At 43.6% G+C, this 72,089-nt stretch overlaps 1 protein-coding gene, 1 long non-coding RNA gene and 1 pseudogene across 2 annotated transcripts; 1 reads left to right on the top strand and 2 right to left on the bottom strand.

The window, feature by feature from the left end:
* Nucleotides 1–16,538, bottom strand: part of LOC120057466 — a 25,531-nt pseudogene extending 8,993 nt beyond the window's left edge.
* Nucleotides 16,539–28,581: 12,043 nt separating this feature from the next.
* On the bottom strand, nt 28,582–31,779 carry LOC120057094 (non-histone chromosomal protein HMG-14-like). Its single transcript, XM_039005501.1, has 6 exons — nt 31,610–31,779; nt 30,280–30,306; nt 30,061–30,090; nt 29,936–29,971; nt 29,730–29,837; nt 28,582–29,558 (listed from the first exon to the last, which is right to left on the bottom strand). Exons 1-6 carry the CDS (start codon nt 31,625–31,627, stop codon nt 29,511–29,513), a joined length of 267 nt encoding a protein of 88 aa, XP_038861429.1. The 5' UTR covers nt 31,628–31,779; the 3' UTR covers nt 28,582–29,510.
* Nucleotides 31,780–32,273: 494 nt separating this feature from the next.
* LOC120056524 lies at nt 32,274–49,134 on the top strand. The gene is made up of 4 exons (XR_005477805.1): nt 32,274–32,359; nt 38,308–38,346; nt 38,571–38,686; nt 48,671–49,134. It is a non-coding gene; the product is annotated as an uncharacterized LOC120056524 (long non-coding RNA).
* The last annotated feature ends 22,955 nt before the right edge of the window (nt 49,135–72,089 follow it).

Here is a 72,089-nt window from a genome sequence, read left to right as displayed (position 1 = left end):
TAGGAGGGCCGAGCACAGGAAGCAGCTCTTTCAGTAGTTTAGTTGGAATAGGGTCCAGTATGCAGCTTGAAGGTTTAGAGGCCATGATTATTTTCATCATTGTGTCAAGAGATATAGCACTAAAACACTTAATTGTCTCTCTTGATCCTAGGTCCTGGCAGAGTTGTGCAGACTCAGGACAGCTGAGCTTTGGAGGAATACACAGATTTAAAGAGGAGTCTAATTTGCTTTCTAATGATCATGATCTTTTCCTCAAAGAAGTTCATGAATTTATTACTGCTGAAGTGAAAGCCATCCTAACTTGGGGAATGCTGCTTTTTTTATATGGGGCTTTGGTGACAAAACGGATGGCACTGTGATAGACTGCATTCAATTCATTGAGTAGGGTATTGGAGGCTATTTTGTAAATGACATCGCCGAAGTCGAGGATCGGTAGGATGGTCAGCTTTACGAGGGTATGTTTGGCAGCATGAGTGAAGGAGGCTTTGTTTGCGAAATAGGAAGCCAATTCTAGATTTAACTTTGGATTGGAGATGTTTGATGTGAGTCTGGAAGGAGAGTTTACAGTCTAACCAGACACCTAGGTATTTGTAGTTGTCCACATATTCTAAGTCAGAACCGTCCAGAGTAGTGATGCTGGACGGGCGGGCAGGGGCAGGCAGCGATCGGTTGAAGAGCATGCATTTAGTTTTACTTGTATTTAAGAGCAGTTGGAAGCCACGGAAGGAGAGTTGTATGGCATTGAAGCTCATCTGGAGGGTTGTCCAGTGTCCAAAGAAGGGCCAGAAATATACAGAATGATGTCGTCTGCGTAGAGGTGGATCAGAGACTCACCAGCAGTAAGAGCGTCATCCTTGACGTATACAGAGAAGAGAGTCGGCCCAAGAATTGAACCCTGTGGCACCCCCATAGAGACTGCCAGAGGTCCGGACAACAGGCCCTCCGATTTGACACACTGAACTCTATCAGAGAAGTAGTTTGTGAACCAGGCGAGGCAATCATTTGAGAAACCAAGGCTATTGAGTCTGCCGATGAGGATGTGGTGATTGACAGAGTCGAAAGCCTTGGCCAGGTCAATGAATACGCCTGCACAGTATTGTTTCTTATCGATGGCGGTTATGATATCGTTTAGGACCATGACCAGCTCTGAAGGCAGGGTAGGATAGATATAGGTCTGTAGCAGTTTGGGTCAAGAGTGTCCCCCCCTTTGAAGAGGGGATGTCCGCAGTCCGCAGCTGCTTTCCAATCTTTGGGAATCCCAGACGACACGAAAGAGAGGTTGAACAGGCTAGTAAAAAGGGTTTGCAGCTCTTTCAGAACATCAGCTGACTGGATTTGGCAGAAGGAGAAATGGGGAAGGCTTGGGCGAGTTGCTGTGGGGGGTGCAGTGCTGTTGACCGGGGTAGGGGTAGCCAGGTGGAAAGCATGGCCAGCATGGCCACTATAATTCTCAATTATAGTGGACTTATCGGTGGTGACAGAGTTTCCTATCCTCAGTACAGTGGGCAGCTGGGAGGAGGTGCTCTTATTCTCCATGGACTTTACAGTGTCCCAGAACATTTTTGAGTTTGTGTTGCAGGAAGCAAGTTTCTGCTTGAAAAAGCTAGCCTTAACTTTTCTAACTGCCTGTGTATATTGGTTTCTAACTTCCCTGAAATGTTGCATATCACGGGGGCTGTTCGATGCTAATGCAGAACGCCACAGGATGTTTTTGTGTTGGTTAAGGGCAGTAAGGTCTGGAGAGAACCAAGGGCTATATCGGTTCCTGGTTCTACATTTCTTGAATGGGGCATGTTCATTTAAGATGGTGAGGAAGGCATTTAAAAAAATAACCAGGCATCCTCTACTGACGGGATGAGGTCAATATCCTTCCAGGATACCTGGGCCAGGACGATTAGAAAGGCCTGCTCGCTGAAGTGTTTCAGGGAGTGTTTGATAGTGATGAGTGGAGGTCGATTGACCGCTGGCCCATTACGGATACAGGCAATGAGGCAGTGATCGCTGAGATCTTGGTTGAAAACAGCAGAGGTGTATTTAGAGGGCAAGTTGGTTAGGATGATATCTATGAGGGTGCCTGGTCTAAGGCACTGCATCTTAGTGCTAGAGGCATCACTAGTCCCTGGTTTGATCCTGGGCTGTATCACAACCTGCCGTGATAGGGAGTCCCATAGGGCGGCAAGCAATTGGTTCAGCGTCGTCTGGGTTAGGGGAGGGTTTGGCCGGGGTAGGCCGTCATTGTAAATAAGAATTTGTTCTTAACTGACTTGCCTAGTTACATTTTTAAAAAGGGTCTGAATACTGTTCGGTTCTAATTTTGAGTAAATAACTCACGGACACTAGAGAAGCATAACCAAGTTTAATTCTTCCCAAAGGGTCGATACAGCTGTAATTCAGACAAAAAAAAAATCACACAAGCACTAATATTTAACCCTTTCTCCTAGGCTGAGTCTCCTCCTCCACAATGCATCTCTGTTGCTAGACAGAATCTTAGTGATATCTGTTCTTCCTCACTTCATCTAACCTGACCTCTACCCCAAAGTGCTCACTCCTCCCCAAGTCAAGGCTGTCATAGTTATTGATAGCAGACTGTGTCTCTTCTCCTCCCAGAGTATACCTGATGGCTAACAATAACATATCCTGACATAATGTAAACATTATACATTACACTCTCTCCCTCAGTGACAATGTTAGGTTCTAAGATCTCCACCCGTCTCCCCTTATCAATGCCTGCCACATGTACTCGCTTCCCTGCACTCAACACATTCCAAGCTTAGTTGCACCCACTATATACCGTCCTCCTATAACCCTTAACTTCTGGTGTAGACCCTCAACCTTGGCACTCCATCAGTAACATGAATAAGTATATTTTCATATTCTCAGAACCCAACAATACTTATGTAAATGTGATATTTCAGTTGTTGTTTGTTTATAAATGTGCAAAAAAATCTAAAAACCTGTTTTTTCTTTGTCATTATGAGGTATCGTGTGTATATTGATGAGGGGGAAAAAACTATTTCATCAATTTTAGGATAAGACTGTAACGTAACGAAATGTGGAAAAAGGAGCGTGAATACTTTCCGGATGCAGTGTAAATGAGACATGCAGTGCTTATCATCTCTTGGGGAATGATTTTGTGTATTCTTTCTCTGGACAGTTATTTCTAACTCCTACACAATCTCGTTTTGATGATGATAGCTCGGCTGTCTGTGTGGGGGCTTGTTATAAGCCAAACCCAGTGGGAACCCTCCCTTTTGCTTCTCACAGTCAATGACAGGTAAGGACCTACCAAAAGGCTGGCTGAATGTCACGGTTCCAAACAAAGACCGGGGTGAAAGTGATTCCATATGGTCACTGCAACGATCTGTGATTTTGCCTATGTGGACCAGGCACAGATATGAAAACTCTATAAACTTAAATAAACCTGAAATTAAACACTACATTTTCCAACTGTAAATAAAAAGTTTAAACAGTACCAGTCAAAAGGGCTTTTCTTTATTTTTCCCATTTACTACATTGTAGAATAATAGTGAAGACATCAAAACTATTAAAATAACACAATCATGTAGTAACCAAAAAAGTCTTAAACAAATCAAAATATATTTTATATTTGAGATTCTTCAAAGTAGCTACTCTTTGCCTTGATGACAGCTTTGCACACACTCTTGGCATTCTCTCAATCAGCTTCATGGAATGCTATTCCAACAGTCTTGAAGGAGTTACCAAATATGTTGAGCACCTGTTGGCTGCTTTTCCTTCACTTTTTGGTCCAACTCATCCCAAACCATCTCCAATGGGTTGAGGTCGGGTGATTGTGGAGGCCAGGTCATCTGATGCAACACTCCATCACTCTCCTTCTTGGTCAAATAGCCCTTACACAGCCTGGAGGTGTGTTGGGTCATTGTCCTGTTGAAAAACAAATGACTAAGCTCAAACCAGATGGGATGGCGTATCGCTGCAGAAAGCTGTGGTAGCCATGTTGGTTAAGTGTGCCTTGAATTCTAAATGAATCACCGACAGTGTTGCAAGCAAAGCACCCCAACACCATCACACCTCCTCCTCCATGCGTCACGGTGGGAACCACACATGCAGAGATCATCTGTTCACCTACTGTGCATCTCACAAAGACATGGCGGTTGGAACCAAAAATCAGACCAAAGGACAGATTTCCACCGTTCTAATGTCCATTGCTCGTGTTTCTTGGCCCAAGCAAGTCTCTTCTTATTGGTGTCCTTTAGTAGTGGTTTCTTCGTAGCATTTCGACCATGAAGGCCTGATTCACGCAGACTCCTCTGAACAGTTTATGTTAAGATGTGTCTGTTACTTGAACTCTGTGAAGCATTTATTTGGGCTGCAATCTGAGGCTGGTAACTCTGATGAACTTATCCTCTGCAGCAGAGGTAACTCTGGGTCTTCCTTTCCTGTGGCGGTCCTCATGAGAGCCAGTTTCATCATAGTGTTATTTCATAGTTTTGATGTCGTCCCTATTATTCTACAATGCAGAAAATAGTACACATACAGTTGAAGTCGGAAGCAAGTCGGTAATGACATCAACTTCTGCATGACACAAGTCATTTTTCCAACAATTGTTTACAGACAGATTATTTCACTTATACTTCAGTGTATCACAAATCCAGTGGGTCAGAAGTTTAGGCTAATTGACATCATTTGAGTCAATTGAAGGTGTACCTGTGGATCTATTTCAAGGCCTACCTTTAAACCAGTGGTTCTTAACCTTGTTGGAGGTACTGAACCCCACCAGTTTCATATGCGCATTCACCGAACCCTTCTTAATTGGAAAAATAAAATATGATTTTTTCAAATTCAAAACATAGGTATATATTTTACTGGTGCACAAAATGAACCGTGCATCAACATCAACACCGTGTGTTCAAAGAACAAAATCATCAAAACATGATTTTCACACAAAAACAAAAACATAATAATGAATATTTACTGCAAATCAGTGTGACTTCTGCTGTTGCCTTTCAGAGACCAGTTCAGAAATGCGCGGCTTCACCTTGGCAAGTGCCACTCTCATGTCATTTTCGCAACAAAGTCTGTTCCTTTTCTTCATTTTTATGTCCAGCATCCTCGAAAAGGATTGCTCGCAAAGATATGTTGTAACAAACGGTATGAAAATCTCCAGAGCTTTCTTAGCAATAACAGGGTACGTTACCATTTGTTGGCACCAAAACGTTGAAAGCGTTGTTGTTCTGAAGAGTTGCTGTTGAACCTGGCTCTGCTGAATTTCAATGATTTCATCGAGGTATTCATCATTGACATCTGTTGTCTCAACACTAAACGTGAATGGCTGTCTCACCCATGCTGGATATGACTCTCTTGTAGGGAAGTATCCGTCGAGAGACTTTGCAAGCTCATCTAAGTGCGTGGCAATTGCTTGCTTCAGTTCCGCAGGTACAGAAATGTCTCCGATTCCAGATACATCTTCGATCTTACTTACACAGTCGTCCAGCAGGGGAAAGTTTGCAAAGTTATCGTTCTCTGTTCGTCGTTTCCATAACGGTAGCTTTTTTTGAAAAGCCTTCGGGTTTTCCTCCGCTTCGATGATGTTGACTCCACCGCCCTGCATCTTTTGATTGAGATGATTGAGAGCTGCGAAGATATCAGCCATGTACGCTAAAATGAGAATGAACTCAGAATTTTTGAAGCAATCTGCATGACAATGTTGGTGCTCTTGCAAAAACAGGGCTAATTCCACACGCACGGCAAAAACACGATTCAGCACCTGTCCCCGGGATAACCACCGAACGTTAGAATGGTACAGAAGTACCTCAAATTCAGAGCCCATTTCTTTACACAGCTCACTGAAGATGCGGTGCCTCAGAGCACTAGTTCGCACATAGTTCACGCATTCCACTACAATTTTTAATACTTCTGCCAGTTTTGGAGGCAAGGTTTTTGTTGCCAACGCATGCCTGTGCAGAATACAATGCGTAACAATGATGTGTGGTGCATCGGCTTTCACTAGCGCACCAAAACCAGACTTTCTTCCCAGCATGACTGGAGCTCCGTCCGAACAAACTGCAGAAACCATATCCCACGAAAGATTGTTGTCTTTGAAGAAGTCATCCACAAGTTTCTTCACATCGGCTGCCTTAGTTGTTGTTGTAAGAGGCTTACAAAATAAAAAATCTTCCTTTATCACGTCGTCTTTCACATAGAGCACGAATACAGCAAGCTGGGTTAGATTGGAAACGTCTGTGGTCTCGTCGAGTTGAAGGCTGAATTTTGCCGGGCTTGAAATCAGATCTGCAACTACTTGAGCCAAGATGTCTTTGCTCATGTCCTCTATTCTGTCGCTGATGGTGTCATTTGAAAGAGGAATTTGGGATAACTTAACTTCAGCCTCTTTTCCCAGCATGATATTCGCCATCTTCAACACAGCTGGTTTTATGAGTGTTTCACCAATGGTGTGTGGTTTGCCCTGCTTTGCGATCAGGTAAGCAACTTCGTACGATGCTGTGAGGATCGGTTTGTTGATGGGTACAAAGCCGAGAACAGGCAGAGTAGCCTTTTCATCGAATCTGGCTCTCTTCACCTTGAATTCAGCGAGCGTTGTGTTCTTGTATTTTCCATCTCCATGCAGCTGAAGGAAGTGTTCTCTTAGTTTTGTCGGTGCTAGACTAGAATTGCTCAACTTGGTAGTGCAAATCATGCAGTTAGGACGCTGACTCCCATCACGTTCCGTTATACATGTGAATCCATATTGTACATATTCGTCCGACCACTTTCTTTTTTTGCTCGACATAGTAAGTATGAAGGGATTAAAATATTAAGAAAGAAATCACAAGACGTACCATCACGACAGTCACAAGTTGACTACTGAGCGCACCAAATTCCCTGCAGCACAGATAGGCCAAGCGATGTAACCCAGGTTAAGAACCACTGCTATAAACTCAGTTTAAATCACCCGACCTCTTTGCTTGACATCACGGGTGTAACGGCGGCCTTCCCTCTCTTCACTAGAAGAGGGGGTGAAACAGGGATCGGACCAACACGCAGCGTAGCCAGTGCTCAACATGTTTAACAACAACTACTGTGAACACTAAACAAATACAAAATAACAAAAGTGGCAAACCGATACAGACCTATCTGGTGCAGACCACAAACACAGAGACAGGAAACAACCACCCACAATCCCCAACACAAAACAAGCCACCTATATATGATTCTCAATCAGGGACAACGATTGACAGCTGTCTCTGATTGAGAACCATATTAGGCTGGACACAGAAATAGACAAACTAGACACACAACATAGAATTCCCACCCAGCTCACGTCCTGACCAACACTAAACAAGCAAAACACATAAGAACTATGGTCAGGACGTGACAGTACCCCCCCCCCCCCCCCTGAGGTGCGGACTCCGAACGCACCCCTAAAACTCAAGGGGAGGGTCTGGGTGGGCATCTGTCCGCGGTGGCGGCTCCGGCGGTGGACGAGGACACCACTCCACCACTGTCTTCGTCCCCCTCCTTAGCGTCCTTTGAGTGGCGACCCTCGCCCCCGACCATGGTCCAGGAACCTTCACCAAGGCCCCTCCTAAATATAGACAACTCAGGACAGAGAGGTAGCTCAGGACAGAGGGGTAGCTCAGGACAGAGAGGTAGCTCAGGACAGAGAGGTAGCTCAGGACAGAGGGGCAACTCCGGACTGAAGGACAGCTCCGGACAGAGAGGCAGCTCTGGACTGAATGGTTGCTCCGGACTAGATGCAGCTCATGACTGGAAGGCAGCTCATGACTGGAGGGCAGCTCATGACTGGAGGGCAGCTCATGACTGGAGGGCAGCTCATGACTGAAGGGCAGCTCATGACTGGAAGGCAGCTCATGACTGGAGGGCAGCTCATGACTGGAGGGCAGCTCATGACTGGAGGGCAGCTCCTGACTGGCTGGCGGCTCTGGCAGCTCCTGACTGGCTGGCGGCTCTGGCGGCTCCTGACTGGCTGGCGGCTCTGGCGGCTCCTGACTGGCTGGCGGCTCTGGCGGCTCCTGACTGGCTGGCGGCTCTGGCGGCTCCTGACTGGCTGGCGGCTCTGGCGGCTCCTGACTGGCTGGCGGCTCTGGCGGCCCCTGACTGGCTGGCGGCCCCTGACTGGCTGGCGGCTCTGGCGGCCCCTGACTGGCTGGCGGCTCTGGCGGCCCCTGACTGGCTGGCGGCTCTGGCGGCTCCTGACTGACGGACGGCTCTAGCGGCTCCTGACTGACGGACGGCTCTGACGGCTCGGGACAGACGGGCGGCTCTAATGGCTCGGGACAGACGGATGGCTCAGATGGCGCTGGGCAGACGGATGGCTCAGATGGCGCTGGGCAGACGGATGGCTCAGATGGCGCTGGGCAGACGGATGGCTCAGATGGCGCTGGGCAGACGGATGGCTCAGATGGCGCTGGGCAGACGGATGGCTCAGATGGCGCTGGGCAGACGGATGGCTCAGATGGCGCTGGGCAGACGGATGGCTCAGATGGCGCTGGGCAGACGGATAGCTCAGATGGCGCTGGGCAGGCAGGCAGCTCAGACGGCGCTGGGCAGATGAGCAGTGCAGACGGTGTTGAGCAGACGAGCAGTGCAGGCGGGGTTGGGCAGACGGCCGACTCTGACCTGCTGAGGCGCACAGTAGGCCTGGTGCGTGGTGCCGGAACTGGTGGCACCGGACTGGAGACACGCACCTCAAGGCTAGTGCGGGGAGCAGGAACAGGGCACACTGGTTTCTCAAAGCGCACTATAGGCCTGGTGCGTGGTGCCGGAACTGGTGGTACCGGACTGAGGGCACACACCTCAGGGCGAGTGCGGGGAGAAGGAACAGTGCGTACAGGGCTCTGAAGACGCACAGGAGGCTTGGTGCGTGGTGCCGGAACTGGTGGTACTGGGCTGGAGACACGCACCACAGGGAGAGTGCGTGGAGGAGGAACAGGGCTCTGGAGACGCACAGGAAGCCTAGTGCGTGGTGTAGGCACTGATGGTACTGGGCTGGGGCGGGAAGGTGGCGCCGGATATACCGGACCGTGCAGGCGTACTGGCTCCCTTGAGCACCGAGCCTGCCCAACCTTACCTGGTTGAATGCTCCCCGTAGCCCGTCCAATGCGGGGAGGTGGAATAACCCGCACTGGGCTGTGTAGGCGAACCGGGGACACCATGCGTAAGGCTGGTGCCATGTACACCGGCCCGAGGAGACGTACTGGAGGCCAGATATGTTGAGCCGGCTTCATGGCACTTGGCTCAATGCTCAATTTAGCCCGGCCAGTGCGGGGAGGTGGAATAACCCGCACCGGGCTATGCACACGTACAGGAGACACCGTGCGCTCTTCCGCATAACACGGTGTCCGCCCGTACTCCCGCTCTCCACGGTAAGCATGGGAAGTGGGCGCAGGTCTCCTACCTGACTTCGCCACACTACCCTTTAGCCCCCCCCCCCCCCAAGAAATTTTTGGGATTTCTTCTCGGGCTTCCTGGCCAGCCGTGTTCCCTCATAACACCGGTTCCCCTTCTCAGCTGCTTTCGCTCTCCTAGCTGCCTCCACCTGTTCCCATGGAAGGCGATCCTTACCAGCCAGGATCTCCTCCCATGTGTAGCAACCCTTTCCGTCCAATACGTCCTCCCAAGTCCATTTCTCCTGGTCCCGCTGCTGCTGCTGCTGCCGTTGCTGCCCGTTGCTACGCCGCTTGGTCCGGGTTTGGTGGGTGGTTCTGTAACGGCGGCCTTCCCTCTCTTCACTAGAAGAGGGGGTGAAACAGGGATCGGACCAACACGCAGCGTAGCCAGTGCTCAACATGTTTAATTAACAACAACTACTGTGAACACTAAACAAATACAAAATAACAAAAGTGGCAAACCGATACAGACCTATCTGGTGCAGACCACAAACACAGAGACAGGAAACAACCACCCACAATCCCCAACACAAAACAAGCCACCTATATATGATTCTCAATCAGGGACAACGATTGACAGCTGTCTCTGATTGAGAACCATATTAGGCTGGACACAGAAACAGACAAACTAGACACACAACATAGAATTCCCACCCAGCTCACGTCCTGACCAACACTAAACAAGCAAAACACATAAGAACTATGGTCAGGACGTGACAACGGGAAAATCAAAAGATATCAGCCAAGACCTCAGAAAAATTGTAGACCTCCACAAGTCTGGTTCATCCTTGGGAGCAATTTCCAAATACCTGAAGGTACTAACAATAGTCTGTACAAACAATAGTACGCAAGTATAAACGCCATGGGACCACACAGCCGTCATACCGCTCAGGAATTAACATACTTTGGTGTGAAAAGTGCAAATCAATCCCAGAATAACAGCAAAGGACTTTGTGAAGATGCTGGAGGAAACAGGTACAAAGTATCTATATCCACAGTAAAACGAGTCCTATATCGACATAACCCGAAGGCCGCTCAGCAAAGAAGAAGCAACTGCTCCAAAACCGCCATAAAAAAATCCAGACTACGGATTGCATCTGCACATGGGGACAAAGATCGTACTTTTTGGAGAAATGTCCTCTGGTCTGATGAAACAAAAATAGAACTGTTTGGCCATAATGACCATCGTTATGTTTAGAGGGAAAAGGGGGAGGCTTGCAAGAACAGGAAGAACACCATCCCAACCGTGAAGCACGGGGGTGGCAGCATCATGTTGTGAGGGTGCTTTGCTGCTGGAACGCTGGTGCACTTCACAAAATAGATGGCATCATGAGGCAGGAAAATGATGTGGGTATTTTGAAGCAACATCTCAAGACATCATTCAGGAAGTGGAAGCTTGGTTGCAAATGGGTCTTCCAAATGGACAATGACCCCAAGCATACTTCCAAAGTTGTGGCAAAATGGCTTAAGGACAACAAAGTCAAGGTATTGGAGAGGCCATCACAAAGCCCTGACCTGAATCCTATAGAAAATGTGTGGGCAGAACTGAAAAAGTGTGTGCGAGCAAGGAAGCCTAGAAACCTGACTCAGTTACACCAGCTCTGTCAGGAGAAATGGGCCAAAATTCACCCAACTTATTGTGGGAAGCTTGTGGAAGGCTACCCTAAAAGTTTGACCCAAGTTAAACAATTTAAAGGCAATGCTACCAAATACTAATTGAGTGTATGTAAACTTCTGACCCACTGGGAATGTGATGAAATAAATAAAAGCTGAAATAAATCATTCTCTCTACTATTATTCTGACATTTCACATTCTTAAAATAAAGTGGTGATCCCAACTGACCTAAAACAAGGAATGTTTACTTGGATTAAATGTCAGGAATTGTGAAAAACTGAGTTTGAATGTATTTGGCTAATGTGTATGCAAACTTCCGACTTGAACTGTAAATAAAAACCCTTGAATGAGTAGATGTGTCCAAACTTTTGACTGTTACTGTACATTGTCAGAAGAGCAGCATCATTTTGTAGTCCAACCTAAATTATTTTTGAGTTTCGCTATTATATGTCTTTTCGCATTTGGGAAACTACTTTTATCTTAAATATACCCCAAGGAAGATTTGAGCTCTGCTATTTAATAACAAAACAGATGGAATGGACAAGAAAATTGTCTCTTGGAGTAGAGATTGGTTAGCTGTGTTTTTCAGCCATTTCAGGGAGCACAATCATTCTTATGGGCATTTCCCCCCACAACTGTGATTACAACTGTGAAATAGCCTCTAGAGGTCATAGAATAGAGGGTTATTCTATTCTATGTTTTATGTTCCTCTCTGGATAATAACTCTCTCACACACACTAGGAGGGCAGGGGTACAGAGCGGGTGGTTTATATCAGGGAGAGAATAGTTGATCTGACATTCACAGATCACTATATCATCCACAGTTTCCATAATGAGACTCACTCTCAGATATCTATGCACGTACAGTATTTGGAATGTAAGGTTGTCCATAGAATTTGTCTTGCAACTCTTTTAGAATGTCTGTCGTTGACCGATTTTTTGGCTTGCCATGATACACTTGATCCAAAACAGCATAAAAAAAACCTGTGAAAAAATAAACATGCCAATTATTTAATGAGTAAAGTGATAGTTTTCCCATTGGTTGTGGTACAACCAACAAAACTGCTAGACACAGACACTGCCACTGTGGCTACTTGAAGCTGAGTGTCTGCAGCCCCACAGATTCTCTTGGATTCACAAAGGAGACCATGCTCTTGGGCAGGGGCTGAAATAGAAACAAATCATTCTGAGACAAACAAAAAACCCATCTATCGACTTCTTCTCTGTGGTGAACCTCTGCGTGCCTTCAAGATTTGGCTAAGTGAAACGTTTGCTATTAGCTTGACTTTGGTATGAGGATACAACAGTACATTTGTATGATGTTGTCGTTTGTATGTGTATGTTTGGTATTGTTGATAAAATATCAAATATAATCTTACAAAAAAAAGTAAGTGCTCATGTTTGTGGTCTGTGAAATCAACAGACTTTCAGTCTGATTCAGAACCATGACACAACCCAACGTGTTCAAGTGCAGCCAAGTGCATTTGGTTCATAGCTTATGGAGATCTAGTGATACGTCACGTAACTATTAAATAAAGGACTGCCAAAGTCTACAGTATTATAATAGACAGTCTGATAGGACAGCTTAGGACAGATACCTTATCTGTGAACCACAGCAGTAGACAAACAGCTAAAGAACTAATGCTACTCCATCTACATAGATTCCATAATGTTAAGAAGGACTGTGTGAGAGGGAAAGTTACAGAAGACGGGTATGAACTTGTGTTGCCCACCTGTCCGGTCTGATAGTGCCGTGCAAACTGATTCACCACCCGATAGTCTGTGGCAAAGAACTCCATTAGCAAAGTCAGTCGAGCATCTAGTTCCTGGAAAAGACCATTGTCAGGAGAAGATGAGTCTCTCACTAAAGAGCTTGTTTACTAAAACTCTCACAAAAGAGCTTGTTTACCAACTTTACTATGTAGTACATTTTTCACGGTAGCATGCAATGCTAGCCCTGTATCGCAGGAGGTCATACAAATACAAGAAGACTAAGCCTATTAGTCATTTACGGTAGTTCACTGGATAAATGTGTCTATTAAGCAAATATACACGAAGAGCTCTATTTTAGCAAAGATAACGCAACGGTAAATTTTTGCTCTGGTGGTAGTGTTATAGGTTCGGGGGGTGTCACAAATATTTGTGCTATTTTCACAACTGGAATTACGGGCGCAGTAGCTGGTGGTGGATCAACATTTTTATGAATAATTAAATTGTGGGTGTGTCGAGCATAGGGTGTTGAGGCTTGGCCCCTCACTGGCCAATCAAAATGTGCTCCATGCCTAAATATGTGGTTGGTTCAAGTTGTGTATTTACAGTCTTTTATGTTTTGCGTTGTCATCAACTCCAATTAGAATGTTGGTCCATTATAATGACAGCCTAGTTTGTTAAATAGCCTGCCCCATATATGCGAAATATGTTGAACGTTTGCAGTCCATATTGTTCTAATTGCTTTGATATGGAAATACATTGTTAAACTTAGGCTATAGCATTCATTTGTATATAGGGGCTAGGCCTACTGTAAATTGCAGTCTGGACATCGACATGCCAAACTTAGTCAAAAAGCTAAATTGTATTCACTAGGCTATTGATAAGGCCTAAAAAGACTGTGTATAATTCTAATCAAATATCTAATAAAAACAAAACAACTTGTTTTAAATAGGCTATGTCTAAATACAGTTACAGGCACCATAATTGCTCCCCGTGGGCATATAACACAGACAAGGCAATTTAAGACTATGGACAGTGATTCTTTCTAATAAGTTTGGTTTTTAATCAAATTAAACGAAAACCAATCAATCTGTTTTTTAAACCAACAACAATCTTTCTAAATAGGATCAGATCAGAAGCATGATATCATAAACCACTTCTCTCGTTCCATGGCACTGTGTGCAAACGTAGGCTTAAATGTTTTTTTGCATAGTATTTGCACATCTATACAAAATACTGGGCTCCTGTCAATTATATCGTTACCTATGTGCGAGGCAGATTCTCAAAAAAAACTACAGTTAATATGTCATTATAGGAGGACTGAATAGTTTGGAGGAGCGTGTCTTTGTCGGACGAGGGGAGCTCTTTGAAAAGGGAGATGGATAGCCTATTTGAACAAGCGAAATGCAGGTATGCGAATTGTGAATAATGAAAAAGTATGAGGGAAATAAACTCAAATATTTCAAAGCACTCTCAGTAGACCATTTAAAACCCTTTTATTCACAGGCTACTTTTGGCTAATGGCCAGGATAAAAAATATGCACTTATGCCATGCTGCTAAACCAGTCTTGATTAAGGTGAGGGTAGGCTATGCTTGGATTTTAATCAAATTAAACAAAATGGGGGGAAACCATATATTTGTATTATTTCTAAATACAAGATTCACCAGCACAAAAGGCACATCTCTCCTTCCATGGGCACTGTGCGTCACGGCAGTATAGGCTGCGCCGCTGCTCTCAAAATCCATGCCATTATCAACTGTGTTACCTTTAAGACCTGCTTTTGTTGGGTCTGAAAACCTCCCTTAAGTGCTGCATGAAATTGTAACTTTTAGCTTGTCTTTAAGGACACACCTCATAATATTGCCACCCTTCCCACCTCAGCACAAGCGAGTGATTGTTAGACAGGTAAATTGCCGAACTTGCCACTAGGGCTGGAAAATGCCACTGCGCTAGTTTTTACACGACAAAATTGCAAACTAATGTGTGTTTGACATTTGCGCCACCTTAGCGCTAGCCAAAAATAGAACTTGAAATATACCATGCAAAAATGACAGAAGGGAAATCCCGTCAGCATCAGGACAACCACAGGGTGTTGGTACTCCCCATCCTCCTTCAGACACTCCCCTCGGATGGTGAAGTGGCAGTCCTGGGGGCACAGAAAAGGCCTTGGTATGATCAGCACTGGTGTCTTACTGTAGCAGAGGCTTTAGACAGTATTTCTACAGCCGCTTGTCTTACCTGGTGTGGTTTGTCAGGCCTTCGGAAGAAGTCACAGTAGATGTATCCCTGAAGACCTTCTGCCTCAGGGACAACAGCCTGTGAACCAACGGACATGCAGCACTGCTTGAAAAAAATCCATCCCCAGCTAGGTAAACAGCACAGTAACGAGACTTTAAAATGACAAAAAGCCAAGCAGCAACTATTACATTTTCTGCTGATTCACTCAAAGGGGCCCCCAGACATTGGTGTTGAGTGTCATACAGACAGACAGACTGTTCTCTCACCATCTTGCGGAGGTCTTCGCTCCACGCCTCCCCTGCCATGGGCTGTTCATTCTGGAAGGAGACCCCCAGCAGCTGACTAAACAGCATGTTGAGGCCCTCCATGCAGGCCCCCAGGGAGAAGTAAGGAATGTACAGGCAGGGATCTATCTTATACTTGCACACACACATACACTCATAACATAGCCTTATCACAGACTGTTTTCTGAATCACATTAAGCAATACACAAGCCCCCCCTAGAGGCATTTTAGTAGAAAATAAAGCTCAGGTACTCCTGTCAATCATTCAATTGTTTATTTAGGATATTCCCTACGATTCCTTGTCCTTATATTCTGTCCACTGAGAACATACACATAGGGTTATTACAGAACTATATAGACCTTTGTATAGGTATCTTACCTCTCTGCCAACACAGCACCGCTGAAGTAGGGGTGGTCCCTTGGCATGAGTTCCTGAGATAAAAAAACTATTGAAAGGATTGTCTTAATCTCCTAAACATGAATGTCAGAACAGAGCTGATTAAATGCATTTATAAGATGACTCACAATACTTCTTGAGTTCATTTTCATCTTCATATCCCTCATCAGGTTAAAATCTTTGGCAGTTCTGAAATGCAAAATAGGGACATTATTGTGTGAGCATGTGCCACATGTACAAAACATTTATTTGTTGTACAGAGTGGTCATGCCAGTGTCTGGGTCTCTGACTCCGGAGAGTTTGTCTGTCCGCAATTCAAGGAATTTCATGACAGTCTCTGCCAAACAAAACATACACATACAAATCAACACAGTACACACTTCTCTGTTTGTAGAATCAAAGTCAATGAAATAGTTTATACAAGCAGCGGAGCACTAAGAAATTAGGCTAATGGCCAGAGTGCTTTACCTGGGGTCCTGGCCATGGTTCCCTTTAAAGCCCTGTGTGCAAAAGATTCATAGCCCACTAAGTTGGCTAGGTTATTCCTACAAGCCAGCAGGTCATCCACACAAAGCAGCAGACTTGAATTCGGGAAGAGGAAGATTTTATAAGCAGCCTCCCGCACCTCAGAGAAAAGGACAAGCATATAATAACTATAGGCTACTGCACAGCAAACCATCATGCCCAATACCATTTCCTACTATGGGATGGTAGATGGAAGACCACTAATTATGTACAGAGATAAACCTGTGGGTTGCACGCACACCTGCAAACACAAAAACACACCAGTTCATCAGGAGAGTCTGAATTGAGGCCTATCTGGATGGAGCTGCCGTCTATGGAGAAGCAGTGTCGGATGTATTCTGGCAGGGCCATCATCTTGTGGACAGATTCCACAACCATGCTGTTGTGGCTGCAGTCGGAGTCCTGCCACTTTAAAGTTTTTGTAGGCACCAAAGTGGCCAAGATTCAAGAGCTAACAGATCTCTGTGCATGGTGTTATGTGGATTCGGCGAGGAATCCTGTATACGACATCATGAGAGGCAAGACTCTGAAATATCTTGCAGAGTCTTGCCCAACAGATGGAGCCAAGGACCACCATTCCTCCTTCAAAGTCCAGATGAGTGGTCAACTAAGCCAAATGTTCATCCTGCGGAGGACACATCAGAACTCGGGAAGCAATCCTACATCGATGTCAATGCAGTTGCTGGTTCCCAAGACCCAGATGTGAGCCAGTGTACTACCTGGAAGGAGTTTCTAGAAGTTACTATGGAAGTGCTACATGGGGTGGCAGGTCAGGGTGGTGACCCTTCCACAGAAGACTACCAAGAAGCTGAGACAGTCATCTTCAAAAGAGCCCAGGGAGAGAGTTTCCCAAATGAGCTGCATCTCCTGAAAGCTGGTAAGCCTTCCCCAACGGAAATATGCAAATAAATGCTAGAATGGCCAATAGGATCTCACTAGCTCGTGCTTGGCTCTGCCCACCTCCTTGGTTGTTCTGCCCACTATGATTAATTTGCTCCCATTGAAAATGACAGGCTCTGGTCTATCTTGGGTTAGTTTAAAAAATCTTTAGTATAATGTCCCCCAGTGTCTTTGTTATATGCCCTGAAACTATAGAGATGTGTGTATAGTTTATGTGGGTATTTGATTGTGTAGATGCATTCAAGTTCATGCAGTTGTGTGAGGATGATGGTGCTGCATTGTAGTGCTGTGTGGCTGCATCCCTCTGATCTTTCATTATTGAAGTCACAGCCATGTTAGGCTGTATTGTCCTGTGCAGCTGTCACGTGCCTGACCTGTTTTCCTTTGTCTTGTATTTATTTAGTTGGTCAGGGCGTGAGTTGGGTGGGTTTGTTTATGTGTGATTTTCTATGTTGGGATTTTGTGTTCGGCCTGGTATGATTCTCAATCAGAGGCAGCTGTCAATCGTTGTCCCTGATTGAGAATCATACTAAGGCAGCGGGGGTTTCACGTGTGTTTTGTGGGTGTTTGTCTTTCGTGTTAGTATTCGTGCCACACGGGACTGTTTTCGGTTGTATTCTATTTGTTATTTTGTTTCATGTTAGTGTTCAGTTTCGATATAATAATCATCATGAGCACTACCCACTCCGCGTATTGGTCCGATCCTTCTCGCCTCTCCTCGTCCGAGGAGGAGGAAGAATATGACAGCCGTTACAGAAACACCCACCACCAAAAGACCAAGCGGAGTGGAAAAGGACAGCAGCAGCAGCAGCTCAAAAAGGAGAATTGGACATGGGAGGACGTTTTGGACGGCAAGGGTTGCTACACATGGGAGGAGATCCTGGCTGGAAAGGATCGCCTCCCATGGGAACAGCTGGAGGCAGCTCGGAGAGCAGAGGCAACCGGAGAGGGGAACCGGCGGTATGAAGGTACGCGGCTAGCACGGAAGCCCGAGAGTCAGACCCAAAAATTTCTTGGGGGGGGGGTCACACGCGGAGTGTGGCAAAGCCGGGTAGGATACCTGAGCCAACTCCCCGTGCTTCCGTGGAGTGAGAGGGCATCGTACTGGTCAGACACCGTGTTATGCGGTGGAGCGCACGGTGTCCCCAGTATGCGTGCTTAGCCCAGTGCGGGCTATTCCACCTCGCCGCACTGGTAAGGCTAGGTTGGGCATCGAGCCGGGTGTCATGAAGCCGGCCCAACGCATCTGGCCTCCAGTGCGTCTCCTCGGGCCGGCGTACATGGCACCAGCCTTACAAATGGTGTCCCCGGTTCGCCAGCATAGCCCAGTGCGGGCTATTCCACCTCGCCGCACTGGCAGGGCTACGGGGACCATTCAACCTGGTAAGGTTGGGCGGGCTCGGTGCTCAAGAGCGCGTGTCCTCCTTCACGGTCCGATAATTCCGGTGCCACCTCCACGTACCAGTCCTCCGGTGGCAGCCCCCCGTACCAGGCTGTCTCTCCGGGTTCTCTCTCCAGTTGCTCTCATCTGCCCAGCGCTGTCTGAGCTGCCTGCCTGCCCAGCGCTGTCTGAGCTGCCTGCCTGCCCAGCGCTGTCTGAGCTGCCCGTCTGTCCCGAGCCGTCAGAGCTGCCCGTCTGTCCCGAGCCGTCAGAGCTGTCCGTCTGTCCCGAGCCGTCAGAGCTGCCCGTCTGTCCCGAGCCGTCAGAGCTGCCCGTCTGTCCCGAGCCGTCAGAGCTGCCCGTCTGTCCCGAGCCGTCAGAGCTGCCCGTCTGTCCAGAGCCGTCAGAGCTGCCCGTCTGTCCCGAGCCGTCAGAGCTGCCCGTCTGTCCCGAGCCGTCAGAGCTGCCCGTCTGTCCCGAGCCGCTAGAGCCGTCCGCCAGACAGGAGCAGCCAGTGCCGTCCGCCAGACAGGAGCAGCCAGTGCCATCCGCCAGACAGGAGCAGCCAGTGCCGTCCGCCAGACAGGAGCAGCCAGTACAATCCGCCAGACAGGAGCAGCCAGTACCGTCCGCCAGACAGGAGCAGCCAGTACCGTCCACCAGACAGGAGCAGCCAGTGCCGTCCGCCAGACAGGAGCAGCCAGTGCCGTCAGCCAGCCAGGATCCGCCAGCCAGCCAGGATCCGCCAGCCAGCCAGGATCCGCCAGAGCCAGCCAGCCAGGATCCGCCAGAGCTGACCAGCCATGAGCAGCAAGAGCCGTCAGCCAGCCATGAGCAGCCAGAGCCGTCCAGCCATGAGCGGCCAGAGCCGTCCAGCCATGAGCAGCCAGAGCCGTCCAGCCAGGATCCGCCAGAGCCGTCCAGCCAGGATCCGCCAGAGCCAGCCAGCCAGGATCCGCCAGAGCCAGCCAGCCAGGATCCGCCAGGGCCAGCCAGCCAGGATCCGCCAGGGCCAGCCAGCCAGGATCCGCCAGGGCCGCCAGCCAGCCAGGATCCGCCAGGGCCGCCAGCCAGCCAGGATCCGCCAGGGCCGCCAGCCAGCCAGGATCCGCCAGCCAGCCAGGAGCTGCCAGAACCATCTGTCAGTCCGGTGCTGCCCCTCAGTCCGGTGCTGCCCCTCAGTCCGGGGCTGCCCCTCAGTCCGGAGCTGCCCCTCAGTCCGGAGCTGCCCCTCAGTCCGGAGCTGCCCCTTAGTCCGGTGCTGCCCTTTAATCCAATGGGGTTTATATGGAGGGTGGCCATTGGGAGGAGGCCACGGAAGCGGGGATTGACTATGGTGGGGTGGGGACCACGACCAGCGCCAGAGCCGCCACCGTGGACAGACGCCCACCCAGACCCTCCCCTAGAGTTTATGGTGGTGCGCCCGGAGTTCGCACCTTAAGGGGGGGTTCTGTCACGTGCCTGACCTGTTTTCCTTTGTCATGTATTTATTTAGTTGGTCAGGGCGTGAGTTGGGTGGGTTTGTCTATGTGTGATTTTCTATGTTGGGATTTTGTGTTCGGCCTGGTATGATTCTCAATCAGAGGCAGCTGTCAATCGTTGTCCCTGATTGAGAATCATACTAAGGCAGCCGGGGTTTCACGTGTGTTTTGTGGGTGTTTGTCTTTCGTGTTAGTATTCGTGCCACACGGGACTGTTTTCGGTTGTATTCTATTTGTTATTTTGTTTCATGTTAGTGTTCAGTTTCGATATAATAAATCATCATGAGCACTACCCACTCCGCGTATTGGTCCGATCCTTCTCGCCTCTCCTCGTCCGAGGAGGAGGAAGAATATGACAGCCGTTACAGCAGCACATAACCTATGGTAGCCATATTAATGTTTATAGCCAGTGCTTAATTTGACCCGGATTCTGCTGGAACAGGATCTGGCACCTCTCCATTTTGGACTGTTTCGTTCCAGAACCTATTTGGCTGGATCTGGTACCTCACATGACAAAATTATTTTCACTTTTTGCAATGCTACATTATTTTTTTTTAATGTTGATTTGGGTTGTGCTGGCCCGGGTTTATGGTTTGCGCAACATAGGTTACAATGTTTGAGACTAACACGTGGCTGTGTGAGAAGCGCTCCAGAATCTCAAAAAGAACTAGAGTGAGATTCACTTTCTATAATCTCTCTCCGCTCTGATATACATGAGCCTGCAACTCTCATCTTTCTGGCGTTGTGCTTCATCCTTTATTTCCCTATATAATCATAGCCGTGCAAAGGGTTCTGGAATAGCTGTTAAATTAAAAATACATTTACCAAAGTTATAGAATTACTGCTGTCTGTTCAGAAAGAAATTCAATTATTCAGAATAGCCTACTACACCATGAGAATGCCTATAATTTAGCCACAAAGGATCAATAGCTTCTTTAAAAAAAAAATTGCATAGCTATGGTTGTAGCCCAATAACAAGGCATGGCCTAAAGCCGAGAACTCTGTCAAATCTGTCAGTGAACAAACAGCATGTAGACAAAACAGGCCTTTGGCAATATTTCAAATACAATCATGGTAAAACACAGGTTGGAAAGCAAATGGCTCCTGCTGAAAAGAGAAGACTAATCTGTCTGTTGTAGACTATCAAAATCAACTTCCAAATATTGTTTTACAAAGTAAAACAAGAGAGAGAGGCTTTTGGCACGAGCCATCTGCCATTACCAGTGAGTGAGCTGCACATCATTGGGTGAGTCAGTGAAACTGGAAAGCATTTTTAGGACTATAGTTTCCTCCTCATATTGTAGCCTACAATATGTGTCTCCACCCACCTAGGCCTAGGCTATTGATTGGTTCAAGACAAGGTCGTTTTATTGATCTGAGCTTCTCAGTTTGTCTGTGTCAAAGTAGCCTGTCATTTCGATAATTTGTGTGGTATAAAATAATATTCTGCCAAAGTCTCCAGTTATTTAAAATGAAGTGGAATTGCATGAAATGCATTTATAAAAAGGTCAATTCTATCCCAGGCCCCAGGCTACTAAAAATGTTCCCTATGTGTGCAACTACTCTATGTTCCCTACTAAGTGCCTCTACTCTACTGCTCTGTGCCACTACGCAAATGGGATGATATGCATGCAATAATTTACGCTAACGTTTTTTTAGATTGTATTATTAGAAAAAATATATACAGTTGAAGTCGGAAGTTTACATACACCTTAGCTAAAAACATTTAAACTCAGTTTATCACAATTCCTGACATTTAATCCGAGTAAAAATTCCCTGTCTTAGGTCAGTTAGGATCACCACTTTATTTTAAGAATGTGAAATGTTAGAATAATAGTGGAGAGAATGATTTATTTCAGCTTTTGTTTCTTTCATCACATTCCCAGTGGGTCAGAAGTTGACATACACTCAATTAGTATTTGGTAGCATTGCAATTAAATTGTTTAACTTGGGTCAAACTTTTAGGGTAGCCTTCCACAAGCTTCCCACAATAAGTTGGGTGAATTTTGGCCCATTCCTCCTGACAGAGCTGGTGTAACTGAGTCAGGTTTCTAGGCTTCCTTGCTCGCACACACTTTTTCAGTTCTGCCAACAAATTTTCTATGGGATTGAGGTCAGGGCTTTGTGATTGCCACTCCAATACCTTGACTTTGTTGTCCTTAAGCCATTTTGCCACAATTTTGGAAGTATGCTTGGGGTCATTGTCCATTTGGAAGACCCATTTGCGACCAAGCTTTAACTTCCTGACTGATGTCTTGAGATGTTGCTTCAAAATATCCACATATTTTTCCTGCCTCATGATGCCATCTAGTTTGTGAAGTGTACCAGTCCCTCGTGCAGTAAAGCACCCCCACAACATGATGCTGCCACCCCCGTGTTTCATGGTTGGAATGGTGTTCTTCAGCTTGCAAGCCTCCCCCCTTTCCTTCCAAACATAACGATGGTCATTATGGCCAAACAATTCTATTTTTGTTTCATCTGACCAGAGGGCATTTCTCCAAAAAGTAAGATATTTGTCCCCATGTGCAGTTGCAAACCGTAGTCTGGATTTTTTATGGCGTTTTTGGAGCAGTGGCTTCTTCCTTGCTGAGCGGCCTTCAGATTATGTCGATATTGGACTTGTTTTACTATGGATATAGATACTTTTGTACCTGTTTCCTCCAGCATCTTCACAAGGACATTTGCTGTTGTTCTGGGATTGATTTGCACTTTTCGCACCAAAGTATGTTCATGTCTAGGAGACAGAACGCGTCTCCTTCCTGAGCGGTATGACGGCTGTGTGGTCCCATGGTGTTTATACTTGCGTACTATTGTTTGTACAGATGAACGTGGTACCGTCAGGCATTTGGAAATTGCTCCCAAGGATGAACCAGACTTGTGGAGGTCTACAAAAAAAATTCTGGGGTCTTGGCTGATATCTTTTGATTTTCCCATGATGTCAAGCAAAGAGGCACTGAGTTTGAAGGTAGGCCTTGAAATACATCCACAGGTACACCTCCAATTGACTCAAATTATGTCAGTAAGCCTATCAGAAGCTTCTAAAGCCATGACATAATTTTCTGGAATTTTCCAAGCTGTTTAAAGGCACAGTCAACTTAGTGTATGTAAACTTCTGACCCACTGGAATTGTGATACAGTGAATTATAAGTGAAATAATCTGACTGTAAACAATTGTTGGAAAAATTACTTGTGTCATGCACAAAGTTGATGTCCTAACCGACTTGTTATAGTTTGTTAACAATAAATTTGTGGAGTGGTTGAAAAACGAGTTTTAATGACTCCAACCTAAGTTTATGTAAACTTCCGACTTCAACTGTATATGCATATATATATATATGCGTTCCGGTACCTCAGAGCTCCCAAGGTCATCCCCCCTCACCTCACTTTTTGTTCTGGCCTCTTACAATTTACAAATTAACCTTTTTTCAGCAGTAGGCTGAATCAGCTAAATCAGGGTCACACAGTGTTTCTTAGTAACAAAAGTACACCTCACACACATGGTTATGGTCTTAAAAAAATAGGACACCTGTACCCTGTCAGATATAGACTTGAAATGTATTCAATTTTGAGTTTGCATCCCAATATTACACTTATATAAATCACAGATGATTGAAATATAACAAAATCGTTTGACATAGAAACACTGGCTTTTTGGCTGTTTAAAATAAATAAAAATGATGTTGTTTTATTTATGAAAAATATTAATAGCATTCCAGAAAAGGGATTTAAGCACTGGTAATAGCCTATGTATTAAGGTTGTATTAATATTATACCTGCCATTTACTATTGTATTTATTTTCTCCATTTACTTTCTGAACCACACACACACACTTAAAATGCATTAGCCCATACACTGTGCTGTGCTGTTCCTGCTCTATGCGAATCAGCATCATTAAACCACCTCAACTGGAATCGTACTTGTCTGTCATCTGTGCCGTTACAAGCACCTGGGAAAGAACACATTAAGTGCTAAGAAAACCCTAAGAATATACAGTCAGGTCCTCCACTTCACCTGTAGATCTGATATAATTGGATGGTAAGACTTGCATCCAGCCAACCAGAAAAAGCATTTCAGGCATTCTTGAAAGTAAGGATAATCCTTGTCCTGCAAAGAAACATTATACAAATATTGTCAAAAATTAAACAGTTAACTGTTTTTCTTTGGCAAGCAGTAGGCATTTAGAATGAAATGTAGAGTGGAGTTGTATAGGTACGGAATGACATCACCTGCCCTGCATACCTTAAAAATGATTTGCCGATCATCATTTATTCGAAAAACACAGTTTCATAATTTGTTGCAATAAATAAAGTTTGACAAAATAAAAATCCACCCCTGTTGAACAGATACAATTTTTGTTGGGGGCGGGGTTGCAATCCACTGCAGAGATAGCCTGCAGAGTTCTGTCTTACTATCCAGGTCTGTACCCAAACAATTCGAGCTTCTACTTTTAAAAATCCACCTTTCCAGAAACAAGTCTCTCACCGTTGCCACTTGCTATAGACCACCCTCTGCCCCCAGTTGTGCCCTGGACACCATATGTGAATTGATTGGCCCCCATCTATCTTCAGAGCTCGTACTGCTAGGTGACCTAAACTGTGACATGCTTAACAATCCAGCCATCCTACAATCTAAGCTTGATGCCCTCAATCTCACACAAATTATCAATGGACCCACCAGGTACAACCCCAAATCCGTAAACACGGGCACCCTCATAGATATCATCCTAACCAACTTGCCCTCCAAATACACCTCTGCTGTCTTCAACCAAGGTCTCAGCGATCACTGCCTCATTGCCTGCATCCATAATGGGTCTGCGGTCAAACGACCACCCCTCATCACTGTCAAACGCTCCCTAAAACAATTCAGCGAGCAGGCCTTTCTAATCGACCTGGTCCAGGTATCCTGGAAGGATATTGACCTCATCCCGTCAGTAGAGGATGCCTGGTTATTCTTTAAATAAGCATGCCCCATTCAAAAAATTTAGAACCAGGAACAAATATAGCCCTTGGTTCTCTCCAGACCTGACTGCCCTTGACCAGCACACAAACATCCTGTGGTGTACAGCATTAGCATCGAATAGCCCCAGTGATATGCAACTTTTCAGGGAAGTCAGGAACAAATATACACAGGCAGTTAGGAAAGCTAAGGCTAGCTTTTTCAAACAGAAATTTGCATCCTGCAGCACAAACTCCAAAAAGTTCTGGGACACTGTAAAGTCCAAGGAGAATAAGAGCACCTCCTCCCAGATGCCAACTGCACTGAGGCTAGGAAACACTGTCACCACCGATAAACCCACTATGATTGAAAATTTCAATAAGCATTTTTCTACGGCTGGCCATGCTTTCCACCTGGCTACCCCTACCCTGATCAACAGCCCCCCCACCCCCCACAGCAACTCGCCCAAGCTTCCCCCATTTCTCCTTCACCCAAATCCAGATAGCTGATGTTCTGAAAGAGCTGCAAAATCTGGACCCCTACAAATCAGCCGGGCTAGACAATCTGGACCCTCTCTTTCTAAAATGATCTGCCGAAATTGTTGCAACCCCTATCACTAGCCTGATCAACCTCTCTTTTGTATCGTCTGAGATTCCCAGAGATTGGAAAACTGAAGAGGGAAAGGCCCTCTTCAAAGGGGGAGACACTCTAGACCCAAACTGCTACAGACCTAAATCTATCCTACCCTGCCTTTCTAAGATCTTTGAAAGCCAAGTTAACAAACAGATTACCGACCATTTCGAATCCCACCGTACCTTCTCCGCTATGCAATCTGGTTTCAGAGCTGGTCATGGGTGCACCTCAGCCACGCTCAAGGTCCTAAACGATATCATAAACGCCATCAATAAGAAACATTACTCTGCAGCCGTATTCATCGACCTGGCTAAGGCTTTCGACTCTTTAAATCACAACATTCTTATTGGCAGACTCAACAGCCTTAGATTCTCAAATGACTGCCTCGTCTGGTTCACCAACTACTTCTCTGATAGAGTTCAGTGTGTCAAATCGGAGGGCCTGTTTTCCGGACCTCTGGCAGTCTCTATGGGGGTGCCACAGGGTTCAGTTCTTGGGCCGACTCTCTTCTCTGTGTACGTCAATTGATGTCGCTCTTGCTGCTGGTGATTCTTTGATCCACCTCTACGCAGACGACACCATTCTGTATACCTCTGGCCTTTCTTTGGACACTGTGTTAACTACCCTCCAGACGAGCTTCAATGCCATACAACTCTCCTTCCGTGGCCTCCAACTGCTCTTAAATGCTAGTAAAACTAAATGCATGCTTTTCAACCGATCGCTGCCTGCACCCGCCCGCCCGCCCGTCCAGCATCACTACTCTGGACGGTTCTGACTTAGAATATGTGGACAACTACAAATACCTAGTGTCTGGTAAAACTGTAAACTCTCCTTCCAGACTCACATTAAACATCTCCTATCCAAAATTAAATCTAGAATCGGCTTCCTATTTCGCATACCAAGCCTCCTTCACTCATGCTGCCAAACATACCCTCGTAAAACTGACCATCCTACCAATCCTCGACTTCGGCAATGTCATTTACAAAATAGCCTCCAACACTCTACTCAGCAAATTGGATGCAGTCTATCACAGTGCCATCCGTTTTGTCACCAAAGCCCCATATACTACCCACCACTGCGACTTGTACGCTCTCGTTGGCTGGCCCTCGCTTCATACTCGTTGCCAAATCCACTGGCTCCAGGTCATCTACAAGTGTTTGCTAGGTAAAGCCCCGCTTTATCTCAGCTCACTGGTCACCATAGCAGCACCCACCCGTAGCACGCGCTCCAGCAGGTATATCTCACTGGTCACCCCCAAAGCCAATTCTTCCTTTGGCCGCCTCTCGATTGGATCGTTTCTCACCAATCAGAGTATAAAAGCCAATGATGAATTTTCAAACCGCCGTGTTACCTACGTGTCTTCTGGCTCTGGCCCAACCCATCGGTTTCATGATTTTATACAAAAATATAAATGCAACATGCAACAATTTCAACGATTTTACTGAGTTACAGTTCATATAAGGAAATCAGTCAATTTATCCACTGGGGAGCCAGGCCCAGCCAATCAGAATGAGTTTTTCACCACAAAATGGCTTTATTACAGACAGAAATACTCCTCAGTTTCATCAGCTGTCCAGGTGGCTGGTCTCAGACAATCCCCACAGGTGAAGAAGCCAGATGTGGAGATCCTGGGCTAGCGTGGTTACACATGGTCTATGGTTGTGAGGCTGGTAGGACGTACTGCCAAATTCTCTAAAACTACTTTGAAGGTGGCTTATGGTAGAGAAATTAACAATCAATTCTATTTTTTTTTTTTTTTTTGGGGGCACCCCCCAAAAAAAAAAAAAAAAAAAAAAAAAAAAAAACAATCAATTCTATGGCAACAGCTCCTCCAGTCAGCATACCGATTGCACGCTCCCTCAAAACTTGAGACATATGTGGCATTGTGTTGTGTGACACATTTTAGAGTGGCCTTTAATTGTCCCCAGCACAAGGTGCACCTGTGTAATGATCATGCTGTTTAATCAGCTTATTGATATGCCACACCTGTCAGGTGGATGAATTATCTTGGCAAATGAGAAATGCTCACTAACAGGGATGTAAACTAATTTGTGCACAAAATTTGAGAGAAATAAGATTTTTCTGCATATGGAACATTTCTGGGATCTTTAATTTCAGCTCATGAGACATGGGACCAACACTTTACATGGTGCATTCATATTTTTGTTTAGTATATGTGCTAACCTTTGTTCTAGGTGTGATACACACTTCTTAATGTACTGGATATATGGTGAGTTTCTTTCTTGCAGCCCTACGGTACTTAAATTAGCTATATGTCATATGTTTGCATTGTAATTTCAGAAAATGTCCTTAATATACAGTATCTACAGTAATAGTGGAATGACGGTTTCACAATATTTTTCCCCAAAAAATGTTTTGGAGCCACACAAAATTGCATTCTAATGGTGCAGCCTTCTTATTGGTCAACAAAAGATGGACCATCTCTTGTTGTCAAATTGACTGGGGCCAGCAATGGGCAAACTTCTAACATCTCTCAGCCCCAGTCCATTTGACAAGAAATTTGCTAGCCCCCGTTAATTTTACAATCTTTTTTTACCAAAAAAGAAGGCTGCACCATTAGAATGCACTTTTGGTTGAGCCCAATAACGTTTTTGGGGATGAAATATTGTGAAACACTAATGTTCCACTATTTCTGTAGATATGACATTTTCTGACATTACGATGCAAAAATATTACATACAGCTCCTTTAATGTATTTGTTCTGTGTCTGAGCTCCCTCACAGTGAGTGTCTTCTGGTTTTTATTCTTTCAATTTGTGTCCAATTGAAACCTAAACAACAAGGTGAGGGGAGTTATTACTAATCAGCCACCTCAATTGATCAATCAAGTAAAAGGGTGGAGTGAAAACAATGTGCCCATGGAATGAGTCTGACAGGAGTCTAATAACCAAAAACTTTCTTTTCATGTCAAGGACAGATACTAGCTGCTGCCATGTCAGTCTCAGAACTGGTATTATTTAGCTACTGCATTACATATGTAATATGTAGCATCTAAAATAATTTAGTTTTTACATGATTATTTGGATTCACACATTGTCTATTTCCATCACACAGAGAAAAAAACAATTACAACCAAATTTTTATTGGTTTGTTTATACCAATCATTACACAGATACATCTATAAACAAAGGATAAAAGAACTGTACACTTGTACTTGATACCTAAACCCCACATGAATATTGCTACTGCTGGTTTGTGTATTTGACAGCTCAAATGGATGTAGTTTCTCAGCATCCAAGGAACCATAATCGTCAGTATATTTCACACTTATGTACGTCTTTAGCTTGGCTAAGAACACAATTCCATTTTTACCATACTCACAATGTACCATTACACACTGCATATAGAAAGTTGAAAACCCCTTTTAATAGCAGCTATACAAATTTATTGCAATGCTATCACAGAACAGAGACAACCAATTACACCCAATGCACAGGCCTGATAGGGAGGAACCCCAGTACTAGGGAATAGGTTTATTAAGCAGAATGGTAAAGAAAAACATAATGAGTACAAGAGTTAACATATGGAACACAGCTTAAACATTCTAAAATGTTTTCCTCATTATAAACAATAAAACAATGTGTTCCTCCTTGAGTTAATTCATCCCCACCACACAATGCAGGTTACATATACCGTCCCTCATATAGCCTATGGAATGTTAGTCTCTCAGACAAGCTCTGTTGTTTTGACCGGATCCTGTAAACGACGTGCTTGCATGTTCTTGGTGTAGTAACCTGTCCCATTCCCACCCCTCTCCCATATCGAAAATAAAAACCGTTGACATTTACAATGACCGTAATTGTTCCAGAGATGTAAAAACATGGGATGCAATGAAACCCCCATCTCCAATTGTATTTTTTATTTCATAAAAAAATGTGTTTCTACAATCAAACTACTAAAAAACCTGCATTTAGAAAATAGTCGATAAAAATATACCCCTGAATTGTACAAGAAAAAGAGGTACAGGGAGCACTGATAAAAGATGTGGTTTGAAAGATGTTATTCGGCCGCCTCTTCCTCCTCTTTCTGTTCAGGTTCTTCTGGTGCCTAAAATTAAAACATAACGGAATAAAACAGTTGCAATAGTTGAGAGAACTTATTTATAATTTACATTCAATATCTTATGTTTAAAACAGTATAAGGTCATAAACTATCAATTTGATGTGTTTTTCTTGTCCTTATAAGACAAAATGCCTACATATTCCAGCAGCACCTTACCTCTTCCTCAGCTTTGGCTTCTCCATTCTCTGCGGGCACCTCCTTCTCTTCAGGCTCAGTCTTCTTCACCTCTTTAGCCTTCTTGGGCTTAGGTGCTGCCTTCTCCTTCTGTAAATAAATATGTTTAATGGGATAAGACACCGTAAGTCCTTAATTGGAATTAATTTACTATTAAATGTACATTTGAAATGTCTGCATTTCCTCACCTTTGGCTTGGGTTCTGCCTTTGCAATTGCAGGTTTCTGCAATGAAAGATTTGTGATTCTTAGCTGAAATTCTGTTTTTGGGTGCATCTTTAATTAAAGTGTCAATAATGGTGTGTACTACTCACATTTACCAATCTCTCAGATCTCCTCTTAGGCTGAAATATTTCAAAAGAAAATACCAATTATTTACTCATAAAACGGGAGCAACGTTTGACATGGGTTGCTGCTGACCCCTGGTGGCAGAACAATGGAATTGTATTTTGAACATTTAAATTCTTACAACCAGCGATCACCGTGATTAAATACAACACACATTATATTTGAGTAAGATGTTTATCACTCACCTCTACTGCCTCAACATCAGCGTTTGCCTATAATAATAATAAAATGTTAGTGACAACTCAGCAGGGCAACCGTGTTAGGTGGGTTTTACTGGGGGAGGGGCAGTTTAAATGCCAAGAGTATTAGGGGAATTATGTAATCCAAAAAAGGCGTAGGGAGGTAAGGAAAAGCATTGCAACGTGTTATGGTCACAGTCTCGTTATAACTGCTTATTTTTTCCACTTACATCACCCACAAACTACCTAATAAACGGATAATAGTGTGAATTTGCTCAGATCATGTTCCCATTGCCTATGACTATACCATGTTGCCTGTAATCTCTACGGAGGGGAATACCGACTCCGCCTACTCCCGACGCATTCATTCACTCGTGATGAATGGGATTTGCCAGGCAACATGACTGTGCTCGCTACTCAGACCAGACAGTCTACTATGCGTTCCCGCCATTCATTCGAATTTCAAACTCCGAGATCCTCAGCGATTCTCCAAATGGTTACAGAATCTACTAGAATCCCCAGCAACAAGAGCGCCTCTGTGATGTCGACGAATCGCCATTGCATAACCCAGAATTGGCTCGAGCCAACAAAAGGGCACACGGAAATGTAATTAAACCAAATATTTTAACGATGCAGCATGTTACATTAGCGCACTTTAACGCATTTTACGTTGTGTAACTATGAACTTTTATATTGCAAAATAAGAAAAACGTCGTCAGTGTTCGCCTTGCTCACAAGGGCAGCCATGACACAAGTCTTCGTGCCCTTTTCAAAGCGCCCTAGAAGCAGTCTTCTGCATGTGCATACCGCCCACCGTGCGTTGAGCATTATATGCTACCAACAATTAAGTTATATTTTAATGCAGTATTTCAATAAGTGTAAATGCAATGTAATCTAAATGTTATGTGCAATAGACTTTGCCTAGTAAAAAAAAATCGGTCACCAACTTTATTTCTGCAGAATCGCCATCTTACGACGTAGTTAGCGATCTACACCTCTTTGTCCTTTTATAGGTTCATGTATTTGTAAACAACCACAATGAAGACGTGACAAAACCCCAATTTGAAATTGATTTGATAGAGTAAATATTAGGCACCAAACATGTAACCAGTCCTAATTTTCGAAGACTAAAATCACAGCTTGAAAAAGTAGAAAACCCGCCACTTCCCCAAATCAAAACAGACCGATACATTTTAAACTCCTGACTGAACACAGCAGTGCAACGATGTTGCAGCGGAGCGGAACAAAACATGGATATGCGGCTACATGCAAAAATAAATGCATTTGTTTTATCTATCAAAGGATATATACAACCAATAAAACCTATTCCACTTACTTTGCTCCTTTTAGGCATGGCTGTTTTGCGTATTTGTTCAAATAAAGAGGGAACTGTTCCAAAACGGAGCAAGAAAAATACTGTATGTTGGTATAAGATTCAAACACTACGTTCTATTACAGCGTAGCAAACCTTAATGTTCCATTGGAACAAAAACTAGCTCAAACCGGATTGGATTCTCCCCCTCCCTCCCTATTGAATTCATTATAGCATCAATCTGACGGACAAGCTACTCTCCGCCCCTGGTAGCCATTGATTGGCTTTGGGAGCCGTCAACACATTTTCAAATCATAGCGAGATACCTGTGTGGATAATTTTACATGGCAATCAGATCTATATGTATTTGTCTTTAGATGAGCAGTCATCAGGGGGTAACCATGACACATTTTTATTTTTATCTCCATATCGTTTTGCCCATATACCTTTTTTTTGGCAAAAGGTTAGAACTGCAAGCTCCACATATGGATATTCCCTAAACTTACACACAATACCCATTATTATTAGAACATTAGGCTACCAACAATGCATTATCTTGATACATGTATTTTAGACAAATATAGACAACAATCCTACTTCACTAGGCAAAAATACAAAATATTCAGTACAAATACCCAGCACCGGGTAGAAAGAGAGGGGTGTGTGCTTCCCTAGCGACGGCTATTGTAAATAATCAAAGGAAAATGGCGACCGGGTAGGTCTGGTTGCTATTGCAACCTTGTCAAAAGGTTGTTACCGTCAATTTCCTCCTATGTGAGTATATAATTCCATCGGTAACGTTTACAAATTGTAGCCCAGTTTTACCGGTAAAGCTGTGTTCAAACTCTGAAATTGTGTCGACATGTTTCTCTGTAATAGTCTAGCACAGGGAACATGATGTTCGTTCTCCTACTGGAAGAGATTGACAAAGACCCGCAAACATTTATTGGCTGGTGATTGTGACTCAGAGTTTATCTCCCTTTCCAAAACTGTCATCTGCTCTTCAACCTTATGACTATCCTTCCTGGATCTTTTTAGCACCATAAGCGTTGCAGACTAAAGAGTAAGACATCTCCCTGATATAAGGGTAAATGCCACATTTGGGAATATAAAAACAAAAATGTCATTGATTTTACCGAGTTACAGTTCATATGAGAAAATCTGTCAATTTAATTAAATTCATTAGGCGCAAATCTATGGATTTCACATGACTGGGAATACAGATTTTGCATCTGTTGGTCACAGATACCCCCTCCCAAAAAAACAATGGGCCTCTGGATCTTGTTAGAGGTATTTTTGTGCATTCAAATTGCCATTGATAAAATGCAATTGTGTTCATTGTCTGTAATTTATGCCTGCCCATACCATAACCCCACCGCCACCATGGGGCACTCTGTTCAAAATGTTGACATCAGCAAACTGCTCGCCCACACGGGGCCGTACATATGGTCTGCGGTTGTGAGGCCGGTTGGACGAAATGCCACATTCTCTAAAACGATGTTGGAGGTGGCTTATGGTAGAGAAATTAACATGACATTTTCTGGCAACAGCACTGGTGGACATTCCTGCAGTCAGCATGCCAATTGCACACTCCATCAAATCTTGAGACATCTGTGGTGTTGTGTGACCAAACTGCACATTTTAGAGTGGCCTTTTATTGTCCCCAGCCCAAGGTGCACCTGTGTAATGATCTTGCTGTTTAATTAACTTCTTGATATGCCACACCTGTCAGGTGGATGAATTGTCTTGGCAAAGGAGAAATGCTCACTAACAGGGATGTAAAGAAATGTGTGCATTTTAAAGAAATAAGCTTTTTGTGCATATGGAAAATGTCTGGGATCTTTTATTTCAGCTCATGAACATGGGACCAACACTTTACATGTTGTTTATATTTTTGTTCAGTGTTGTACACAGAAATCTGTTAAACGACATCACATGTGGAATGGATGGGCAAGCAGTTAAGTGCTATGACAAAGTGATGTTGATCCAAGGGAGTTTTCCCCATAAGTATAATTTAAATCTTCTCAGATCCACAAACACCAAATCCTGTTTTGACCACAGTAGCCAATAGAATACTGTCCATGTATGTTGCCATCAAATCATTAACAGGAGACGACGCTGGGCCAATTGTGTGCCGCCCTATGGGACAATCAATCACGGTCGATTATGATACAGCCTGGAATCGAACAAGGGACTGTAGTGACGCCTCTAGGACTGAGATGCAGTGCCTTAGACCGCTGTGCCACTCATGACCCCAATCTGCCATGGATTGGTGCTAATTCCTTTATTTTGTGCTAGCAACCTGCAGCTTGATAACATAATGCCCTGTGATGATACCTTATTGCACAGTTCACTGTTAGGGCAAGGCCAGAATGGCATGTTGATTTCATCAGTATCCCTGATTTCCAATGCTTTCTCAATGGGAGTCATACATTGACAGTCGGCAGAGATGACGCGTTCATATCCATACAATTTCCACGGACAGAAAGTTCAGATGTGTTGAACTTTTGAGGGGCCGATGGATACGCAATCATCCGTTTAGAAAAGAGAGAATTTTATACAGCTAGGACAGTATACCATATACCAGGGTATTTGGAAATAGCCACTGGATGTTTTTTTCAATACCGTTAACTATTTATTTTAAGTTCAGCTACTTATTAATTAAATACCTGCATTCAACTTGAGCAATAGGTTAGAATATAAAGCAGATTGTGTTTTTCATTTTGAGTTTACCATAGTTCCCTAGAACAGTTGAGCCAGTCATGTTTGTTTGTAAATAGCACAAAGCGGGAGCAGGTCCAACTGTGTATTGACAGGGGTCCTGTTTTATACTGAAAGTCAACTGTGTTATTTTTGCTTCAATAGAGTGATCAGGGACCTGAACTATAGTTTTCCTTCACAAAAAAACACATTAATTTTCATCAGATGACAACAGAAGTGCAACTCTATTTGGCTGGCATCCACACAAGTAGGCTAAATTAGCTTACAATGAAAAATAAATATATTTTTTGCAAAAACTATACATGACCATACTTCTGTTTATAATAGAAATAATGTAGCCAGCTACATTTCCTAACTTTTTTCTCAAAGTTAATCTTGCATTTTACCAGAGAAAAGTAGGCTGGCTACACAGAAAAGTACCATAGAAAATTAGCTACACATAAGACAGAGTGCTGTCTGCTGATAGAATGATGTTTGTGAATTCTGGAGAGGTGCAACTGAAACACCAAATGAGTCTGATGCTGAGTAGAAATTTAAATAAGAAGCATTTCAGATCTGTGTTTACAAAACACAGGAAGATATTTCTTATGCATTTTCTTTTTTTCCTGTGTGAAAACTAATTGTTCTGCGTTAACGTGTACCCTACGTTTAACTTGCGACTTATCTAAGTGGCTGAATTAATAAGGTGGCAGGACATCATATTTTGTTGACTTTATGCCATGTTTGAGAAGTCAAAGCCCTTTAAATGCGTTATCTGTACAGCTGCCACTGATATCTTTTTTTATATTCTTCTGTTTTTTTTTCTTCTCTCCGTTCTCGGCTGTCTACTTCTCCCCCATCTTCTCAGAGCAGGCAGGCCCGTTGCCCTAGCGACTCCAGACTCCACACAGACACAGCGTGTACACATGCTGCTCCAGAGCCAGTACTCTTCATGTGCACAATGTCTCATTCACTTTTAAATGTCCAAACTCACCAAAAATGATATTTGGTTGCTCCTACCACCTACCTACAGTACATTCGGAAATTATTCAGATCCCTTCCCTTTTCCACATTTTGTTACGTTACAGCCTTATTCTAAAATGAATGAAATATTTTTTTCCCTCATCAATCTACACACTAGCCCATAATGAGAAATTTTGCAAATGTATTGAAAATAAAAACCGGATACCTTATTTACATAGGTATTCAGACCCTTTGTTATGAGACTCAATTGAGCTCAGGCACATCATGTTTCCATTGATCATCCTTGAGATGTTTCTACAACTGGATTGGAGTCCACTTGTGGTAAATTCAATTGATTGGACATGATTTGGAAAGGCACAAACCTGTCTATATAAGGTCCCACAGTTGAGAGTGCATGTGTAACAGTATAACTTTAGTACGTCCCCTCGCCCCGACCTCGGGCGCGAACCAGGGACCCTCTGCACACATCAACAACAGTCACCCACGAAGCGTCATTACCCATCGCTCCACAAAAGCCGCGGCCCTTGCAGAGCAAGGGGCAACACTACATCTAGGTTTCAGAGCAAGTGACGTAACTGATTGAAACGCTACTAGCGCGTACCCGCTAACTAGCTAGCCATTTCACATCCGTTACACTCACCCCCCTTTCAACCTCCTCCTTTTCCGCAGCAACCAGTGATCCGGGTCAACAGCATCAATGTAACAGTATAACTTTAAACCGTCCCCTCGCCCCGACACGGGCGCGAACCAGGGACCCTCTGCACACATCAACAACTGACACCCACGAAGCGTCGTTACCCATCGCTCCACAAAAGCCGCGGCCCTTGCAGAGCAAGGGGCAACACTACATCTAGGTTTCAGAGCAAGTGACGTAACTGATTGAAACGCTACTAGCGCGTACCCGCTAACTAGCTAGCCATTTCACATCCGTTACACATGTCAGACCAAAAACCAAGCCATGAGGTTGAAGGAATTGTCCGTAGAGCTCCCAGACAGGATTGTGTTGAGGCACAGATCTGGGGAAGGGTACCAAAACATTTCTGCAGCTTTAAAGATCCACAAGAACACAGTGGCCTCCATCATTCTTCAATGGAAGAAGTTTGGAGCCACCAAGACACTTCTTAGAGCTGGCTGCCTGGCCAAACTGAGCAATCGGAGGGCCTTGATCAGGGGGTTGACCAAGAACCCGATGGTCACTGACAGAGCTCCAGAGTTCCTCTGTGGAGATGGGAGAACCTTCCAGAAGGACAACCATCTCTGCATCGTTCCATCAATCAGGCCAGATGGAAGCCACTCCTCAGTAAAAGGCACATGACAGCCTGCTTGGAGTTTGCCAAAAGGCACCTAAAGGACTCAGACCATGAGAAACAAGATTCTCTGGTCTGATGAAACCAAGATTGAACTCTAGCCTGAAATCCAAGTGTCACGTTCCGGAGGAAACCTGGCACCATCCCTACGGTGAAGCATGGTGGTGGCAGCATCGTGCTGTGGGGATGTTTTTCAGTGGCATGGGGCTGGGAGACTAGTCAGGATTGAAGGAAAGATAAACGGAGCAAAGTATAGAGAGATCCTTGATGAAAACCTGCTCCAGAGCGCTCAGTAGTGCATTCGAAAGTATTTAGACCCCTTGATTTTGTTACATTACAGCCTCATTCTAAAATTGATTAAATAGTTTTTTTCACGTCATCAGTCTACACACAATACCCAATAATGACAAAGCAAGACCAGGATTTTATTTTAGATAGCTGGCCGCTAGACTAACTTACCAATCAAAAAATGTTTTGCTGACATGGGCTAATTGAGTGACTCAGTGAATGACATAACGAGGAAAAACTGCTGATGTGTAAAAGTCTTGCTTGCTTCCCTCTCCTAATTGTAATGTTATTTTTTCGTTTTGGTTAATTGATCTGCGGGCCACCAGTTGCCCATCTATGTTCTAAAGATGTCACAACAAAAAGCCCCATAACCAATATTTGTTTTTATCTCAAGTCCACACATACAAGTATGCATTGTTCCCTTAACTTCTAGAGATTTTTGTCAAATTAAATGTAGCCTATAGAATATTTACCATTTAAAAACACTATTAGTATAACGAGACATGGTGGAGGTATGGCCTTGTTAATATCACCAATTTTTCCTTCCTTGCTCTAAGCTGGTTTAGTAGGCGGGAAAACTCTACTGCACAATTTGCTCCATCTTTCTATAAGGGACTTGGTACATGTATGTTAAAAAGGATGTGGAGAAGAAAAAAACAGGGTTGGGAGGGAGTGGTTTCCAGGAGGGTTTCAGATAACCGTTCTGAGTGTTCACTTAGGAGGCCTCTGTCACAGCTGCAGCCTGTTGCCATCGGCCTTCTCTTGCCCTCTCCATTTTCTCATTTTCCCGCTCGATCTCTTGAGTCCCTGATAGTAACAGAGGAAGGAAAGGGGCTCCCTTTCAAGAACATGCCATTTAGCAGCACACCACTTCCACGGACCAGTGGTGACCAAATACAGGACCATTATTTTGTCCGAATGGAACTAATAAATACTTGTAGATACTATACCCCATGCAGATTTATTTTAAGGGAAGAATGTGCTGAATATTTCTGTTTTCACTGGAGTCAAACATAATTCTACCACTCTATCATTTCAAATGTGAAACCCAAGCACAATGGCACAGTGAAATAATTTTATGGAGAAGTTTTCATATCTTTAGGGTGTTAGCGCCCTTAAATTAATTGTGATGCAGTAAATGCAGCGATCAGTATGAATACATGGAGGGTTTTAAATTAGAAATCTCCCATAATCCTCAGGATAGAGCTTGAGGTGGATGAAGGAAGGTAAAGGTGACCTTGACGTGAGACACTTCCTGTGGCTTGATCAAAGCTTCTTTGAGGGGCAACACTTCTGCTGACGTCTCCACACCTTCTAACCAGCTGTCGTACAGTCTCACCTGTTGGCCTTAGAGTTCCACTGTGATACTGTGTCTCTGTGTCAGAAACCACACTCTGTTATCAGTTTGTTGCCTGAAGTTTGTATTTTTCTCTCTTCCCCCAGTTAATTCCAGAAATGGTCAGCAGGCCACAGTCAAGTAAGGTAAGCGATGTAAACCTGAGATATATGGAGTATAAACTCCTAAAATGTATATATAATTAAAATTAATTGGTATATTTTCATAGTAGCTAGGCTTATTTCACAATCTTGCAATAGGAAACTATACAAATATTTAATAGATGTGGGACTATGGATGATGACGGACAGATGCACAGTCCAATGGGAGCAAGTGGCAGAGAGTGACGTCCTCCCTCTGTTTCTCCCAGGCCGTGCTGATGATGTCTCTGATCTGGAAGTATTATGCTGACCCAGTGACGGTTCTGCCCAGTAAGTGGCTTTTCTCCTCTAGAGCGAATGGTGGCCTTCCCATCTGGAGTAGCAGGTAAGCCAGATTACAGTGCCTGCCCTGAGAGGGGCTCTTAACACCAGGCGGGATTGCGTCTTCAATGGCTCCCTATGTAGTGCGCTATTGTATTAATGCTCTTCCAGGGCTCCAGACTGCGACCATATAGTTGTATTTTGTTACCCTTTGACTTGGCTTTGCAAGTTACACTTTTTGTTGGTCACACTGGTGCGAGCTGTACATTCTACCTGGTCACCTCACTCAAAACGTCTTATTTTTTTTGCACATAAAACCATTATTTGGTCTAACAGTGAAGTGCATGATTCCTGTAATGAAAGTGTCTGCCCTGCTGCTGTGCCTGGTTCACACTTTTACAATCGAGATATATGATATGGCTTTGAAATACGGAGCTGTGCGTCGGCCATTACGAGTGCACTAGGCCTCATTGGGTAGTAGGGTTGAACTTGGTAGGAAATTGTGTTCAATCCATTGAACTCTTTAAAACATTTATACATTTTCCCAAGTGTATAATAAGACATTTTTGGATTTTTTTTATGTCACCTTTATTTAACCAGGTAGGCCAGTTGAGAACAAGTTCTCATTTACAACTGTGACCTGGCCAAGACAAAGCAAAGCAGTGCGACAAAAACAACAACACAGAGTTACACATAAACAAAGTACAGTCAATAACACAATAGAAAAATCTATTTACAGTGTGTGCAAATGTAGTAAGATTAGGGAGGTAAGGAAATAAATAGGCCATAGTGGCGAAATCATTACAATTTAGCATGAACACTGGAGTGGTAGATGTGCAGATGATGATGTGCAAGTAGAGGTATTGAGGTGCAAAAGAGCAAAAATGGGGATGAGGTAGTTGGGTGGGCTATTTAGATGGGCTGTGTACAGGTGCAGTGATCGGTAAGCTGCTCTGACAGCTGATGCTTAAAGTTAGTGAGGGAGATGTAAGTCTCCAGCTTCAGTGATTTTTGCAATTTGTTCCAGTCATTGGCAGCAGAGAACTGGAAGAAAAGGCTTTATTACTGACACTTTTAGTGAGTTTGGTACACATCCGGTGGATAGAGAGCCGTTTATTATGTTCAACATAGGAGGGCCGAGCACAGGAAGCAGCTCTTTCAGTAGTTTAGTTGGAATAGGGTCCAGTATGCAGCTTGAAGGTTTAGAGGCCATGATTATTTTCATCATTGTGTCAAGAGATATAGTACTAAAACACTTAATTGTCTCTCTTGATACTAGGTCCTGGCAGAGTTGTGCAGACTCAGGAAAGCTGAGCTTTGGAGGAATACGCAGATTTAAAGAGGAGTCTAATTTGCTTTCTAATGATCATGATCTTTTCCTCAAAGAAGTTCATGAATTTATTACTGCTGAAGTGAAAGCCATCCTAACTTGGGGAATGCTGCTTTTTTTATATGGGGCTTTGGTGACAAAACGGATGGCACTGTGATAGACTACATCCAATTTGCTGAGTAGAGTGTTGGAGGCTATTTTGTAAATGACATCGCCGAAGTCAAGGATCGGTAGGATAGTCAGTTTTACGAGAGTATGTTTAGCAGCATGAGTGAAGGAGGCTTTGTTGCGAAATAGGAAGCCGATTCTAGATTTAATTTTGGATTGGAGATGCTTAATGTGAGTCTGGAAGGAGAGTTTACAGTCTAACCAGACACCTAGGTATTTGTAGTTGTCCACATATTCTAAGTCAGAACCATCCAGAGTAGTGATGCTAGTCGGGCGGGCGGGTGCGGGCAGCGAACGGTTGAAAAGCATGCATTTAGTTTTACTAGCATTTAAGAGCAGTTGGAGGCCACGGAAGGAGTGTTGTATGGCATTGAAGCTTGGCTGGAGGTTTGTTAACACAGTGTCCAAAGAGGTATACAGAATGGTGTCGTATGCATAGAGGTGGATCAGAGAATCACCAGCAGCAAGAGCAACATCATTGATATATACAGAGAAAAGAGTCGGCTCGAGAATTGAACCCTGTGGCACCCCCATAGAGACTGCCAGAGGTCCGGACAACAGGCCCTCCGATTTGACACACTGAACTCTATCTGAGAAGTAGTTGGTGAACCAGGCAAGGCAGTCATTTGAGAAACCAAGGCTGTTGAGTCTGCCGATAAGAATGCGGTGATTGACAGAGTCGAAATCCTTAGCCATGTCGATGAAGACGGCTGCGCAGTACTGTCTTTTATTGATGGCGGTTATGATATCTTTTAGGACCTTGGGCGTGGCTGAGGTGCAACCATGATCAGATTGGAAACCAGATTGCATAGCGGAGAAGGTACGGTGGGATTTGAAATGGTTGATAATCTGTTTGTTAACTTGGCTTTCGAAGACTTTAGAAAGGCAGGGCAGGATAGATATAGGTCTGTAACAGTTTGGGTCTAGAGTGTCTCCCTTTTTGAAGAGGGGATGACAGCGGCAGCTTTCCAATCTTTAGGGATCTCAGACGAGACGAAAGAGAGTTTGAACAGGCTAGTAATATGGGTTGCAACAATTTCGGCGGATAATTTTAGAAAGAAAGGGTACAGATTGTCTAGCCTAGCTGATTTGTAGGGGTACAGATTTTGCAGCTCTTTCAGAACATCAGCTATCTGGATTTGTGTGAAGGAGAAGCGTAGAGGGGGGGTGCTTGGGCAAGTTGCTGCGGGGGGTGCAGTGCTGTTGGTAGGGGTAGCCAGGTGGAAAGCATGGTCGGCCGTAGAGAAATGCTTATTGACATTTTCGATTATCGTAGATTTATCGGTAGTGACAGTGTTTCCTAGCCACAGTGCAGTGGGCAGCTGGGAGAGGGTGCTCTTATTCTCCATGTACTTTAGTGTCCCAAACCTTTTTGGAATTTGTGCTACAGGAAGCAAATTTATGTTTGAAAGAGCTAGCCTTTTCTTTCCTAACTAACTGTGTGTATATTGGTTCCTAACTTCCCTGAAAAGTTGCATATCGCGGGGGCTATTCAATGCTAATGCTGTACGCTACAGGATGTTTTTGTGCTGGTCAAGGGCAGTCAAGTCTGGAGTGAACCAAGGGCTATATTTGTTCTTAGTTCTACATTTTTTGAATAGGGGCATGCTTATTTAAGATGGTGAGGAAAGCACTTTTTAAAGAATAACCAGGCATCCTCTTGTGACGGGATGAGATCAATATCCTTCCAGGATACCCGGGCCAGGTTGATTAGAAAGGGCTGCTCGCTGAAGTGTTTTAGGGAGCGTTTTACAGTGTTGAGGGGTTTTCGTTTGACCGCGGACCCATTACGGACGCAGGCAATGAGGCAGTGATCGCTGAGATCCTGGTTGAAGACAGCAGAGGTGTATTTAGAGGGCAGGGTGGTCAGGATGATATCTATGAGGGTGCCCGTGTTTACGGATGTAGAGTTCTACCTGGTAGGTTCCTTGATAATTTGTGTGAGATTGAGGGCATCTAACTTAGATTGTAGGACGGCCGGGATGTTAAGCATATCCCAGTTTAGGTCACCTAACAGTTCGATCTCTGAAGATAGATGGGGGCAATCAATTCACATATGGTGTCTAGGGCACAGCGGAGGGCTGAGGAGGGTCTATAACAAGCGGCAACAGTGAGAGACTTATTTCTGGAAAGGTGGATTTTTAAAAGTAGGAGCTTGAACTGTTTGGGCACAGACCTGGATAGCATGACAGAACTCTGCAGAACATCTCTGCAGTAGATTGCAACTCTGCCCCCTTTGGCAGTTCTATCTTGGCGGAAAATGTTGTAGTTGGGGATGGAAATTTATTTTGGTGACTTCCTAAGCCAGGATTCAGACACGGCTAGGACATCAGGGTTGACGGAGTGTGCTAAAGCAGTGAATAAATCAAGCTGGGGGAGGAGGCTTCTGACATTAACATGCATGAAACCAAGGCATTTATGGTTACAGAAGTCAACAAATGATAGCGCCTGGGGAATAGGAATGGTACTGGGGGCTAAAGAGCCTGGGTTAACCTCTACATCACCAGAGACAGAGGAGGAGTAGGATAAGGGTACGGCTAAAGGCTATAAAAACTGGTCGTCTAGTGCGTTGGAAGTAGAGAATAAAAGGAGCAGATTTCTGAGCGTGATAGAATAGATTCAGGGCATAATGTACAGACCAGGGTATGGTAGGATGTGAGTACAGTTGAGGTAAACCTATGCATTGAGTGACGATGAGAGAGGATTCGTATCTGGGGGCACCAGTTAAGCCAGGTGAGGTCTCCGCATGTGTGGGGGGTGGGACAAAAGAGCTATCTAAGGCATGTGGAGCGGGATTGAGGGCTCTTCAGTGAAATAAAACAATAAGAACTAGCCTAGACAGCAATAGACAAGGCATTTTGACAGAGAGAAGTATAAAGCAATCACAGGTGTTGATCGGGAGAGCTAAGACAACAACGGGTAAATGGCGATGAATGGGCAGAACGGGTCAGTTAGGTACATACAGGACCTGAGTTCGAGGCTGGGGCCGACAGATAAACAAAATGAGGTACCGTGTTATTGAAACAGGCCGGGGGGGGCATCAGCTGTGTAGCCGAGTGATCAAAGGGTCCAATGAGCATTTAACGGGAGCCGTTCGGTAGTCACTACTACGCTAGGCGAGCGGGAGACATGACATTAACAGAATGCATCAGTGATTCGTATTTCCTGCAACTTTCTAAATATGCAACGACACAGGAATGCCCCTGTCTCGTGTGTGTCTGTGTGTTCTGCGCATATGTCTACCATTGTTGCAGTTGATAACCGTCTTCTGCTAGATGGAGAAAGGCTTTCCCAAAAACCTTCTAATTTACTAGAAAGTAGTTTATGCCTGATTTATTTGCATCAATCCATTGGATATTTGTTTAGCAAGCTCTACCATCACATGTGCACTACAAAACACTGGTTAACAACAGCCCATTGCTAGTTGCCACTTGAATTAAAGGGTAATGACACTCAAATCAAAATTTCTTATATTTTTTCCCCAGACCTAATAAAGGGTCTCCAGATATAGTTTTTAAACATTGTTGTGAACTTAAAACATCACGTTGTGTTGTTTTTCTACAAAAAAGGGAGATAAAAATCCTGGAACAAAACCAAGTAAGTTTAGTTTGGAATAAAACTAAACAGATTTTGGCCAAAAATTGAACCATTTTTATGGGGCCCTAGACTACCCACTTCATGAGGTGGTGAATTAGTGCCAATTTAATTAGGCCTACAGTACCTGTCAAAAGTTTGGACACGCATACTAATTCCAGGGTTTTTCTTTATTTTTACTATTTTCTACATTGTAGAATAATAGTGAAGACATCAAAACTATGAAATAACATATACAGTATATACATGTAGTAACCAAAAAAGTGTTAAACAAATCAAAATATATTTTATATTTGAGATTCTTGATGACAGCTTTGCACACTTTTGTCATTCTCTCAACCAGCATTTAAATTAACAGGTGTGCCTTATTAAAAGTTAATTTGTGGAATGTATTTCCTTTTGAGCCAATCAGTTGTGTTGTGACAAGGTAGGGGTGGTATACAGAACATAGCCCTATTTGGTAAAAGACCAAGTCCATATTATGGCAAGAACAGCTCAAAGCATGAAGGTTAGTCAATCTGAAAAATTTTAAGAACTTTGAAAGTTTCTTTAAGTGCAGTCACAAAAGCCATCAAGCACTAGGATGGGAAGATGGCACCGATAGAGATGGCAGCTTCACTTCTAGTCCTTAGGAAACTGTGCAGTATTTCGTTTTTTTATGTATTATTTCTTACATTGTTAGCCCAGAAAACCTGAAGTGTTATTACATACAGCCAGGAAGAAATATTGGATATCAGAGAGATGTCAACTTACCAGCTAATGTCCAGTCCTTAGTTAACAAAGCCGACGAAATCAGGGCAAGAGTTGCTTTCCAAAGAGATATCCGGGATTGTAACATACTCTGTTTCACGGAAACATGGCTAGCTTGGGACATGCTGTCAGAGTGAGTACAGCCAACGGGATTTTCAGTGCATCGCGCCGACAGGAATAAACATCTCTCCGGTAAGAAGGGCGGGGGTGTATATTTCATGATTAACGACTCATGGTGTAATTGTAACAATATACAGGAACTCAAGTCCTTTTGTTCACCTGACCTAGAATTCCTCACAATCAAATGCCGACCATATTATCTCCAAAGAGAACTCTCCTCCGTTATTGTCACAGCGGTGTGTATCGCCCCACAAGCTGATACCAAGACGGCCATCAAGGAACTTCACTGGACTTTATGCAAACTGGAAACCATATATCCTGAGGCTGCATTTATTGTAGATTGGGGATTTTAACAAAGCTAATTTGAGAACAAGGCTTCCTAATTTCTATCAGCATATCGATTGCCATACACGAGCGAGCAACACGCTCAGCCATTGCTACTCTAACTTCCGCAATGCATACAAGGCACTCCCCCGCCGTCCTTTTGGCATATCTGACCATGACTCCATCTTATTACTCCCCTCCCATAGGCAGAAACTAAAACAGGAAGCGCCCGAGTTTAGGTCTATCCAACACTGGTCTGACTGCTTCGATCACATGGACTGGGGTATGTTCCGGTTAGCCTCAGAGAACAACATTGACGTATATGCTGACTCGGTGAACAAATTTATAAGGAAGTGTATAGGAGATGTTGTACCCACTGTGACTATTAAAACCTTCCCTAACCAGAAGCCATGGATTAATGCCAGCATTCGCACAAAACTGAAAGCATGTACCACCACATTTAATCATGGCAAGGCGACTGGCAATATGGCCGAATACAAACAGTGTAGTTATTCCCTCCGTAAGGCAATCAAACAAGCAAAGTGTCAGTATAGAGACAAGGTGGAGTCGCAATTCAATGGCTCAAACACGAGACCTGTGTGGCAGGGTCTACAGACAATCACGAATTACAAAAAGAAAACCAGCCTCGTCACGGACATCGACGTCTTTCTTCCAGACAAATTAAACAACTTCTTTGAGGACAATACAGTGACACCGATACGGCCCGCTACCAAAGACTGTGGCTCTCCTCCTCCGTGGCCGACATGAGTAAAACATTTGGACGTGTTAACCCTTGCAAGGCTGCCGGCCCAGAGGGCATCCCTAGCCGCATCCTCAGAGCATGCCCAGACCAGCTGGCTGGTGTGTTTACGGACATATTCAATCAATCCCTATCCCAGTCTGCTGTCCCCACATGCTTCAAGATGGCCACCATTGTTCCTGTTCCCAAGAAAGCCAAGGTAACTGAACTAATGACTATCGCCCTGTAGAACTCACTTCCGTCATCATGAAGTGCTTTGATAGACTAGTCAAGGACCATATCACCTCCACCCTACCTGACACCCTAGACCCACTTCAATTTGCTTACCGCCCCAATAGGTCCACAGACAATGCAATCGCCATCACACTGCACAATCTCATCTGGACAAGAGCAATACCTATGTAAGAATGCTGTTCATTGACTACAGCTCAGCATTCAACACCATAGTACCCTCCAAACTCATCATTAAGCTTGAGTCCCTGGGTCTTGACCCCCTCCCTGTGCAACTGTGTCCTGTACTTTCTGACCGGCCACCCCCAGGTGGTGAAGGTAGGAAACAACATCTCCACTCCGCTGATCCTCAACACTGGGGTCCCACAAGGGTGTGTTCTCAGCCCCCTCCTGTACTCCCTGTTCACCCACGACTGCATGGCCATGCATGCCTCCAACTCAATCATCAAGTTTGCAGATGACACAACAGTGGTAGGCTTGATTACCAACAACGACAAGACAGACTACAGGGAGGAGGTGAGGGCACTCGGAGTGTGGTGTCAGGAAAATAACCTCTCACTCAATGTCACCAAAACAAAAGAGATGATCGTGGACTTCACAAAACAGCAAAGGGAGCACCCCCCCCCCCCCATCCACATCGACGGGACAGCAGTGGAGAAGGCTGAAAGTTTTAAGTTCCTCGGTGTACACCGACAAACTGAAATGGTCCAAGCCCGAAGACAGTGTGGTGAAGAAGGCACAACCGCACCTCTTCAACCTCAGGAGGCTGAAAAAATGTGGCTTGTCACCAAAATCCCTCACTAACTTTTACAGGTGCACAATCGAGCGCATACTGTCAGGCTGTATCCCTGCCTGGTACGGCAACTGCACCGCCCACAACCACAGGGTTCTCCAGAGGGTGGTGCAGTCTGCACAACGCATCACTGGGGGCAAACTACCTGCCCTCCAGGACACCTAGAACACCTGATGTTACAGGAAGGCAAAAAAGATCATCAAGGACAAAAACCACGCGAGCCACTGCCTGTTCACCGCACCACCATCCAGAAGGTGAGGTCAGTACAGGTGCATCAAAGCTGGGACAGAGAAATAGAAGCTGTTTTTCAATCTCAAGGCCAGATTGATAAACAGCCATCACTAGCACAGAGAGGCAGCTGCCTACATACAGACTTGATATAATTGGCCACTTTAATAAATGGATCAATAGTCACTTTAATAATGCTACTTTAAGAATGTTTACATATCTTGCATTACTTCTCATATGTATATACTGTATCCCACACTATCTATTGAATCTTACCCGCTCTGTCACTGCTCATCCATATATTTTATATATTCTTATTCCTTTACTAGATTGTGTGTATTAGATTTGTTGTGGAATTATTAGATATTACCTGTTAGATACTGCTGCACTGTCGGATTTAGAAGCCTAAGCATTTCGCTACACTCGCAATAACATCTGCTAACCATGTATATGTGACCAATAAAATGTGATTTGATTTGATGAAACTTGCTCTCATGAGGACCACTACAGGAAAAGACCCAGAGTTACCTCTGCTGCAGATGATAAGTTCATTAGAGTTACCAGCCTCAGAAATTGCAGCCCAAATAGTGCACATAAAGATGAAGGCAAATTGAAAATAAAAAACATCTGAATCTTCTGGTGCCCTAATTTTGACTTTCAAATCTAAAGAATTATAGCCTATTTGTTAACCTAACAATCATGACAATCACTGGATTAGGTTGCATATCAAAATATTTTTGTTGGGTTGCGACCAAATCATGGTCTAGTGCCACCAACTGAAAAAGTTAGTGCCACCAGGGGAAACCGGTTGTCTGGAGCGCTGTATTCAATCCATTCAACTCAATGTCTGTTTTGTTTTAACAGTCTGACTATAACCGAGCAAGGATGGATTTTAGCTTCATAGGTGGAGGTTTACATGGGCTCAATGAGAACAGAATTAATACCAGTTCCCCAAGCTTTAAAGTCATATACACTGAGTATACAAAACATTTTAAGAACACCTTCCTAATATTGAGTGCCCCCCCCACCCCCCCCCCACTCTACAAGGTGTCGAAAGCGTTCCACAGAGATGCTGGCCCATGTTGACGCCAATGCTTCCCACAGTTGTGTCAAGTTGGCTGAATGTCCTTTTGGGTGGTGGACCATTCTTGATACACACAGGAAACTGTTGAATGTGAAAAACCCAGCAGTGTTGCAGTTCCTGACACAAACCGGTGGGCCTGTCAGCTACTACCATACCCCGTTCAAAGGCACTTAAATATTTTGTCTTGCAAATTCACCCTCTGAATGGCACACATACACAATCCAAGGCTTTAAAATCATTCTTTAACCTGTATCCTCCCCTTCATCTACAATGATTGAAGTGGATTTAGCAAGTGACATCAATAAGAGATCATAGCATTCACCTGGTCCATCTACAGGGGTCTGAATACTTTCCGAATGCACTGTATGTCATGGAAATGTTCTTGTTTTGTACACTCAGTGTATTTTGGAGAAAACTTTTCCTCAGCTCTGTTTAAACCCTAAAGTCTCTGTTTCTCTGAGAACAGTAATACCTACGGATAAGTCCCTGCCTGTAAATGTGTCATATTTTCATGGTTTGCATTTTTTAGCTTGATCTGTGACTTTCAGAATCTTGAACGCTTACGTTTAGAAATCAGGTTAGATGACATGGATCTGGTCTCTGGGACTGTATCTAACTGGTAGTATAATGATTCTTCATTAACCAGCTCTTGTGCCTGTGTTTCAGATGGTGTTGGAATCCCATGGCGGCTCGTTGTTTGTAACAAGGTAGTGGCTATAATGATCCAAGCAGTGGCTTGACAGCCTGAACTTTACTGTCTACGCTGTGAGACCAAATTATGCAATTGTATACTCTGGGCCTTGATATTTTGTTCATTTTTTTGTTGAATGTTTTTGAGAAACTGCACTGTTACATTTTGATAAATCATCAGGATTGTTTTGTAGCATTTTCTTTCTTTACCAATCCATTCCTTGTCATGAAACTACATCAGACTTCTCAAAGATGTCTTATGAACTAAGTCTGGCTTAATAATGGTTACAATTTGTTCCTTTTCTAAATTATTCAAGCCATTTCACTCTTTTACCTACATGCAACAGTGTTCTGCTGTGCATCTTTGTTTGTCGGTTGCCTACTTTATAACCCTCTTCCAGAATTATTATTATTTTGACATATCAATAAAAACCTGCAAAACATTATTTGTGCTTGGCATTGTAAGTTAAAGGGGGGCTGAACTTCCTGATTTGGCCTTATTTTGGGGCTTTGCTCATTAGAAATGCTAGCGGCCATGACAGAAGCGAAACAAGAGTTGTGTTGGGGGTGTGGTTCGATGTGGATGTTTTGTGGGTGTTTCTTTGCCATTCATTAACAACAAACAAGGGCGGTAACGTTAATCTAGTGACAGGTTATAACATCTATAACCCGAAGTCATAAACCCTGCCCATTTCTACAAATTAGATTTTGAACCTAACCTTAACCATACTGCTAACCTTATGCTTACCGCTACATTTAAATGAAGACTGTGGAATCTTCCTTTGTGACAATAATAATAATAATAATTTATTTCACTGATGTAGCGCTTTTCATTACAGAAAATCATCTCAAAGCGCATAAAAAGCAAAACAAACAACAAATGTAAATTGAGATGGTAGAGATCAATGTTGTAGTACACGATTTGGCGCGGTGTTGGATACATCTGTACTCGGTCTTGTTTTGGACAGTGAAACCAGTTAATTAAAAAACAAATGATCAGCTTCCATTCAGTCATCACTTAAAACCGCTTCGCCAGGCCAAAGATATTCACTTCTTTCTTGAAACATGAATATCTTTACAGCCTTAATATCTAATATCGACATGTTTGCGCAGTGGCAAACCTATAAACCTTCCGTGTGTGTGACAGGTTCATGATTCTGAAAGGACAACAACCGTAATACCAGCGCACTCATGTAGTAGTGCATTTTTTGTAAAACACAAAGGGCCAGTGATGTAGTGGAGGGGTATACGCAGGTATTGCTTACTTTTTTTTCAGTGGGCATTGCTTATAATCACGTTTTAACCCCTACTGATGCGTATCAAAGTAGTGTAGTGGAGGAATCCTGCACAAAGTAGCCAACACAACCGCAAAGCACATGAAATAAATTCACATGCGTGCCGCACACACCCTAGTTTCAACAGAATATTATCTGCAGGCAGCAAGTGTGCAGCTCTCAACTGGTTTTGGCATGGAGCAGCTCACAGAAGAATGACATTGGTAGCCGGTAGGGTAGGAAAGGCGTTTAAATTTAGGATATCTACCAGTAAATGCTGACAAATGCAACAATCGGTATGCAAACCAGGTATTTAAAAAGTTAATCCGAAGTGTTAGTAGGCTATTTGTGATGCGCAATTGTCATCATAAACTGTTTGCATCAGGGGCGTAGACATGGATGGGCCTGGGTGGACAGAGGCCCACCCACTGTGGAGCCAGGCCCTGACAGGCCCACCCAATCAGATTGATGTGGTATAAGCATTGTCGTGGATTTAGACCTTAACATTTTTTATATTTTTTATAAAAAGTGTTGATTTTTGAGAGTGAAAATCTAAAAAATCTATAGGAAAACTCATAAAAACATAGGGTTTTTCACAGGGTGCCTTTCCTTCGCTAGATGGGCTGTTTGGGAACTTTTTGGCAAAATTAGAGTATACCCACTTCTCCAGGCACCACTGCATAGGGCTGATGGAAAGACAGCAGTCACACACAGCATGATGTTAAAGGATAAGCAGTCCATAAACTCTGACATAATAAGCCAGTAGGTCCCAATCATAAGAATACAAAAACGCAACCATTAAGCATTTCCCAGTCAAAATGTAGAAGTATTACTTCCCATTGCAAAAAAACCATTTCACTTTTAGCACACAGTAACCGGTAACCTAAAGTTTAAAGTGGAACTGACAGCGTTTTAATATTCTGGACAAAAACAGACAAATGTATGATCAAAAGTCAGTCATAACCTGGCTAATAGACTAGCGTATCTATTTATATAGTAAGCTAAAAACACGGAGCCTAACGTTAGCTAGCTAGGAGGATGTCATGTTATGCCATTGGAGGAGTGGGTGAATGACTGACTTTTTCCCCTCATATCGTTTTTCGGTGGCTATACACAGGTAGAGATTTGGGTGTCATTTGGTTAGCTAGCAAGAACTTGATAGGCTGTTATCCAGTTAGCATATCTATTGCGTTCGCAAATACACTCTGGCTGTGTACTCCGATTTAAGAGCACTCTCGTTTGAGTGTACCAGAGCGCAGAACAACTGATGAATTTACGAACGCGCAACACCAACTGAATATGACCGGTGTCAGTAAACGTAGGCAAAAAAAAATCATAATTAGTCAAACGCTCTAGATAACATGTAAACAGCCTAACCAGCTCTGCTACAGTGAGTAAAATGATCGGACTGAGATGTTCTCTCATTTGTGTCTGGAAGTAGCAAGCTAGCCAACTTTAGCTAGTTAGCTTGGGTGCTTGGCTGGGACAAGCATGCATTGGCAGGCAAAAGGATGAGGAGGCTACAATTCCCCATCGTTTATCAGTGCAATTTTGACGGCCAACTAGATTCAAAAGTTTGAGAGGGTTTATCTAATGTTCCTTCGTTAGATTTTAGCTCTTCTTGCTCTGGCTAGCATTAGTTGTTGATCTTGTTGTTGTTGATGTGCATAACTGAAGAAGAGAGAGCCTATTTTTTTCATGGTTGTTTCATGGTTGTTCAAGACTGATGTTTTTATTCGGTTTTATTTGCTGCAGTGTCTATTAATGGTCCAAACGCATGGCCACTTTCCCACTCTATATTGCTATAGGGTTTTCACAAATTCCTTAGTATATGTAATTCCTAAACATTGTAAGAATTTATGAAAATGTCCATATCTAAGTGGTTGCTTGTCAGGACATTTAAAAGAAAAAGTGTAATTCTTCCTGGGGGTGTATATGAACAGATTTTAATAAGATTTCATGTTGCTAAAATGCTGTCAGTTCCACTTTAAATGCATCAATGTTTCACACACATACAGTATTTTCGGAAAGTATTCAGACTAGGGATGCACGATATATCGGTGAGCATATCGGAATCGGCCGATATTAGCTAAAAATGCCAACATCGGTATCGGCCAGATGTCTAGTTTAACACCGATGTTAAAAACCGATGTCAAAGCTACCGTGCATACCTATATAACCTTTCTAGGACACACGTTCCGCTAGCGGAACCCCTCGACAACATTCCGCTGAAAAGGCAGCGCGGGAAATTCAAAAATATTTTTGGGAAATATGTAACTTTCACACATTAACAAGTCCAATACAGCAAATGAAAGATAAACATCTTGTTAATCTACCCATCGTGTCCGATTAAAAAAATAATAAAACATTTTTTTAAATGCTTTACAGCGAAAACACAACTCTGTCACCGCCAAGTCCCAAAAACACACAGCCATTTTCCCAGCCAAAGATAGGAGTCACAAAAAGCAGAAATGGAGATAAAATTAATCACTAACCTTTGATGATCTTCATCAGATGACACTCATAGGACATCATGTTACACAATTCATGTATGTTTTGTTCAATAATGTGCATATTTATATCCAAAAATCTCAGTTTACATTGGCGCCATGTTCAGAAATGCCTCCAAAATATCCGGAGAGTCACCTCAAATAACAGAAATACTCATCATAAACTTTGATGAAAGATACATGTTTTACATAGAATTAAAGATACAGCGGTTGCATCAAGAACAAGTGTGTCAGATTTTTTTTAAACTTTACGGAAAAAGCAAACCATGCAATAATCTGAGACGGCGCTCAGATAGAAACAACATTTCTTCGCCATGTTGGAGTCAAAAGAAATACGAAATTACATTATAAATATTCCCTTTGATGATCTTCATCAGAATGCACTCCCAGAGGGCCTCCCGGGTGGCGCAGTGGTCTAGGGCACTGCATCGCAGTGCTAACTGCGCCACCAGAGTCTCTGGGTTCGCGCCCAGGCTCTGTCGCAGCCTGCCGCGACCGGGAGGTCCGTGGGGCGACGCACAATTGGCATAGCGTCGTCCGGGTTAGGGAGGGTTTGGCCGGTAGGGATATCCTTGTCTCATCGCGCTCCAGCGACTCCTGTGGCGGGCCGGGCGCAGTGCGCGCTAACCAAGGGGGCCAGGTACACGGTGTTTCCTCCGACACATTGGTGCGGCTGGCTTCCGGGTTGGAGGCGCGCTGTGTTAAGAAGCAGTGCGGCTTGGTTGGGTTGTGCTTCGGAGGATGCATGGCTTTCGACCTTCGTCTCTCCCGAGCCCGTACGGGAGTTGTAGCGATGAGACAAGATAGTAATTACTAGCGATTGGATACCACGAAAATTGGGGAGAAAATGGGATAAATTTATAAAAAAAGAAAAAAAAAAAAAAGAAGAATGCACTCCCAGGAATCCTAGTTCCACAATAAATTGTTGTTTTGTTCGATAATGTCCATTATTTATGTCCAAGTAGCTACTTTTGTTAGCACGTTTAGTACACATATCCAAACGCTCGTGCAGGTCCAGGCGAACGTCGGACGAAAACTTCAAAAAGATATATTACAGGTCGAATAAACTTGTCAAACTAAGTATAGAATCAATCTTTAGGATGTTGTTATCATAAATATTCAATAACGTTCCAACCTGAGAATTCCTTTGTGTCTATAGAAGTAATGGAACGCAAGTCGATATCATGTGGAATGCACGTGACCAGGACCTGTCTGCCAGACCACTGACTCATTCCCCTCTTATTCAGCTCCGCATCACCGTAGAGGCTTCATTCAAGGTTTTACAGACTGTTGACATCTAGTGGAACCCGTAGGAAGTGCATACAGATCCATATCCCACTGGGAATTCAATAGGCGATGAGTTGAAAATCGACCAACCTCAGATATCCCACTTCCTGGTTGGATTTTTCTCAGGTTTTCGCCTGCCATATGAGTTATATTATACTCACATACATCATTCAAACAGTTTTAGAAACTTCAGAGTGTTTACCATCCAATAGTAATAATAATATGCATATATTAGCATCTGGGACAGAGTAGGAGGCAGTTCACTCTGGGCACGCTATTCATCCAAGCATTCATTCATGAAAATGCTTCCCCCTATCCCTAAAAAGATAACCTAGGTACATAGCGTAATGACCCAACGTAAAATTTTGCGCTACATGTGCAACACAGCATTCCTAACCTAGCCCACAATGTCTGCTGTGTGGATCGAGCAGTCAAGTCGAGCAGTCATTTGAAAGAGTAAGAACATTTCAGCGAGACAACTCAGGCGAAATCCATTAAAGCCAAGATAACGGAATTCATTGCCCTTGACAATCAACCTTTCTCTGTCCTGGGTGATGTTGGCTTTCACTGACTGGTCGAGCACCGGTACACACTACCAAGTTAGCTATTTTTCAGATGCTTCCCTACCGGAGTTGCACAGTAATAGCATCACAACATGCATACTATGGAATGCCATTTGGGTCTTTGTGTGTCAAAAAATATATAGTAGCACTGTCAAAACTGTACAAAAAAGTCTGCAAACATCGGCCACGAACGATGTGTTTACAATACCGCGTTGGTAATAAAGCATACTTTGTTCGACCGCAACTTCTGTGGTAGCTAGCTTTAGCTTGGTACCAAGCTAGCACCAATATAACCAGCCTGAAAACAATGACCAGTAGAAACTGCAGTCATTTTCATTATTCTAAGCAATGATTTAGGAATCCTTGTAAGTATTAGTTAGGTTGCCACTTGTTTGCCTATTGAAATTGAACTTCAGTTCATGAAAATAAATGGCTAGCCAGCTACTTAACCCTGTTGCCCAAAGCTAACGGTATAAGCAGCCAGCTAGCTTCACCTGGCTAGTGAAGCTAGCCACAATAAGGAGTAGGCACAATAGTGGAATTTGCGGTTTGCCTTCAAAATGTAGTATGTCATTGACAGTGATGCAAATGAATACAAATATTAGAATCATGCCATACTTTTATTTTGAAGGTTAACTGCAAAGTCCACTATTGTGGCTAATCCTTATTGTGGTTAGCTTCACATAGATGGGTCCGACCACCATTAATCAAATATGAACTGTCTTATAAAATAGGGTTATTTTAGATGATGACATCTAGATTGTTGTTTTGCTATGTTTTTGGGGAAGAACATTGTTTGCATCCATAAGCTAGCTAGCTTTTTTAATGACCAGCACTGTAGGTGTGCGAGACAACTTTACCGGCATCATAGTATACGTATCGATGAATCGTTGTGACATATGAAATACAAGTGATTGTCTAATAACTACTTTAAAAAATAATGAAGGCGTTAAATTATTATGTGACGTGCAGTCATATTCAGGTCCTGATTGGTCAACAAGCTTATTTGACGCGTCAAATAGTGTTATTTGACATGTATCTTTTTTGACACGCGAAGACCCAAACTGCGTTCCATAGAAATCCTGGTTGAGAATGAAATGACTGAACAATGAAACAGCACAGGAAGTAAGTGAAAGAAATAGGTTTTGATTATGTTTTACTGGTAATGGGCACATACGTAAATGCCAACAAAATAACTTTTTGATGTGTGTGTAATTTTTATTTAACTAGGCAAGCCAGTTAAGAACATATTCTTATTTACATTGACGGCCCGGCCGACGACATTTCTAAGTGACCCCAAACTTTTGAAAGGTGTGTGTGTGTGTGTGTATGTGTGTGTGGAAATTATGCAGAAAATTACAAACGTACGTACGTGTGTGCGGCGACTCCGGGATGCTGGCCTTCTAAAACAAGGACATTTCTAAGTGACCCCAAACTTTTGAACGGTGTGTGTGTGTGTGTGGAAATGCAGAAAATTACATTAATTGTCAACCTGCAATATTAAAGCTGATCTATTCCCCCCCCCCCCCCCCCCACGCTGTGCGTGTGCAATATTGCACACACACACACACACACACACAGCAGGGGGGGTGGGGGTAGATCAGCTTTAATATTAAAGGGTGACAATTAATGTAATTTTCTGCATTTCTACACACACACACACACCGTTCAAAAGTTTGGGGTCACTTAGAAATGTCCTTGTTTTAGAAGGCCAGCATCCCGGAGTCGCCGCACGCACGTACGTACGTACATACATACCTACATACATACATATATACAGTTGAAGAAGGAAGTTTACATACACTTATGTTGGAGTTATTAAAACTTGTTTTTCAACCACTCCACAAATTTCTTGTTAACAAAACTATACTTTTGGCAAGTCGGTTAGGACATCTACTTTGTGCATGACACAAGTCATTTTTCCAACAATTGTTTACAGACAGATTATTTCACTTATAATTAACTTATTCACAATTCCAGTGGGTCAGAAGTTTAAATACACTAAATTGACTGTGCCTTTTAACAGCTTGGTAAATTCCAGAAAATTATGTCACGGCTTTAGAAGCTTCTGATAGGCTAATTGACATAATTTGAGTCAATTGGAGGTGTACCTGTGGATGTATTTCAAGACCTACCTTCAAACTCAGTGCCTCTTTGCTTGACATCATGGGAAAATCAAAAGATATCAGCCAAGACCTCAGAAAAAAAATGTAGACCTCCACAAGTCTGGTTCATCCTTGGGAGCAATTTCCAAACGCCTGAAAGTACCACGTTCATCTGTACAAACAATAGTACGCAAGTATAAACACCATGGGACCACGCAGCTGTCATACCGCTCAGGAAGGAGACGCATTCTGTCTCCTAGAGATTAACGTACTTTGGTGCGAAAAGTGCAATTAAATCCCAGAGCAACAGCAAAGGACCTTGTGAAGATGCTGGAGGAAACAGGTACAAAAGTATCTATATCCACAGTAAAACGAGTCCTCTATCACCATAACCTGAAAGGCTGCTCCGCATGGAAGAAGCCACTGCTCCAAAACCGCCATAAAAAAGTCAGACTACGGTTTGCAACTGCACACGGGGACAAAGATCGTACTTTTTGGAGAAATGTCCTCTGGTCTGGTGAAACAAAAATCGAACTGTTTGACCATAATGACTATCGTTATGTTTGGAGGATAAAGGGGGAGGCTTGCAAGCCGAAGAACACCATCCCAACCGTGTAGCACGGGGGTGGCAGCATCATGTTGTGGGGGTGCTTTGCTGCAGGAGGGACTGGTGCGCTTCACAAAATAGATGCCATCATGAGGAAAGAAAATTATGTGGATATTTTGAAGCAACATCTCAAGACATCAGTCAGGAAGTTAAAGCTTGGTCGCAAATGGGTCTTCCAAATGGACAATGACCCCAAGCATACTTCCAAAGTTGCGGCAAAATGGCTTAAGGACAACAAAGTCAAGGTATTGGAGATGCCATCACAATGCCCTGACCTCAATCCTATAGAATATTTGTGGGCAGAACTGAAAAAGCATGTGCGAGCAAGGAGGCCTAGAAACCTGACTTCGTTAATCCAGCTCTGTCAGGAGGAATGGGCCAAAATTCACCCAATTTATTGTGGGAAACGTGTGGAAGGCTACCTGAAAAGTCTGACCCAAGTTAAACAATTTAAAGGCAATGCTACCAAATACTAATTGAGTCTATGTAAACTTCTGACCCACTGGGAATGTGATGAAAGAAATAAAAGCTGAATTAAATCATTCTCTCTAATATTATTCTGACATTTCACATTCTTAAAATAAAGTGGTGATCTTAACTGACCTAAGACAGGGAATTTTTACTAGGATTAAATGTCAGGAATTGTGAAAAACATAGTTTAAATGTATTTGGCTAAGGTGTATGCAAACTTCCGACTTCAAATATGTGTATATATATATGTGTGTATTTGTTGGTCTGTGGTGTGTAATGAGGAGCAAACAAATGCTGCACTCGACACATTTATTAAATTGCTTATCCCAGTTACTAATAAGCATGCACCCATTAAGAAAATGACTGTAAAAACTATGAAATCCCTGTGGATTGATGAGGAATAAAAAATGGTATCGTTGAGAAGGATGAGGCAAAAGGAATGGCAAATAAGTCTGGCTACATAACTGATTGGCAAACATACTGCAAATTGAGAAATTATGAGACTAAACTGAATAAAAATAAACTACACTTCGAAAATAAAGATAAATTATATAAAGAATGATAGTATACATATTTTGAGCACCTTAAATGATATTTTGGGAAAAAAGGCAAACTCGGCTCCATCATTCATTGAGTCAGATGGCTCATTCATCACAAAACCCACTGATATTGCCAACTATTTTTAGGATTTTTTCTTTGGCAAGATTAGCTAAATTAGGCAAGACATGACAGCAACAAACACTGATACTACACATCCACGTATATCTGACCAAATTATGAAAGACAAACGTTGTAATTTTGAATTCTGTAAAGTGAGAAGTGACATTTTTTGGGGGGTCTGTCAACAATGACAAGCCACCGGGGTCTGACAACTTGGATGGAAAATTACTGATGATAATAGTGGACGATATTGCCATTCTTATTTTCCATATCTTCAATTTACCCTACTAGAGAGCGTGTGCCCTCAGGCCTGGAGGGAAGCAAAAGTCATTCCGCTACCTAAGAATAGTATAGCCCCATTTACTGGCTCAAATAACTGACCAATCGGCCTGTTACCAGCACTTAGTAAATTTTGGGAAAAAACAGATAAAAATACACCTTATGGAACAGCGGGGACTGTGAAGCAACACAAACATAGGCACAGACAAATGCATACACACACGATAACATATGCACTATAGACAAACACACGTACACATGGATTTTGTGTTGTAGATACCTGGTAGTGGAGTAGGGCCCTGAGGGCACACACTTAGTAGGTTGTGAAATCTGTTGTGAATATATTATAATGTTTTAAAATTGTATAACTGCCTTAATTTTGCTGGACCCCAGGAAGAGTAGATGCTGCCTTGGCAGCATCTAATGGGGATCCATAATAAATACAAATACAAATCCTTGATGAAAACCTGCTCCAAAGCGCTCAGGACCTCAGACTGGGGCGAAGGTTCACCTTTCAACAGGACAACAACCCTAAGCACACAGCTAAGACAAAGCAGGAATGGCTTCAGGACAAGTCTCTGAATGTCCTTGAGTGGCCCGGACTTGAACCTGATCAAATATCTCTGGAGAGACCTGAAAATGGCTGTGCAGCGACGCTCCCCATCCAACCTGACAGAGCTTGAGAGGATCTGCAGAGATGAACGGCAGAAACTCCCCAAATACAGGTGTGCCAAGCTTGTAGTGTCATGCCCAAGAAGACTCGAGGCTGTAATCACTGCCAGAGGTGCTTCAGCAAAGTACTGAGTAAAGGATCTGAATACTTATGTAAATGTGATATTTCAGTTTTTTATTTTGAATACATTTGCAAACATTTCTAAAAACCTGTTTTTGATTTGTCGTTATGGTGTATTGTGTGTAGATTGATGAGGGGGGGAAATAAATTAATCCATTTTAGAATAAGGCTGTAACGTAACAAAACTTGGAAAAAGAAGGGGTCTGAATACTTTCTGAACTCACTATGCAAATCTTCCTCTCACTTTACACTTTAGGGAGAGGCTACCCACAAAAAATGCTACAGTTTACTATAGAATACTACAGTACTTACTATAGAATTATGTTGTAAACTGTAGAATACTATACACTGTATCCCTCTCGTGTCGTACTTAGTATAGAATTTTGTAGTAAGTTGTAGTAAGTACTAACATATTATCCACACACAAGAGAACACTGGTAAATACTACAGAAATGTCTGCAAAAACACTACACACTGCAAAACCTTTTTAAACTATAGTAATTACTACTAATTTGCATTTTTTAATTAAACCTTTATTTAACTAGGCAAGTCAGTTAAGAACAAATTCTTATTTACAATGACGGCCTAGGAACAGTGGGTTAACTGCTTTGTTCAGGGGAAGAACAACGTTTTTCTTTTACCTTGTCAGCTCGGGGATTCAATCTAGCAACCTTTCGGTTACTGGCCCAACGCTCTAACCACTAGGCTACCTGCATATAGCCTGCCCATTCCCCTCCCCCATATCCCAATTTGTGCCACCCATAAGTGAGAGACCTACATGCCAAGTATAGACCATATATTATGTACTACATCTGACGGTGGAGGCTCTCATCTGCCTAGGTTATTGTCAAAAGCTCCAGGTGAGGGCATTTGTTTCACAACCTACACTCTTAGAAAAAAGGGTTCCAAAAAAGGGTTATTTGGCTGTACCCATAGGAGAACCCTATTTGGTTCCAGGTAGTGCTACCCAGAACCAAAAAGAAAGGCTTCTACCCAGAACCAAAAAGAAAGGCTTCTACCCAGAACCAAAAAGAAAGGGTTCTACCCAAAACCAAAAAGGGTTCTTCAAAGGGTTCTCCTATGGGACAGCTGAAGAACCCTTTTAGGTTCTAGATAGCACTTTTTTTCCTAAGAGTAATCAAAAGGCCAGAAGAACAGACACACATGCAGGCCCGCATACACACAAATCCATGCTTGGACAAACAATGGTATGTTTGTGCATGAATTCTTTCTGTAAGAGGGTTTTGGTTATGTAGGCTTGTAATTGGTGAGCATATAGTAAGAAAAAGGAAAATGTCTTTATGGGTCAGGCCACATGTTGGAAAAACTCAGACTTAAAAGATACCTTAGGGAGTGAACGTTATTTATAATTTATAATAATAATCTTGTTTTCATCAGACCAGAGCATTTTGTTTCTCATGGTCTGAGAGTCCTTTAGGTGCCTTTTGGCATACTCCAAGTGGGCTGTCATGTGCCTTTTACTGTGGAGTGGCTTCCTCTGGCCACTCTACCATAAAGGCCTGATTGGTGGAGTGCTGCAGAGATGGTTGTCCTTCTGGAAGGTTCTCTCATCTTTACAGAGGAACTCTGGAGCTCTGTCAGAGTGACCATCGGGTTCTTGGTCACCTCCCTGACCAAGACCCTTCTCCCCCGATGGCTCAGTTTGGCCGGGCGGCCAGCTCTTGGAAGAGTCTTGGTGGTTCCAAACTTCTTCCATTTAAGAATGATGGAGGCCACTGTGTTCTTGAGAACATTCAATGCTGGAGAGATTTTTTGTTACCCTTCCCCAGATCTCTCCCTCGACACATGGCTTGGTTTTTGCTCTGACATGCACTGTGGGACCTTATATAGACAGATGTGTGCCTTTCCAAATCATGTCCAATCAATTAAATTACCCACTGATGGACTCCAAGTTGTGGAAACATCTCAAGGATGATCAATGGAAACAGGATGCACCTGAGCTAAATTTAGAGTCTCATAGCAAAGGGTCTGAATACTTATGTAAATAAGGTATCTATTTTTAATAAATTTACAAAAAATGCTAAAACCCTGTTTTCACTTTGTCACTACGGGGTATTGTGTGTAGATTGCTGAGGACATGGAAAAAGTCAAAGGGTCTGAATACTTTCCGAAGGCACTGTATATCACTATGGTTGACAGTAGTGTAATGACTGGCTTGTGCTCTGCAGAGCAGTAGTACACACTGTAAACCACTTATCTATCTGTAAGCTCAGAGAGTAGATAAGTGGTAACACTGTAAACTCAGAGCATAGAGAGGGATAACAATCTGCCCACTGGACACACAACGTCATTTCAACGTGGAAATGTGGGTAAAATTTGGTTGAGAAGTTGATCATTTATTCACCCACTCAAAAAGGACAGACAGAAGTGTGTTTAATTCCCAATGTGTTATTATTATGCTTTCAACCATCTAAAAGCACAATGTCTGATTATTGGTTTAGTTGTCATCTAAATGTGTTAGCACTGCACTTTCAACCATTTAAATGCACACAAAACAAAATGGCAATACAATGTCAAATATTTTGTATTTATACAACAAATGAATGTGTTATTACCGTGCTTCATCTAATAACCCAATTACTGTACCTGGATTGCAAAATGCATCCATGAATGTGAAACTAATTTTAAGGTTGAATAAATACTGTTACATTAGTTTGTAAGGTACAGTGCCTTCAGAAAGTACTCCTTGACTTTTTCAACATTTTGTTATGTTACAGCTTAAATTTAAAATTGATTACATTGAGATTTGTTGGTCAATGACCAACACACAACAATATACCCCATAATGTCAATGTCATGTTTTGTCTTTCATCATGTCTTGTCCCTGTGCTTCCCTCTGCTGGTCTTATTAGGTTCTTTCCCTCTTTCTCTCTCTCTATCGTTCCGTTCCTGCTCCCAGCTGTTTCTCATTCTCCTAACGACCTCATTTACTCTTTCACACCTGTCCCCTATTTTGCCCTCTGATTAGAGTCCCTATTTCTCCCTCTGTTTTCCGCTTCTGTCCTTGTCGGATTCTTGTTTGACGTTTGCTGTTCCTGTGTCCTTGTTCCGCCCTGTCGTGTTCTTTGCCTTCTTCAGATGCTGCGTGTGAGCAGGTGTCAATGTCAGCTACGGCCAGTGCCTTCCTGAAGCGACCTGCAGTCTGTGGTCGCGTCTCCAGTCGTTCCTCTCTGTTGACGAGAGGATAGTATCCAGGAGAATCATTATTTGTTTTATTCTGGAATAAAGACTCTGTTACTATTACGTCGCTTTTGGGTCCTCATTCTGCAGCACAACAGTCAGTGTGATTTCTTTTTCTAATTAATAAAAAATGAAAAGTTGAAATGTCTTGAGTCAATAAGTATTCCACACCTTTGTAATGGTAAGCCTAAATATATTAAGGAGTACAGATTTGCTTAATGAGTTGCATGGACTCAATAATATAGTGTTTACATGGTTGTGTTTATATGATTGACTACCTCATCTCTGTACCCCACACATACCACTTTGTAACACAACAAAATATTGGAAAAAGTCAAGGGGTTTGAATACTTTCTGAAGACACTATAGCCTTAACTTTAGACTATTTACTCTATTACAAAAGTAATAATGAATTGTGTTTGGTTGACAGCGCAACCAAATATTAACATTTAAAAGAGTTGTATCTAATGCTTGGATAGTTTCATCTGAGCCACTGAATTTATCCTATTGTTTAACTTTTCTTTTTGGTTTAGTTGGAGGCGTGAGTCCAACATGTATTTTGTTGACAAGTTAATAGGCTTTTTACTGTATTGTAAAAGTGATATTGAGTTGTGTTCAAATCTAATTTTATTTATCACATGCGGCAAATACAACTGGTGTAGACTTTACAGGGAAATGCTTGCTTACAAACCTTTCCCAATGATGCAGAGTACATTGTTTTACATTAAAATAAGTAAATAACACCAAAGAAATGAAATAAAATACACAAGAATGGAGCTATATACTGGGAGTACTAATACCAGATAAATGTGCAGAGGACGAGGTACTTGAGGTAAAGGTACAAGAAGGTAGGGTGAAGTGACTAGGCATCTGGATAGAATAATACGAGTAAAATAAAGAACAGAGTAGTAGCAGCAAATGAGGAGTGTAATAGTGTATGTGTGTGTTTGTGTTGTGTGTGTGTGTGTAAGTGAGTGTGTATATGGTGTGTAAATAAAGTATAGTGGTTGTGTGTAGTGTCAGTGCAGATAGTTTGGGGACCATTAATTGACTATTTAGCAGTCTGGCCATTTAGAGGTCTTATGGCTTGTCTGTAGAAGCTGTCTCGGGGCCTGTTGTTTCGAGAACCGATGCTTCGGTACCATCTGCCGGACTGTAGCAGACTATGGCTTGAGTGGCTGGAGTCTGGCAATTCTCCGGGCCTTCCTCTGACACTGCCTGATATAGAGGCCCTGGATGGCAGGGAGCTTGGACCCAATGATGTACAGGGCTGTCCACACCACCCTTTGTAGCGCTTTGCGGTCAAGGGCGGTGCAATTGCCAAACCAAGCGGTAATGCAGCCAGTCAAGATGCTCTCGATTGTGCAGCTGTAGAACCTTTTGAGGATCTGAGGGCACATGCCAAGTCTTTTCAGCCTCCTGAAGGGAAAGAGGTGCTGCCGTGCTCTCTTCACGACTGTGCGGTTGTATGTGGACCATGTTTTCCAAGATGGCGTAGCAGTGCAGACGTTGTTTGTCGTTCTCCCGTGTAAATTTTGTATTTTTCGTCTTTTTTGTATATATTTCAAAATATTTTCAATCTCTTTTTCCATTTGTAAATTAAATATACCTTCCGGCAACCCGCCTCACCCAATGTGATACGGATCTTCTATTTTTAGACCTAATAGCCAGAACCTCCATCAGAAGCTAGCCACCAGAAACTAACCAGCTAATTAGCTACTAGCTATTTAGTCATTGTTAGCCACTGCTAGAGGCCTTTACCTTTTAGCACAGACACCAGCCACTTTTAGCCTGGATAATACTTGCCAGTCTGCACAGCGCATTATCAACCCTGAGCATATCGGACTGTTTTTCTCCACTACAACACCGGATTCCTGCCGTAAGCCCTGGACCATTACTCCTGATCATCGCAGCTAGCTAGCTGCTACCGAGTGGCCCAGCCCCGAAGCTAGCCTTGAGCCAGGCCCATCTCCCGGCCTGCTCAGTGGACCCTATGATCACTCGGCTACACAGCTGATGCCTCCCGGACTCTTCACTAACACGACTGGAATCCACTACACCACCGGATTCTTGCCGTAAGCTCTGGACCTTTGCATCGGATCATCGCTGCTAGCTAGCTGCTACCGAGTGGCTATAGTGGCTAACGCCCTTGTACCGAAGCTAGCACCAGTTAGCCGCGAGCCAGGCGCATCTCCCGGCTAGCAAATGAAATGACTCCAGCTACAATATCTATTTTGCCAACTGGGCTGGACCCTTTGTCGACACGGAGCCCCGCCGTTCCATCACGACTGGTCTGCCGACGTAATTCTAACCGTTGTGCCCTCAACCAGCCTTTGCCGGACGTTAGAGCAGACACTTCTACTAGCCCTGGCCTGTTAACTTTCTTTTGAACGCCGTGTCTCCCGCTTGCTAGCGTAGTAACGACTACCTAGTGGCTTCTCTGTTTCATCTATTGCTGTTCACTGGACCCTATGATTACTTGGCTACATAGCTGATGTCTGCTGGACTGTTCATTAATCACGGTACTCCATTTAGTTTATTTTGTTTATCTGTTGGCCCCAGCCTCGAACTCGGGCCCTGTGTGTAGTTAACTGACCCTCTCTGCCCATTCATCGCCATTTTACCTGTTGTTCTTGTCTTAGCTGATTAGCTGTTGTTGTCTTACCCGTTGTTGTCTTGCTAGCTCTCCCAATCAACACCTGTGAATTCTTTATGCCTCGCTTTATGTCTCTCTCTAATGTCAATATGCATTGTATACTGTTGTTTAGGATAGTTATCATTGTTTTAGTTCACTGCGGACCCCCTAGTCCCACTCAACATGCCTCAGATACCTCTTTTGTCCCTCCTCCCACACATACGGTGACCTTACCCAGCATAACTAGTGCGTCCAGAGATGCAACCTCTCTTATCATCACTCAATGCCTAGGTTTACCTCCACTGTACCCGCACCCTACCATACCCGTCTGTACGTTATGCCCTGAATCTATCCTACCACGCCCAGAAATCTGCTCCTTTTATTCTCTGTCCCCAACGCACAAGACAACCAGTTTTGATAGCCTTTAGCCGTACCCTCATCCTACTCCTCCTCTGTTCCTCGTGTGACGTGGAGGTTAACCCAGGCCTTGCGTGTCCCCAGGTGCTCTCATTTGTTGACTTCTGTAACCGTAACAGCCTTGGTTTCAAGCATGTTAACATCAGAAGCCTCCTCCCTAAGTTTGTTTTACTCACTGCTTTAGCACACCCTTATGTACTTGCCGTGTCTGAATCCTGGCTTAGGAAGGCCACCAAAAATTCTGAGATTTCCATACCCAACTACAACATTTTCCGTAAAGATAGAACTGCCAAAGGGGGAGGAGTTGCAATCTACTGCAGAGATAGACTGCAGAGTTCTGTCATACTTTCCAGGTCTATGCCCAAACAGTTTGAGCTTCTTCTAATTTTTAAAATTAATCTCTCCAGAAAAAAGTCTCTCACTGTTGCCGCCTGTTATAGACCCCCCCTCCCAGCTGTGCCCTGGACACCATATGTGAATTGATTGCCCCCCATCTATCTTCAGAGTTCGTTCTGTTAGGTGACCTAAACTGGGATATGCTTAACACCCCGGCCGTCCTACAATCTAGATCTCCTAGAATCTAGATCTACAAACTAGATGCCCTCAATCTCACACAAATTATCAAAGAACCCACCAGGTACAACCCTAAATCCGTAAACATGGGCACCCTCATAGATATCATCCTGACCACCCTGCCCTCTAAATATACCTCTGCTGTTTTCAATCAGGATCTCAGCGATCACTGCCTCATTGCCTGCATCCGCTATGGGTCTGCGGTCAAATGACCACCCCTATCACTGTCAAACGCTCCCTTAAACACTTCTGCGAGCAGCTCTTTCTAATCGACCTGGTCCGGGTATCCTGGAAGGATATTGACCTCATCCCGTCAGTAGAGGAAGCCTGGTTGTTCTTTAAAAATAATTTCCTCACCATCTTAAATAAGCATGCCCCTTTCAAAAAATGTAGAACTAAGGACAGATACAGCCCTTGGTTTACTCCAGACCTGACTGCCCTCGACCAGCACAAAAACATCCTGTGGCAGACTGCACTAGCATCGAATAGTCCCCGCAATACGCAACTTTTCAGGAAAGTCAGGAGCCAATACACGCAGTCAGTTAGGAAAGCAAAGGCTAGCTTTTTCAAACGGAAATTTGCATCCGGTAGCTCTAACTCCAAAAGGTTTTGGGACACTGTAAAGTCCTTGGAGAACAAGAGCACCTCCTCCCAGCTGCCCACTCCACTGAGGCTAGGAAACACTGTCAACACTGATAAATCCACGATAATTGATTTTCTCTACGGCTGGCCATGCTTTCCTCCTGGCTACCCAAACCCCGGCCAACAGCTCCGCACCCCCCGCAGCTACTTGCCCAAGCCTCTTCAGCTTCTCCTTCACCCAAATCCAGACAGCTGATGTTCTGAAAGAGCTGCAAAACCTGGACCCATACAAATCAGCTGGGCTAGACAATCTGGACCCTCTCTTTCTAAAATGATCCGCCGCCATTGTTGCAACCCTTATTACCAGTCTGTTCAACCTCTCTTTCGTATCGTCCGAGATCCCTAAAGATTGGAAAGCTGCCGCGGTCATCCCCCTCTTCAAAGGGGGAGATACTATAGACCCAAACTGTTACAGACCTATATCCATCCTGCCCTGCCTTTCTTCGAAAGCCAAGTCAACAAACAGATCACTGACCATTTCGAATCCCACCGTACCTTCTCCGCTGTGCAATCCGGTTTCCGAGCTGGTCACGGACCTCAGCCACGCTCAAGGTACTAAACAATATCATAACCGCCATCGATAAAAGACAGTACTGTGCAGCCGTCTTCATCGACCTGGCCAAGGCTTTCGACTCTGTCAATCACTGCATTCCTATCGGCAGACTCAACAGCCTTGGTTTCTCAAATGACTGCATCGCCTGGTTCACCAACTACTTCTCAGATAGAGTTCAGTGTGTCAAATCGGAGGGCCTGTTGTCCGGACCTCTGGCAGTCTCTATGGGGGTGCCACAGAGTTCAATTCTTGGGCCGACTCTTTTCTCTGTTTTTATCAACGATGTCACTCTTGCTGAGGGTGATTCCCTGATCCACCTCTACGTAGACGACACCATTCTGTATACATATGGCCCTTCTTTGGACACTGTGTTAACAAACCTCCAAACGAGATTCAATGCCATACAACACTCCTTCCATGGCCTCCAACTGCTCTTAAACGCTAATAAAACTAAATGCATGCTTTTCAACGGATCGCTGCCCGCACTCGCCTGCCCGACTAGCATCACTACTCTGGACGGTTCTGACTTAGAATATGTGGACAACTACAAATACCTAGGTGTCTTGCAAGACTGTGAACTCTCCTTCCAGACTCATATTAAACATCTCCAATCCCAAATTAAATTTAGAATCGGCTTCCTATTTCGCAACAAAGCCTCCTTTTGTCATGCTGCCAAACATACCCTCGTAAAACTGACTATCCTACCGATCCTCAACTTCGGCGATGTCATTTACAAAATATCCTCCAACACTCTACTCAGCAAACTGGATGCAGTCTATCACAGTGCCATCTGTTTTGTCACCAAAGCCAGAGCCACTTTCATCATAACGCTTGATGGTTTTTGCGACTGCACTTGAAGAAACTTTCAAAGTTATTTACATTTTCTGCATTGACTGACCTTCATGTCTTAAAGTAATGACGGACTGTTGTTTCTCTTTGCTTATTTGAGCTGTTCTTGCCATAATATGGACTTGGTCTTTTACCAAATAGGGCTATCTTCTGTATACCACCCTTACACGGAACCCAAACCGGCTGTGCGCGTGCGCTACCGTGCATAAATGTATTTTGTCCCCCCACACAAAACGCGATCCCGACACACAGGTTATAATATCAAAACAAACTCTGAACCAATTACATTAATTTGGGGACAGGTCGAAAAGCATTAAACATTTATGGCAATTTAGCTAGCTAGCTTGCACTTGCTAGCTAATTTGTTCTATTTAGCTTGCTTGCTGTTGCTAGCTAATTTGTCCTGTGATATAAACATTGAGTTGTTATTTTACCTGAAATGCACAAGGTCCTCTACTCTGAAAATGAATCCACACATAAAACGGTCAACCGAATCGTTTCTAGTCATCTCTCCTCCTTCCAGGCTTTTCTTCTCTTGACTTTATATTGTGATTGGCAACTTTCATAAATATGATGCATTACCACCACCGACCTTGTTCGTCTTTCAGTCACCCACGTGGGTATAACCAATGAGGAGATGGCACGTGGGCACCTGCTTCTATAAACCAATGAGGAGATGGGAGAGGCAGGACTTGCAGCGCGATCTGCGTCACAAATAGAACTGACTTCTATTTTAGCCCTTGGCAACGCAGACACTCGTTGGCGAGAGCGAGCAGTGTGGGTGCGATAATTGAATAATATAGATTTCGAAATTTATTTTGCAACGCGAGCGGTGTAGTCAGGGTATTACCTTGTCACAACACAACTGATTGGCTCAAACTAATTAAGAAGGAAATAAATTCCACAAATTAACTTTTAACAAGGAACACCTGTTTTAATTGAAATGCATGTCAAGTGACTACCTCATAAAGCCAGTTGAGATAATGCCAAGAGTGTGCAAAGCTGTCATCAAGGCAAAGGATGGCTACTTTGAATAATATAAAATATATTCTGATTTGTTTAACACTTTTTTGGTTACCACATGATTCCGTATGTGTTATTTCATAGTGTTGATGTCTTAATTATGATTCTACAATGTAGAAAATTGTAAAATAAAGAAAAACCCTTGAATGAGTAGGTGTGTCCAATCTTTTAACTGGTACTGTAGGTCCTGGATGTCAGGAAGCTTGGCCCCAGTGATGTACTGGGCCGTACGCACTTCCCTCTGTAGCGCCTTACAGTTAGATGCCGAGCAGTTGCCATACCAGGCTGTGATGGAACCGGTTAGGATGCTCTCGATGGTGCAGCTGTAGAACTTTTTGGGGATCTGGGGACCATTGACAAATCTTTTCGGTCTCTTGAGGGGGAAAAGGTGTTGTCGTGCTCTCTTCACAATTGTCTTGCTGTATTTGGACCATGATAATACGTTGGTGATATGGAAACCAAGGAACTTTAAACTCTTGACCCGCTCCACTTCAGTCTATGTTAATGGGGGCCTGTTGGGCCCTCCTTTTCCTATAGTCTACACTCAGCTCCTTTGTCTTGCTCACATTGAAGGAGAGGTTGTTGTCCTGGCACCACACTGCCAGGTCTCTGACCTCCTCCCTATAGGCTGTCTCATCGTTGTCGGTGATCAGGCCTACCACTTTTGTGTCGTCAGCAAACTTAATGATGGTGTTGGAGTCGTGCATGGCCATGCAGTCGTGGGTGTACATGGAGTACAGGAGGGGATTAAACACGCACCCTTGAGGGTCCCCAGTGTTGTGGATCAGCGTGGCAGATGTGTTGCTGCCTACCCTTATCACCTAGGGTCGGCCCGTCAGGAAGTATAGTCCCGTGTAGCTCAGTTGGTAGAGCATGGCGCTTGCAACGCCAGGGTTGTGGGTTCGTTTCCCACGGGGGGCCAGTACAAAAAAAAAAAAAAAAAAATATGAATGTATGTACTTGTAAGTCGCTCTGGATAAGAGCGTCTGCTAAATGACTTAAAATGTAAAAAAAAAAAATGTAAAAATCCAGTTGCAGAGGGAGGCGTTTAGTCCCAGGATCTTTAGCTCATTGATGAGCTTTGTGGGTACTATGGTATTCAACGCTGAGTTGTAGTCAATGAACAGCATTCTCACGGTGCTCCTTTTGTCCATGTGGGACAGGGCAGTGTGGAGTGCGATTGAGATTGCGTCTGTTGGGATGGTATGTGAATTGGAGTTGGTCTAGGGTTTCCGGCATGATGGTGTTGATGTGAGCCATGACCAGCCTTTGAAAGCACTTCATGGCTACCGACATGAATGCTACGGGGCGGTAGTAATTTAGGCAGGATACCTTCGCTTTCTTGGGTACAGGGAATATGGTCGTCTGTTTGAAACATGTAGGTATTACAGCCTCGGTCAGGGAGAGGTTGAAAATGTCAGTGAAGACACTTGCCAGTTGGTCCCCGCATGCTTTGAGTACACGTCCTGATAATCCGTCTGGCCCCGTGGCTTTGTGAATGTTAACGCGTTTAAAGGTCTTGCTCACATTGGCTACGGAGAGCGCGATCACACAGTTGTTCGGAAGAGCTGGTGCTCTCATGCATGCTTCAGTGTTGCTTTTCTCGAAGCGAGCATAAAAGGTATTTAGCTCGTCTGGTAGGCTTGCGTCACTGGGCAGATCGCAGCTGGGTTTCGCTTTGTAGTCTGCAATAGTTTTCAAGCCCTGCCACATCTGACGAGCATCTAAGCCGGTGTAGTAGGATTCAATCTTAGTCCTGTATTTACACTTTGCCTGTTTGATGGTTCATCTGAGGTAATAGCGGGATTTATTAAAAGAGTCCGGATTAGTGTCCCGCTCCGTGAAAGCGGCAGCTCTAGCCTTTAGCTCGGTGCTGATGTTGCCTGTAATCCATGGCTGCTGGTTGGTATACTCCTCAATGCCATATTCCTGTCTGTGCTAGCAGACAGTCCTGTAGCGTAGCATCCACGTCATCTGACCACTTCCATATTGAGCGAGTCATTGGTACTTCCTGCTTTAGTTTTTGCTTTTAAGCAGGAATCAGGAGGACATAAATATGGTCAGATTTGCCAAATGTAGGGTGAGGGAGAGCTTTGTATGCATCTCTGTGTGTGGAGTAATGGTGGTCTAGAGTTTTTTTTCCTCTGGTTGCACATGTGACATGCTGGTAGAAATTAGGTAAAACAGATTTAACTTTGCCTGCTTTAAAGTCCCCGGCCACTAAGAGCCGCAAGCATTTTCTTGTTTGCTTAAGACCGAGTACGGTCTTAATGGCAGCATCAGTTCGTGGTAGTAAATAGACGGCTACAAATAATATAGATGAGAACTCTCTTGGTAGATAGTGTGGTTGTCACGCCCTGACCTTAGAGATCCTTTTTATGTCTCTATTTTGGTTGGTCAGTGCGTGAGTTTGGGTGGGCAGTGACACCTCTAGCACTGAGATGCAGTGCCTTAGACCGCTGCGCCACTCGGGAGTCCAAAGTGTAAGGTAAGAAACATTTGCAAAGTATGCAATACTTAACATTAAATGGCTCAAACTAACCCAGTCAATTATATATCCAGTGATTATTTTCCCTGTCAAACTAATTTGCCACAGTTGCCAAAAGTGTCATAAATAACCAATGAACAAAGTCCATGTAACTTAAGCACAAAAATGTGTTTGCTTTGTAAAGAAACAACATTGAGGTCTGAAAACACACTGTTGGGGTAGATAAAGTTAACTGTAAGAATGCATATGGGAAACACAGTGTAGATATGCAAATGCCTTGTAGGGCTCAAGGGAGTTGCACCATTCATATGCATAAGGGGAGATTCATTGATTTGCAAAATCCAACTTTGCCTATTTCCACATGGTAGAGTTCACAAAAAAAAGAGGAATAAAGTTTGACATTAAATGTTCTGAGACACTTAGTTCAAAGATTCCAGCCTAGAGACAAGATGTCCAGAAACAATT

The sequence above is a fragment of the Salvelinus namaycush genome, chromosome 12, assembly GCF_016432855.1.
Source record: "Salvelinus namaycush isolate Seneca chromosome 12, SaNama_1.0, whole genome shotgun sequence".
Taxonomy (NCBI): Eukaryota; Metazoa; Chordata; class Actinopteri; order Salmoniformes; family Salmonidae; genus Salvelinus; species Salvelinus namaycush.
This window is presented reverse-complemented; position numbering and strand designations above follow the sequence as displayed.

Excerpts from the sequence above, each read along its gene's own strand:
- LOC120057094 (XM_039005501.1), bottom strand. Across the intron at positions 29,838-29,935 it reads AGGCAGAACCCAAGCCAAAG|AAGGAGAAGGCAGCACCTAA; the intron begins GTGAGGAAATGC and ends ATTTATTTACAG. Across the intron at positions 29,559-29,729 it reads AAGCCAAAGCTGAGGAAGAG|GCACCAGAAGAACCTGAACA; the intron begins GTAAGGTGCTGC and ends TTTTAATTTTAG.